This window comes from Sus scrofa, chromosome 6, assembly GCF_000003025.6.
Source record: "Sus scrofa isolate TJ Tabasco breed Duroc chromosome 6, Sscrofa11.1, whole genome shotgun sequence".
Classification (NCBI taxonomy): domain Eukaryota; kingdom Metazoa; phylum Chordata; class Mammalia; order Artiodactyla; family Suidae; genus Sus; species Sus scrofa.
Genome location: NC_010448.4, coordinates 39,664,530 through 39,735,091, shown reverse-complemented (window position 1 = coordinate 39,735,091; position 70,562 = coordinate 39,664,530). Strand labels below are relative to the sequence as shown.

General features: G+C 50.7%; 2 protein-coding genes across 3 annotated transcripts in view; both read right to left on the bottom strand.

Annotated features, from left to right (window-relative positions):
* POP4 (POP4 homolog, ribonuclease P/MRP subunit) overlaps positions 1 to 569 on the bottom strand; it is an 11,450-nt gene extending 10,881 nt beyond the window's left edge. Inside the window, exon 1 of the mRNA XM_003127004.4 lies at positions 322 to 569. Coding sequence (XP_003127052.1) covers positions 322 to 328 — 7 coding nt within the window. The 5' untranslated portion in view covers positions 329 to 569. The remainder of the gene's footprint in view (positions 1 to 321) is intronic.
* VSTM2B (V-set and transmembrane domain containing 2B) lies at positions 34,619 to 65,023 on the bottom strand. 2 transcript variants are annotated; one of them, XM_003355830.3, is made up of 6 exons: positions 64,841 to 65,008; positions 63,793 to 64,412; positions 63,035 to 63,219; positions 62,059 to 62,088; positions 60,212 to 60,692; positions 34,619 to 35,320 (listed from the first exon to the last, which is right to left on the bottom strand). In XM_003355830.3, the coding sequence occupies exons 2-6, from the start codon at positions 63,872 to 63,874 to the stop codon at positions 35,232 to 35,234; spliced, it is 867 nt and encodes a 288-aa protein (XP_003355878.1). In that variant the 5' UTR covers positions 63,875 to 64,412; positions 64,841 to 65,008; the 3' UTR covers positions 34,619 to 35,231. The 2 variants fall into 2 exon arrangements, with proteins under 2 accessions (XP_003355878.1, XP_005664522.1); XM_005664465.3 differs by lacking the exon at positions 62,059 to 62,088 and having other exon boundaries at positions 64,841 to 65,023.

The following is a 70,562-nucleotide window of genomic DNA, read 5'->3' as shown; positions in this document are numbered from 1 at the left end:
AGGTAAACAGGGTTGCAGAGAGGAGCAGGGCCTTGACCAGGCCACCCAGGGAGGTACTGGCCAAGTTCGGCCAGGGCCTTGGGCCCTCCTCTAGCACCACACACGACTGGCAGCGCCCCCGAGATTAACCTGCTTCCAGCTCTGCCATCAATCCCTAGCTCAGAGACTGAGCCAGGCACACTGGGACTCCCGTGCCTTAGTTTTATTTATGTTAAGGAGGGATAATTCCCACAACAGTTCCACCAGCACCCACATCTAGTCTCCGACTCTTTACACCTCACTCCACCCCTCTCCAAAGTCGTGGCCCTCAACCTGGCTTACTCTTCATTCTCGGACCGCTTCCGGTGCGCTTTTCTGACGTCTCCTTCAGCGTCGCTCCCTCTTTACCTCCCTCTACTTTCTTCAGCAGCCTCGACTACCAAGCCTCTCGCCAAAGTTTGTGGCGGAGAGGTTTCCTGTGTCTGAAGTCGCGCGGTATGCTACATTGATACCAACACGCTCCTACTTTTAGCTGGAGTCGCTGCCCCAAACTCGAGGTTGGCGCCCCTGTGACGTCACCGACGCGCGCCGACCTAGGTTGGCGCATGCGCCTTGGGGCGGACTCCGCCGCACAAAGCGCCGTGGGGCTCTTTTCAGTTCGTGTGTTTTCTAGGCGAGGGAAGGCCAGAGGCAGTAGGGTTGGAGTTGGGGTGTGACATGCTTATGAAAGCCTGGAGTAGAGAGAGGCGGGTCGACTTGGAGAGGACTCGAGGGAGGTTGGGCCCCCGGGGTGGGTGGAAACGGGTTGGGGCGGGGCGGGGGGTGGTGATGGAGGAAATGAGTCTCTGCGGTCCCTGGTGAGTGCTCTCTACAGACCATCTGAGGCACTGAAGGATAGAAGGCTTAGGTTCTTATTCTGTCTGCTGTTAGCTAGGTGTGCAACCTCGCTTAAGGCACTTCCCATCTCTGGGCCTCACTTTTCCCCGTTCTGCTTAGTGGGGTTGGACTTGATGGTCTCAGAGTTTTCTAGAGGCTCGGCATATTAGTTTCCGTCAATAAGATGAAAGGCAAGGAGGAGTTCCTGCCGTTGGACAATGGGTTAAGAATCCGACTAGAGTGACCAGCGGTTAGATTCCCCCGGGCACCCCGGGCAGTGGGTTAAAGGATCCTTTGTTGCTACGGCTACGGCTCAGGTCTGAGCGCCTGGGATTCAATCCTTGCCCTGGAACAACTTCCTTATGCCGCGGGTCCGGCCTTAGGTTGAACAAAAAAAGTTAGAAGGCAAGGAGTTGATTCCCATTGCCCCGGGGTTGGGTTCAAGAAGTGTGTCAAGAAGGCCTGGGTGGAGGCCTCTTAGAAGCTACCTTAAGTTTTGCTGAGAGCTGGGCCTGGGTAGGGCCCTGCTCTGGAGAGAAAAGCAATACAGAGAGGTTCTGTGGTGGCTCAGTGGGTTAAGGATTTGGCCACTGTCACTGCTGTGGCTCTGGATACTGCTGTGGCACTAGTTTGATCCCTGGCCCAGGAAATTCCACGCATTCCACTGGCATGGCCAAAAAGAAAAAAAATAATGAAAAATAAAAGCAATATGGTCCATGTATTCTAAGCCAGTGGTTCTCAACTTTCAGTACAGTATAAACTCCTTTTAAAGGAAAAAAAAAAAAATTTCCCAGGGAATCCTGGGAGTATGTCCACACACCTGAGTTTGAGAAATATTTAAGTTTCTTTGGGTGGTGACCTTGTGTCATTTTGATCTTAAACATAAGACTACAGGCCCTGGAACTGAGCATTTACCTTCTATGTATATTACTATCAAAATGGAAACAGAGCATTAAAACTAAAATATGTCATATTTTCAGATGTCTGAGAATACTTAGGAGCCCACGGGATTAAATTTGAGAAATTGCTCTTGGGGTTCCATACTATGTAAACTACCAAATGTATATTTTATTTTTTTAATTTATTTTTTATTCTTTTTGTTTTTTTAGAGACGCACCCGCAGCATATGGAGGTTCCGAGGCTAGGGGTCGAATCGGAGCTGTAGCCACTGGCCTACACCACAGCTACAGCAATGTCAGATCTGAACCGCATCTGTGACCTACACCACAGCTCACGGCAACACCGTATCCTTAACCCACTGAGCGAGGCCAGGGATTGAACCTGCATCTCATGGAGGTCAGATTTGTTTCCGCTGAGCCATGAAGGGAACTCCTGAATGGGTATTTTAAAATAGCAGCACAAGGAGTTCCCATTGTGGCGCAGTGGTTAACTAATCCGACTAGGAACCATGAGGTTGTGGGTTCGATCCCTGCCCTTGCTCAGCAGGTTAAGGATCCGGCATTGCCGTGAGCTGTGGTGTAGGTCGCAGACGTGGCTCGGATCTGGCGTTGCTATGGCTCTGGCGTAAGCTGGCAGCTACAGCTCCGATTCGACCCCTAGGAACCTCCATGTGCCGCCGGAGTGGCCCTAGAAAAGGCGAAAAGACAAAAAAAAAAAAAAAAAGAAAGAAAGAAAAAATATAGCAGCACAAGACAGCAAGAGCCAATTTCAGTGCTTACTCGAGGGAACCCTTTTGAACAGGACCTTTGTGATTATGGAGGTAAGGGAGAAGCCAGACCTCTTTGTCATCAAGAGCTTTTCTAGAGTTGTTAGGACTCTTAACTCCCAATTGACCTCTTCTGGAGTAGCCAAGACAGCCCTGGATGACTGCCAGTCTTCCTTAGAATTCCATGGTTGTGGGGTGAGCACTCCCAGAGCTGTAGTCACTCCATAGTTCCCTGATCGCTAAATCTTTTTAAAAAGCAAACTGCTTTATTGTCCTCAGGAAATAATTGTCCATGTTTGCAGAGAAATACTTGTCTCTACAGGTATTGGTATTGTGATTATTGTTTAGCAGAAATTCGACAACTACTTGATGTTTGAAGATGGTGGATTAAGCAAATGACATGTGCTAATTAATTAGATAGTTAATTAAGTGCATTGTAATCACAGGGTAAGCTTCAAAAAATTCATCTTCCATACCATCCTTGGAGATTCTCATTTAGTAGGTGGGTCCCAAGAATGTGTATTTTTACAACATGTTACCAGGTGTTTTGGAGTAATTAAATTTGGGAACTGCAGTATGGTACCTTTATATAACTTATACAATGGAATACCATGCAGCCAGTGAGCAAACTACATACATTTTTTAAAAGATTGCAAAATATTAATGTAGAAAACCAAATGGTATACACACAAAAAGGATTGGAAAGTATTATAATAATATACTGAAAGTTTTAGTAGCTATGTAAGTACACTTATAAGAAGTTCTTTTTTTGGGGGGGGGTCTGTTTTCTAAATAGTACTCTGAAAATAAGTCTTTCTTACATTTTTTTTCTTTTTCATAACTATCAATGGTAAACTTTCAAAAATGCATACACTCTAGTGACCTTCTGAAAGCTCCATGGGGAGTCAAGTTTTGGTAGCATCATTGCTGGTGGCTTCCCCTGCCTTTGAACAGCTTATTGTGAAAAACTTGAAGTACACAGAGAAATGGAAAGAATTCTATCGTGAACACCCATATGCTCTTCAATTATACAGTTAATATTTTGCGTTATTTGTGCGGGTTTCTTTTGACTGCTGCTTTAAGACATTCAGGATGCGAGGTTAAGTACTCCAGAAAATTTTCAGATGAAAAAGATTATGCCTCAACTAGTAAATAAGTACATATCTATGAAAGTTAGGACCTTCCTTATAAATAAACACAACTAAATCCACAGAAATCATTTATCTCTGACAGTACAGTGGAAAAATATTTTTTCTGTACTCCCTTCCACTTTTGGTTTAAAGGAAAACATTATTCCTAATAATCCTGAAGAAATATCAGCACACCTGACACTGGGACCTGGAAGTCTTTCTTTTTTTCTCTTTTTTTCTTTTTCTTTTGGCTGCACCTGGGGCATGTAGAAGTTCCTGCTGGAGCCGCAGTAGTGAAAATGCTGGATCCTTAACCTGCTGAGCCACCAGGGAACTCTGGAAGGCTTTGTTTTCAGTGAAATTTGTATTCCTCCAAGTTAAAAAAAAAAAGCCAGCATGTTATTTTATATATTGTATATATCTATACATATATTCATGTATAGTGTGTATATGTACATTTTTCTTTCTTCTATGTTTCTTTAAAATGACTTAAAAGAATATTCACGAGGGATAAGGCCTTGTCTGTGCAGCTTTCCTGCAGCAGGAAGGCCTGGTTTCTATCTAGAGGTTGACAGCCGTACCTGCTTCCTAGGGTGCCTTTAGGCACCCAGTGAGATGACACCCATGTTCCAACAGGGCCTGGTATAGACAGCACGGTTTGAGAGATGATAGCCATCATTATCTTCATCTTTCAAAGCTGACCAGTCCCTCAGGCTCAGGGTTATGAACGTCCCTGGCCCCGCTTTGCCTTTAGTTTGTGCACTGGTCCAGCTGTGCTGGATTGACAAAGGGAGCTGAGAGTGGCGGGGATGGGGGACCTGGACATGGTTCCACCAGCAATCACTCCTCAGGAATTAAGCCTGTGCCCCTGGAGACTGCCCACTTTTTTGGCCACACACACAGCATGTTGACATTCCTGGGCCAGGGATCGAACCCACGCCACAGCAGCGATCTGAGCCACTGCAGAGACAATGCTGGATCCTTAACCTGCTGCGCCACAAGAGAACTCTGAGATGGTCCACTCTGACATAGTGAAGAGGCGAGGCTGTGAGGTGCTAGTGCTCACTTTGGACATTTCTGCCTGGCAGACTCTCTCCTGCTGGAAAATTGGGTGCTCTGGCTACAGGAAGCAAAGGACTGATGCTTACAGGAGGATGCCACATCGGTGCCTTCTGGTCAAAGAGGCAGCACTGTGGTCTAAGTTAATTTAAGTCTGGCCATTTAGGATCCTGAATAGCACAGACTGGCGTACTTGGCATGTGTGGCCAAACGGCAGTGTCTGAAAGCCAGGTTTCTCGGTCAACATCCAGAAGCCACTCTCCAAGGCCGCCTTGATCCCAAAGATCTAAGATACAACTATAATAGCTTCTTCCAGTTTCCCAAAACAGTTTCACTCTGAGCTGACCCCACTGAGGAAAGCTTTGCATTGGTTTTCATGATGGCGTATCTGAAATACACAGAAGGTGCCCAAGAGATTTCCTTCACTGGATTTCTGGGGTGATTCTTGAGGCACTTGAAAAGTTTACAGGGAAATCCCTGTAGGCTTCATGGGGCGTGTATGTGTACATGCAGCTCCCACTTCTCCTTGTCTGTTCTGCCCTGTGCTCAACCTACATGTTTGGCCAAAGACCTACGTGGTTGCATGTGTTGAGTCCATTCTGGTCCAAAATGTGGGAAAGTGGGAGGAAGAAGGAGCTGATATAAAATCATCCCAAACTGGAATTGGCATGGGCTGGAAAGCAAAGAGACCTGGTTTTGTGGTGTTTGAGTCCCAAAGCCAGAGAGGACAGAGAGTCTTCTCCCATCTCCTTTGCTCTTTAATATCCATCCTACAGCTTAAGATGTAAAAACATAGTATACATGACGCACAAAGAAGCAGGACCAAGAGAAAGGAACAGAACCTTAGATGAGCCAGATGTTTGAACTGAAAGACAAGGCCTTTAAAACACTATTATAAATACATCAAATAACTTAGAGGCAAAGAGGGACAAAAATGGGTGAAAACTGGGAGTTCCTGTTGTGGCTCAGAGGTAATGAACCCAACCAGAATCCATGAGGAGGTGGTTTGACCCCTGTTCTCATTTAGTGGGTTAAGGATCCGGTGTTGCCATGAGCTGTGGTGTAGGTTGCAGACAAAGCTCGGATCCTGCATTGCTGTGGCTGTGGTATAGGCTGGCAGCTGCAGCTCTGATTTGACCCCTAGCCTAGGAACTTCCATATGTCGTGGGTGCGACCTTAAAAAACAAAAAAGGGGGGTGGGGGTAAAAAATGAGGAATTTGATCAGAGATGTGGAAATTCTGAGCTGAAAAAGACTCACTATTCCCGGTGATGGCAGTTGTGGTTGCCTGCTTAACCTTGTCATAACTACCAAGAATATGCTCCCAGACCACACACCCCTTCTTTTTAAATCATCTAATAAATATTTCTCTCCCATGAGCCCTGAGGCCTCTCTTGACCCTGTGCTTGCTTGTTAAATGGACAGAGCCCTGGAGACTCTTACTGGCCTCCCTACAGCCCTTGTATGACCCGGTGTGAGAGGGGCCAGGTCCTGGGAAGGGTTCTCCCTGTGCTCTAGGTCGTGGTACTGCTTTACTGGGCCAGGAACCTTCTGTGTGGCCTCAGACACCTGAAGAGTCAGCTGGGACGTGGAACATGCCAGTGGGAGAGTGGCTCTGAGTTCAGGCCAGACTCTGAACTGTTTTCCGTCTTCTCAGAACCCACATTCACGGGGCTCCATCCCTGCCTATCAGTGCAGTAACAGAGCATCAGGCCACACTTTATCCATAGCGCTGGTCTTCAGGGCAATCAGGGCTTGAGGCGGGGATGCTGTGGTCCTCTTTGTGAGCTGGGGGCAGCTCCTCTGTCTCAGATCTTTGGGCTCAGCAGGATCCACAGGAGCTAAATATATATGTAGCACCTGGAAGCCCATTGATCTTTGCTTTTGGAGCCCTGGCGGCCAAGAGGGAGGCACCCACACTTTGACCATAGAGCCAAAAGGAGGGCCTCAGTCCCTCTGACACAGGGTTGGGTGGTGGGAGAACCTGAGGGAGGGGAAGGCTGGAGGTGCCAATGACAGAGCATACGTCAGATTTTTGACAAAGGTTGAACCTGCTGTGACATCTATTTTCCTAGGTGATGTTTATTGATGCCTGAGGGAGAATGGCATAAATATTAATTTGGCCATGTGGACTCTAAGATGTTATATTGGCATTTATGATTTATAGGTTTACCCCACCTTAGGATGTTGGAGGTAAAAGCTGTGCACGGTCCACAGCAGATATCCTAATCTGTCACTAGATGGCAGTCTAACACAAGGATTGAATTGGTCCTTTGCCTTCCTCCCCCAGTCTTGGAGCAATTTGCCTCCAAGCCTATGGTAAAAATCCAGTTTACCAGGCACTTCAAAGAATCGTAACCCTTGGTAAAAGAAACCATTGACATCCAGGAGCTGGGATTACTTCTTACAGAATGATTTTGACGAACACCTTCCTTGCCAGTTCTGACAGTTACACAGTCAAGTGGTTTAAATATGATAGAGGTTAAGAGGAGAGAGAAGTTATGAGACCCTGTGAAAGTGGCATGATTGTCAATGGCATTCGGAAATTGATGGCACCATCAGTGAGGAGGCGAGGAGCCGTCCGTGAGCAGGATTTGCAGGTAGATCGTGGCCCTGTACAGACTGGGCTGCTGAGAGGAAGGTGAGGGATGATGAATTTCCACTCCTGTCCCTTTGTTTTTGGAGGTGCCCTTTCTTTTACTATGAAATGATTTTCTGTCCAATGACCTCGTCATTGCCATGGAGAGAGACCGTCATACCGTGAAGCAAATGATACGACATGAGGGAGTGATGTGTAGACTTGAGCGCATGCATTTCATGTGAAAAGTCTTCTTCTGTGTTTATAGAGGTAGAAACTGAGACAAAGGAAGATGAAGTTACTTAGCAAAATTGCTACCAATTAAGCTTTATTTATTTATTTTTACATTACAGACTATCTGTTGCCATTTATTTGTGACCTCTGGGTTAGGAACCACTAGAGGGCAGTTGTCTCTCCTCCTTATCAAGGGACAGCTAGTGCTTGTGGTCAGAGGCGGAGACACCAGTGGGACTGCGGGTCAGGATTTCATGCATCCACAGTGTTTGAATGCAGTGGAGGGCAGAGAGCATTTGTGAAAGGAAGCCCAACGGACTGAACAACAGACATCAACTGAAAGGCGCAGAGAAGGGCCATCTCAGGCTTGTGCAGAAGAGCTGGTTTCCTTCAGCAGTGTGATTCCAGGGGCACCAGAAAATGTCTGCAGCTCCACCCCCTCCACAGTCCAGTAACTGGCAAGCTCCTGCCCCCAGGCATCCAAGGTGCCCGAAATTTTGCCCCCAGGGTCCTTTTTCCAGTGGAGTGTGGCTTTCTCATGAGTTTTTTTTTGTTTTGTTTTGCTTGTCTTTTTGTCTTTTTGCTTTTTCTAGGGCCGCTCCCGCAGCATATGGAGGTTCCCAGGCTAGGGGTCGAATCGGAGCTGTAGCTGCCAGCCTACGCCAGAGCCACAGCAACGTGGGATCCGAGCCACATCTGCAACCTACACCACAGCTCACAGCAACGCCAGATCCTTCACCCACTGAGCAAGGCCAGGGATCAAACCCACAACCTCATGGTTCCTAGTTGGATTCCTTAACCACTGTGCCATGACAGGAACTCCAGGAGTTTTATTTTTGAAATGCAAATACCCCTATGGAGCTGACCCTGCCATGTGACAGGGCAAACATCTGGAGCCGAGTCTTAACTATGGAGTGGGGTGCGGTGGGGTGGGGGCAGGGAGGGCAAGGAGGGGAGATCAAAAGGAGGGAGACTGGACGCTCACTCGGTTGGTTTCCCATTTGTCTTCACAGTGAAAACCTGGACCTAGACTGTCGTCTGATGTGGTTGAGTCCTGACAGCATGACTTATCTCAATTGGATGTAACTGAGAAGTCAGTTGTTCAGTTGTTTTCCTTTTTCTTCTTTTTTTTTTTTTTTGCTTTTTGCTTTTTAGAGCCACAGGTGCAGCGTATGGAAGTTCCCAGGCCATGGGAGATACAGCTTCCAGCCTACACCACAGCCACAGCAACGTGGGATCCGAGCTGTGTCTGGGACCTACACCACAGCTCACGGCAACACTGGATCTTTAACCCACTGAGCAAGGCCAGGGATCAAACCCGCATCCTCATGGGTACTAGTCGGGTTCGTTACTGCTGAGCCATGAGGGTCTCCTTCAAGTGGTAGGCAAAGACTGCTCCCGGCCAGGTGTGGGGTGTGGCAGTGCCAGCCTGTCTGTCAAGTGGGCCGCTCTCCTTTACCCAGCGGGGGAGGGGAGTGGGGGGTGTGCGAAGTTCTGTTTGCCGTGTGGCTGGTTGTTTCAGGAGGTGCCAACTTCTTCTCTCTCCTGGAGACACACCTGCTCTCCCTGAAAGCACGGAGTACAAATTTCTCATTGGGCTGGAAAGGTCATCTGTTACTAAGGCAGAATCTGGAACAGAGAACCAGTCCTGAGGTATAGAAGTACTGCCTGGGAGGCACATAAATTCATTCTGATGCCAAGGAGGCCCTTCCTCTTTTCCCCTTTTTATTAGGTAATTGATCAGCAACATCGATCAGAAAAAAATTAGGCCTTGTTGGCCATATTCTTGGTTGAAGATCAATGATGTTAATTTTCAGGACATCAATACTCGAACCAGGCGCTAATTGGAAGGGATAAACCTGTTCAGTCTTGTCACTGGGTGGGACCCGGGACCACTGGGTCCTCAAAGGCCATCCAGGAGATTTGATTTATTATTTGATTCATCAGATAATAAAATGGTGAGTGGACAATGAAGACAGAGCTTGAAAAGCCCTTCTAATCCTTTAGTGCTGCGGGACCTTTGGCGGCAGGACTCACAGCCCCTCTGTTCCTTGTGAACCCCAGGAAAGACCTCCTCTTTCTTGCCCTCTGACACGCATTTGCTTTTCCAAGCCCATAGCTTGTCACCACTGGGAGAAAACTTTACTTTGAAAGATGACAACTGTGTCAAGGCTTCCAGGGTTTTGGTCTGAGGGTCGACGAGTTGCCTTTTTTTCCGTGTCTCTTTTGCTTTGTTTTGGTCTTGAAGGTGGATCTGAGTTATTTTCACCTTCGTGAGAGATGTTTGTTAGGTGTGCAGGAGGGCGTAGCTGGCCAGGAAGTGGATCTGGAGGCCTTGGCTCCCTAGGTCCTTGGAATCTCAAGTGTCAGAGCCCCTGCTGTGAAGGGACTCGCTGGCCTGTGACTGAGAGGCTCTGGGGTGCAGGAGGTGCTCCCATAGATGCTGGGCCCAGTTGACTCCAAGACTCTGCTCCAGCCTGTCCATTGCTCTGGTAGCCTTTCTAGGCCCCAGTTTTTGCTGGAGTTTGGATTCCCAGACTGGACAGATTCCTTTCCTGCGACATCTCACCCCTTTACTGCCTTTGCCTGATGCTGAATTAATTTCTTTCTTTCTTTTTTTTTTTTTTAGAGCCATACCCATGGTATATGGAAGTTCCATGGGGTCAAATCAGAGCTGCAGCTGCCGGCCTCCACTACAGCCACAGCAATGTAGGATCCAAGCTTCTGCTTTCAGCAACGCCAGATCCTCAACCCACTGAGCAGGGCCACGGATCAAACCTGTATCCTCATGGACACTAGTCAGTTTCTTAGCCTGCTGAGCCGCACTGGGAACCGTGAAGGTGAATTAGGATGACAGACTGTCTAATGACTCTTGGGCTTGGGGCACCTTACCATTTCTTTCTCCTGATAGCCTGTTTGACTAAAACAATTCAGGGGTTCCTATTGTGGCTGAGCGGGTTGAGAACCCAACATGTCAGTGAGGATGAGATTTCAATCCTTGGCTTTGCTCAGTGGGTTAAGGGTCCATGGCAATGAGCTGTGGTGTATGTTGCGGGTGTGGCTCGGGCCCCATTGTGCTGAGGCTGTGGTGTAGGTAAGCAGCTGCAGCTCTGATTCGACCCCTAGCCTGGAAACTTCCATATGCTGCAGGTATGGCCATAAAAAGAATTTTTTTTTTAAATTAAGGAGTTCTCATTGTGGCACAGCGGAAATGAATCTAAGAACCATGAGGTTTCGGGTTCGATCCCTGGCCTCTCTCAGTGGGTTAAGGATCCGACGTTGCCGTGAGTTGTGGTGTAGGTCACAGACATGGCTTGGATCTGGCGTTGCTGTGGCTGTGGCAAAGGTGGGCAGCAACAGCTCTGATTCGACCCCTAGCCTGGGAACTCCATATGCCTCAGGTGCAGCCCTGGAAAGACAAAAAAAAAAAAAAAAAATTAATTCAGAAGGGCTTTTAGCAGAAATTATTGTTAGAATAACCAAGTTTTATTTATTTTTTTAATGAGAACAAAAAGTCAAGAAATTGGCTGTAGAGGAACTCAAAAGGGACCGTCTTCAGCTGGTTTGACCAGTCTGCCCCTCAGGGTACACTGAGAGGTTGCGAGAAGGGCTGAGAAGGGTTCCTGCCTCCTTGAGATTTAAATATGGAATAACCAGTCACCTACCATAGATAATGTCACTATTCCCCACCCACTGATGGTCGGTGTTCAGGGTTCCCTGAGCGGGAGGGGTCTGTGAGTGCTCTAGGATAAATCAGTATTGTGAGTGTCCTGGGAGCCCTGGGCAGTCAGGACCTCAGGCTGCCTGCTATGGACTGATTCCCCCCCACCCCATTCATATGTCCAAGTCCTAATCCCCAGTGTGATGGTATGTGGAGATGGGGGCTTTGGTTAGATGTAGATGAGGCCACGAGGGCAGGGCACTCATGTCGGGGGTGTACCCTTATAAGCAGAGATGCCAGAGAGCATGCCCCCTCTCTTGCTACCGTGTGAGGACTCAGTTCAAAGGCTGTTATCTTCAAGCCAGGAAGAAGGTCCTCGCCAGAACCCAACCATGCTGGTACCTGGATCATGGACTTCCAGCCTCCAGAACTATGAGGCGATTTCTGTTGTCTGAGCCACCCAGTCTATGGTATCTTGTATGGCAGCCCAAGCAGATGATGATGCTGCCCAAGGAGGTTCAGGCTGGAACTGAGCAGAACACTGTGTCATTCCCTCTCTCCAAGTACAAAACTGTCTCTGTCCCCTGGGTCTTGTTTGTAGAAAAGCTGAAGTCTCCCAGGCCTCCCAGAGTCACAAAAGAGCAGATTTGAACAGTAAACGATTAGGACAATCATCGCAGACTCAGTGTCTGATGAAAGAATGGGATTAACGCCGTTCCTCATAATAATCTCTATCTTTGTGGACATTAGACTAATTGTAGGGAGTTCCCGTCATGGCGCAGGGGTTAACGAATCTGACTAGGAGCCACGAGGTTGCGGGTTCGATCCCTGGCCTTGTTCAATGGGTTAAGGATCCAGCGTTGCCATGAGCTGTGGTGTAGGTCACAGACGTGGCTCGGATCCCACATTGCTGTGGCTGTGGTGTAGGCTGGCAGCTACAGCTCCGATTCAACCCCTAGCCTGGGAACCTCCATATGCCAAGGGAGCAGCCCCAGAAAAGGCAAAAAGACAAAAAAAAAAAAAAAAAGAATGACTGTAGCTCACTCAGCCCATATATGTAATCAGGCAGCTAAAATTGTCAACAAAGAACTTCTACAGGCCCATGTAAGAATATGGTCAGCATGAAGAAGTTATGGAAGACAGACCCCAATCTCATAGAACTCGAGGGATGTCTGAACAAGTGTGGGTTCGTGAGCAGGACTTTTGCCCCTTTCCTGCTTGTCTGTTCTGTCTCCTTAAACCTTAATTGTGAAAATGAGATCACCAGGTAACATTTAATCTAACTCCTGACTTCTGTTTTACTGAATGTACACAGTGCCTTGCCTAACCTGTTGATTCCTTTTCTGTTTTAGAAGGAGTAAGAATGAAGAATTAAATAGTTAAAGAATGACTGATTCTCTGTCCATAGCTTCCCCTTGGCAAGTTTGCAGGTGGACCATGCAGGCAAGACAGTGTCCAGAGGGAAGTTAGGAGCAGTAAATCTGCACACAGTAGGAAAATAATGAAGAATCTGATCTCCAACCTTAATGCTTAACTGAGATTGTTTCCCCTTTTTTCCTTTTAAAAACTGTCATGGATGAGCAGAATCTTCAGAGTTGGTCTTGGGACGTGAGTCCATCTTCTCCCTAGATTGTTGGCTTTTCTGAATTAAGCACTTTTCCTTTCTACTGACATATGCCCATTGATTATTGGCTTTTGAGTGGCAAGCAACCCAACCTCAGTCTGGTAACAAGACTACCATGTTTGCAGGGGAATGAGGTGATCTGGGTCAACAGGGATCTTTGTTTTGGAGATTGGGTGAGACTGGTTAACCCCATAAGCAATTGTCCTAGAGACTTCAGTGGGCTCACCATCAAAGGCACTTTCCTCTAGTTCTGGCTGGGCACACCAGGTTTCCTACTCCCTCTGCCCTGTAGGTGTTTATGAAGAAAAAAAATCTGAGGAATTTAACTTTTTTCTTAGGAAATTTCTGTATATCCTGGAAAAAAACCCCGAAACCAACTAGATCAATGACCATTTATCAGGACACCTTCCTGTGGTCTCAGTGACAGTCTTCTGTGGCTGAAGACATATGTAATTTTCCTGCTCAAGAACCAGCAGGATGGGAGTTCCATCGTGGCTTAATGGTAACAAACCCAAGACTATGAGCCATGAGGATGTGGGTTCAGTCCCTGGCCTTGCTCAGTGGGTTAAGCACCCGGAGTTGCCATGAGTTGAGGTGTAGGTTGCAGACTTGGCTTAGATCTTGCGTTGCTGTGGCTGTGGTGTAGGCTGGCAGCTGTAGCTCCAGTTCAACCCCTAGCCTGGGAACTTCTGTATGCCATAGGCGCGGCCCTAAAAACATAAAAGAACCAGTAGGATCAAACCTGGAATTCAAGGATCTCCTGTCAGGAACTGTAATGGGTCTGCAGGTGTACCTTACTGGTGAGTTAACTAGGTAGCCTGTCACAGCCTTATGGACAATGGCAGGAGACCCAGGAGTCCTGGGTCAGTGGAAGAACTTGGTTCTCAGAGCACGAACGTAGCCAGAGAGTGAGAATTTTCTTGAAGAGTTTCAATGTACAGGGCCAGGGGACACCTGCTCTTGGAGCCAGTTGTGTTACAGAAGAGGAGCCATCAGGGTGCCTGAATTGTTATAGTGCAGTCAGCGTGCCTGCTCTTCGCTCCAGAGGGGGAGCAAATCTTTCTCTGTCTTCCAAGACTGCTCACTCTATAAACATCCTTGAAAACATAGTCCAGAACAAGGGCCGAGAGTGCCTCTGCTCCCCAGATGTGCAGAAATGTGAGCAGCCCAAGAGGAAATGTCTCCCAAGGTTTTCCCCAAGGGCTCCACATTGATGCCTCACAGAGTGGCAGGTGGTGGTGGGCACATGTTTAGTCCTTACTGATGAGCTGTGTTTTATTTGTTTGTTTTTTGGTTTTTAATGACTGCAACTGCAACATATGGAAATTCTCTGGCTACGGGTTGAATGAGAGCCACATGTGTGACTTATGCCAAAGGTTGGGGCAACACTGGACTTTTAACCCACTGAGCGAGGCCAGGGATCAAACCCCCATCTTCACAGAGACAACATGGGTCCTTAACCCACTGGGCCACAATAGGAACTCCAGATGAGCTGTTTGAAGCCTGTGACTTGGCAGGAACCGTTAATCAGACGGGGGCTGCCGATCTGTGCTGCAGTGAGGTCCTTCTTGGGGTACGGAGGTTGCCTGCTGCACACAATTTCCTGAACTTGATGTCAGTGACTTGTGGATTTTTTTTCCCAAGTAGCTATTGTCTCTGCAACTGTCTCTGCAAGATGCAGCCCCTGAATTATACCAAATTTGTCAAGATCTGATTTGTTGGGTTCAGTTGTTTTCTGTTAATTAAAAAGCTGCATTTCTCATTTTGAGTTATGGAAGGAGGTTGCTGGGAGAACCATTCTGTGCTTGAAAGTTTTCTCTCCTATAGAAAGACAGAAATTTAAGTTTGTCTAGTACATCTTTACTGAGCATTTATAGTATGCAGGGGAATTGGGAACATAGAGAAGCAGAGGGCATCAGTGACACCCTGGTCCCTGCCTTCTGGAAGCTTCCATCCAGCAGAGAGGGACTGCAACACTGAGGGAGAGCAAGTCCTGCAAATATAGACAGCAAGGCGACAAGACTTGTGTGCCTCCAACCGGAAGTGGAGTTATATTACTTAATGCCCCATAACAAATTACTCCGAAACTGAGTGGCTTAAAAGAGCATTTATTACCTCAGTTTTTGTGGGCCAGGGATTGGGGAGTGGCTTCGCTGAGGACTTCTAGCTCGGGATTTCTCATCCTGCAGCACAGGTGTCAGCCGGGGCTTCCATCATCGAAGTCTTGACTCGGGCTGGAGCATCTGCTCCCCGGAGGGCTCCCAGGGGTGTGGGTTTCCTGGTTCCTTGCAAGTGTGCCTTTCCACTCGCTCTTTGAGTCTCTCCAGAGTGAATGATCCAAGAGAGAGCTAGGCAGAGGCTGGAGCAACTTTTATAATCTACCCTCCAAAGACCTCATCATTTCTGCAATATTCTGATGGCCCAGGCCAGTCCTACTCCATGTGCGGGGAACCCTAATACCAGGAGACAGGGATCCCTGGGGACCGATTTTGGAGGCTGGACCCCAGGGCTGTCTCCTGCTAGCAGAGGGACTGGAGAACAGAGCCCTGCATTTCCCTGCCTATGTTTTTCCCTCTTATTTATTTATTTTTGTGGTAAAATATGCATAACATACAATTTACCATTTTAACCATTTTTAAACGCACGGTTCATCCATCCCTGTCTGTTCTTACTCTTGAAGAAGCTAACAGTCTCTGCAGGGGCTACTTCTGGAACCTCTGCCTCCCACTAGCGGGCAGAGCTCCGAGTCTTCCCTGTAGATGGCGCTGTTGCCTTCCTGGGAACTGCTGCTGCTGCTTCAGAGGGCTCTCCTGGCAGAGTTGGACTGAGGGGAGGAAGCAGCAGGGGGCGCACCCCCTGCCCGCGGAGCTTGTTCATTCCCTCCACCTCACATCCTGAATGTGGAAGCTTCCTGGGCCCTTCATCTAAGCTGAGGTTCACCTCTCTCAGAAAGAAGCTTTTGCATTGCTGACCTAGATTGGTCTCCGCAAAAGCAAGATGCATTTTCTCCTGGGGCCCATGGCAGTCAGCCCTCAAATGAAGTTTATTTAATAAAGAAATTAGTTCCAGTTGAATTCTCAAAATGGAATTATGAGTTCATCTGAAGCAAAATGAAAGGTCGAGGAGAAGCTAATCAACACTGTTTTCTAAGCATACATGGTGCGCAATCTGAAAAATGCAGTGTTTCCAGAAGGACATTGTCATTTTCCAAGCTTGTGGCTCCCTCTCTCTCTTTCTCACAAATGTCCTAGGAGGATCAGATCCCATCACAGATGCACATATTGGCTGTGGCTCCTTGTGTCTCTGTTTTCCATTCCTGGGGCAGTGCCCCCAGAGCTGATGCCTTAGAGTGGGCACCTTCAGATTTCTAGTCATAGGGGACACGAGCTACTTGTGCCTCCCAGCATGTGCTCCCTCCTAGGCATAACTTACCTGTCCTTTGCTCTTAACCCATGAGGATCCAGTGACAGTGAGTCCATTCTGAGCATATTTAGACACTCCAGCCCTAGCGATTGGTTCCAGGGAGCATAAGATCCAGGCCAGCCCAGTCCAAAGCAGGACTCAACTCTGGAACTTCCGTTGAACCAGTGGACCAGTTGCCATTGGAGCACCACTCTCTGTAGCCACTTATGCATGAGGCAGACCTGAGAGAAAGAAGAGGCCAGGCCTTGAAGCTTCTGGGCTCTGGACCCCACTGCAGCCAAATCCAGCCTTAAATATTGTTTTGTCTTGACCCGGTTTGGATTGCCACATTCTATCAATATGATACACATACTTCTTAGAAAGCAGGTGGGTCCACCTCTCCTACCTGGAACCTAACGCTTCAGGAACAGGTGCTGTGGAGAATGGATTTCTTTAGGGCCTTGTGTATGTCACACCATTTGAGTGACCTGAGGCAGTGCCAAACTGTGGTCTTGAGCACCATGCACAAATGCCCACTGCCTCCGTGCTTCTTTGGAACTTCCTGCCTGCAGCTGTGGGGGACCGGTCTCAGAATTACCAGATTGGGCTGGTAGAAGCAAATATGTGGTCAAAAGTGTGATCGGGCTGACGTAGTCTAGCATGTGATCTGTGTCTTGTCAACCTCTCTGGGTAAACAGGGAGAATGGTCCTTGGATTACAGTTTTGTTCTTTCTCTAAACTTGAACCTTCATTTCTTTGGTACCCATTTTTCCTTTATCCTTCCCATATTCTGGAATCTTGCTCCATCAATTATCCTTTCTCCCATCTCTCAGGATCTACCTGTTAATGTCTTTTCCTCCTATGCACAGATTGAAGACCTGGCTATTGAGCAGAAAGTGTCCTCCACTGGCCTTGGTCCTGCCTTCCTTAGCTACTAACCTCTTGCCTTTGTCAGCCAAACTTCTTCACAGTAAGGTACTGTACCACTTCCTCTCATCTCATTTACTCACCCCCTCCTCAGTCTTCTCTGGTAAATGGGACCAGTATGCCATATGGACAAAAATCAGGGGAACCAGCACGCAGAAAGCCGAAGCTCTGTATGCCATCCTGTGTGTGTGCTTGTGTATTGGTCTCTAGGGCATTGGACACTTGGAGCCTTTCAGTTACTTAACAATCCCCAAGCCCTAAGTTCCATGGCCTTGACACTCTCCAAGCCCTAAGTTACATGACTCCAGTCTCTGATGAGTTTCCATCTCCTTCCCTCTTTTTAAAATTTTTAATTTTATTTTCTCCTTCCCTCTTTTTTCCACTTCTCTACCTCATGGTTTTTTGGTGAAAACCCCATCTCTGTGGGTTTTGTCTTTAAGATACTGTCCTTCCTCCAGCATAGACTTCTCCACAGTTGCACTCATGGTTTCAGTTACTAGCTCTGTGCACTTGCTCCCTAATATTTATCTCAGGTCTCAACCTCTCCCATTACTTACAACTATTGGTCAGATATCTATAGTTGGATATTCTGCAGGAACCTTACTTTCAAACTGTCCAAAATGGACTTCTGCTTCTGGCCATGACAGGGCAAAAGGACTGGACTTAGCCTCCCATCACAAACAACCAAAAAAAAAAAAGTCAGACAAAATATATGTAATAACTTCTCTCAGACATCCAATGAAAGGCAGTAGAGGGCATGATGTCTGGCAGAAAGGAAACAATTAGATGAGGCTTGGATCACCTGAGCCTCCTGTCTGGAGGAAGTTTCCGGGGAGAAGGAGTCCACACAGAGCCCAGTGGCTTTCCTGAGTTGAAGGACTGAGTGGAGGATTCAGGGAGGCAAAGTAGCTACAATTTATGGACAGGATATCAGAGAAGGGATGGAGAGCATGAGCGAGGGCTCTGGATAACTGCAGATTCTACTCAAGTCTTGAGCTGAGTATTGATCACTGCATGCATGGGAGAAACGTACTTGAGGCATGAGTAGAACCACCAGGAAGAAGCAGGTGTACACTCTCTGGAACTCATACAGATTTCGGTCATGTTCCCAGGGGCCAGAGTGGAAAAATACTCAGTATCCCATGATATAGATAAGATTTCTTGAAAGACACAAATTACCAAAGCTTGCTCAAGGAAAATAAAAAGGTAGGTAACTCAAAGAGCCTTATAATGATTAAAGAAATTAAGTTTATACTTAAAAACCTCCCCACTTGGGAGTTCCTGTTGTGGCTCAGTGGAAATGAACCCTAGTATCCACGAGGATGTGGGTTCAATCCCTGGCCTTGCTCCGTGGGTTAAGGATCCGGCATTGTCGTGAGCCGTGGTGTAGATCACAGATGCGGCTCGGATCTGGCCTTGCTGTGGCTGTGGTGTAGGCCAGCAGCTACAGCTCTGATTCAACCCCAGGCCTATCTTCCATGTGCTGTAGGTATGGCCCTAAAAAGCCAAAAATAAAATAAAATAAAATAAAAATAAAAAAATAAAAACCTCCCCACAAAATGAACTTCAGGACCCAGTGGCTTTCGTGGAGAATTCTATCAATCACTTAAGGAAGAAATAATATAAATTCTATCCAAACTCTTCTAGAAAACTGAAGCTGAGGGACTACTTCCCAATTTATTCTAAGGTAAGTACAGCATTACCTTTAATTTCAAAACTAGAAAAGGGCAATACAAGAAGACTGCAAATTAAGATTTCTCATGAACATAGATACAAAAATTCTTAACAAAATTTTAGCAAATTGGATCCAACAAAATATAAAGAATATGTCACAACCAAGTGGTGCTTATCTGAGAAATGCAAAGTAGTTTAACATTTAAAAATAAATCAATGTAACTGACCTTTAGCAAACTTAAAAAGGATCATCTCAATAGATACAGAAAATAATTTGACAAAATCCAACATCCAAATATGATTTAAAAAGTCCTTTGTAAACTGAATAGAAGACATTCTCTTAACCTGATAATGGGTTTACATGAAGAGCCTTCTGCTAACATCATACTGAATGGTGAAAGACAAAGAACTTTCCCCATAAGATCAGTAACAAGATAGGCATGTCCATTCTTATCATTTCTATCCACTTATATTCATTTCTATTTACTTATAAGTACATTCTTTTTCTATATACTAGCAATAATCATAAATTTAAATTTTAAATAATACATTTACATTAGCATTAAATATTTGACATACCTAGAGATAAATTTGGAAAAAAATGTGCAAATCCTGTAAACTGAAACCTGCAAAACACTGCTGAGAGAAACTGAGACTACATAAATGGAGAGAGATATACCATGTTCATGGATCAAAAGACTCAGTATTGTTAAGATATTCATTCTCTCCAAATTGATCCTATAGATTCAACATGATAAAAAATTTAATAAAAATTCTAGAAGTTTTTTTTTTAAAGAAACTGACATGCTCACTTTGAAATTTGTATGGAAATTGCAAAGGTCCTAGGATAACTAACAAAGTTTGAAAAGCATCAACAAATTTGGAGGACATGCACAAAACAGAAAGGGAACAGATAAATGGCCAACTGTGCCTGGGGTTTTATGACCAGGCCAAATTTGGCAAATCTTCCATCTGCAGCTCATTGCCAGGGTGAAATCACTTCATGTTGCACTGGGTGTTGGCCCACCCTGATCCTCTTAGGTCACTTTCATCAACTCCATGTACCTATCCCCAAGCATCTGTCTGCTTTCTGTTTATGAATGCCACCTAAACCTTCTGTGGGCTGCTCTTGGGCACCAGAGTCTCCTCTCTTGTATATAGAGAATATTATGTGACATTACCAACTGCTATGGGAGAAGAAAAGCCCACTATCTTTGCCTTAAGGTAAGTCAGACTTCAAGGTATAATTTATGCTCCAGATCTCCCTACAGGTCAGGCTGAGTCTGGGACATAACCTGCGATCACATTCTTGTTTGCCTTCTCTCCTTCCTGGCTTATTCAGTAGCACATTTTCAACACATCAACTGCAAAAACTGGTGAGTGCCTACTCAGTCTCACAGCTCTTTATTTATCTAACTTTTTCTCTTGGAGATTCAGGTCTAGGCTTCCCTTTGCAAAGAAACCTCCTCAGTTTGTCTCCATCACTGAAGAGCCCAGTTGACATATCTGTTTTCCATCACTGGACTGGTTCGCCTACACACTCATCTGTACATCTCTGGTGCTCGCACAGCCTGGCCACAGGCATACAGTGGACACGCTGCTCCTGAACTTTGCATCCATTCATGAAGTTCTACTGCAAGGGTAGCATGAGCTATGATCCGAAGGATCTTCATTCTCTGCCACATCCCTGATGGGGAGAGAGCTGAGATGTCCAATGAGGTATCTAGCGAGGGATGCCAAACTTTTGCTGCTGTCCTTAGTCCAGTGTTCCCAACTCTGGGCTTTGCATGAACAGTTAAATCACCTCTGGCCCCCTAGGCATTACAGCTCCAAAATTACACACTCTATTGCTCTGCAATTAAGCAATAATGCAATTAGAACTAATGCAGCAGAGATGATAATCTGTGGGGCTCATTCATAAAAATGCTTCATTTAAATATTGAGCTCAGTGCTGAGAAAGAATAAACAGACATATTTCTTTTTTTCCTCCTCCTCCTCCTCCTCCTCCTTCTTCTTCTTCTTTTTTTTTTTTTCCTTAAAAAGGAACTTGTCTCAAAACACTTGCGGGTTTTATGAGTCATCGCTTCTGTTCAGTTGGCAGCTTTTTCCTGTGAGAGGCATCAGAGTCTCTCCCTTGTGGTATCCACTTTGCTTGTCTCTACCTTGCAGTGGGGGTGGTTCCACATGGAGAGCACATCTCTTGCCACTTGTGTGGCCCCTCCAATGCCTTGTCATGCAGTGCCCGGGGACCTGGTGACAGTTACCTCGTACTTTATACCCTCTTCTCTCTCCTGGGGCCAGTGTCAGCAAGATGGAGGAGGGGCCATCAAAGCAGAGCTTCATCCTGGGAGCACAGGGTGTCCATGGCAGTGGACCCAGGACGAACTTCCCTGGCATCTCTCTGTCCACATGGAGAAAGTAAGCTCTGGAGACTCCAGAGTGGTGTGGCCCCCTGGCCCCCAAAGCTGGTCCAATGAGAGCACAGGGCAGACAGCCCAGCAAGGGCTTTATAAAGCACCATGTCTGGCATAGTGAGACAGGATCTGTCCTACATTTTCAGTTAAAATGGTCTTTCCTATTTGAAAGGGAGTTTTTGCTCCCAATGTCCTTACTCACTAACATCAGTTTCCCAAATGGTTTTGTACTGGGTTGAATCATGTGAAATTGCTAATATTTGACTGTCTTGACCTATAAAAATGGCAAATTTGCTGTCATTTCATCATTTGACCAATAAGAATGGCAATTTTGGATGATTCAATCTAATAATTTTACCAGTCCTTGGGACCCTAATATCTGGGACTCCACGATGTAGTGGAAAGACTTTTTTTTTTTTTTTGCCTTTTTTAGGGCCAGTGCAGCCTACACCACAGCCACAGCAATGTGGGATCCAAGCCACATGCGACCTACACCACAGCTCACAGCAACACCAGATCCCCAACCCACTGATCGAGGCCAGGATCGAACTTGCATCCTCATGGATACCAGTCAGGTTCGTCACCACTTAGCCATGACAGGACATCCTGGAAAGACCTTTATGTGAGGATTGGGTGGGCTTATAGTCGAGTTTGGTTTCTACCTCTTGCACCGACCCTGGTGACTCCCTTGCCTGGTAACTTTGTGGAGTGGAATGCTCCCCATTTCACAGGTCAAGTGCTTTTTAACTGGTCAAGTGCCCTGTGTCAGTGGGTTAATGGCCTGCAGCTGGGAAGATTATTATGGGTCAGGGTCAAACCCTCAGCCTGGACTTTCTGGGAGTAAAATGTTCCTTCTTTAAACTCTGGGTTTATCTCTGTGGGTTGAAGATACTTGGGGCCCGGCTCTGGGGCCTGGCCAGAGTCGTCTTCAAGAGGATAAATCTTATATCTGCTATGGTGGCATCTCATCAAAAGTCAGAACAATTGGGTTAAAAGTGCAAAAATGATTCTGTCAGTTAGGTTGTTTCCAGAAGGTTATGCAACCAGTTTGGATCTTTTTTAAAAAGGAAATTGACTTAAAAATAAAACCTTGAAATTCAGTTTTCCCTTCTCAGGGTGGCTTAGAGACCATGATATTTATAAAATGTTTTGAAATTCTTAGTGAGAATAATATCAAAGAGGAAAAAAAGTAACATTCTTCAAGAAGATACTTCTTTTAAACCTCATGCAGGGACTTTACTCAATGTTCTACCTATGAAAAATCTCTACTATGTTTTTTAAAAGGCCTGATACAGTGGAAAATGGTATTCCTCTTATAGGCCAGGAGGAATTGAAACATCCTCCAGTGACTTTAGGATTCCAAGACAGTATGGTTCAGTCTAGTTGGTCTTTGGCAATTGCAGAAATTATTGGTTCCCTGCCCATATCCTTCCACTTAAGCGCTGTGAGCTCTGCTTCCAATAGCCAGCACTCGCAGCCCGTTGCCTGAGGGCACCTTTGTCAGTGGGCACAGTGAGCCAGAGAGCCAGGGAATCGGCAGCTCCAGGAGCAGTTTCTCAACCACAGGGAGCTCTCTGGTGGTGCAGCGGGGTAAGGATCGGGCATGGTCACTGCAGTGGCTGCCTGGAAGCTTCACATGTCGTGGATGTGGCCAGCACTGCCCCCCTCCCTGACCCCAAGCAAACAATAAAACCATGACAGACAGGAGTTAGTGTCTAAAAACCCAAGCTCCGGAGTTCCCTTCATGGCACACCAGAAACAAATACAATTAGTATCCATGAGGACGCAGGTTTGATCCCTGGCCTTGCTCTGTGGGTCTGAGATCCGGTGTTGCCACAAGCTGTGGTGTAGGTCACCGAGGCAGCTCGGATTCTGCCTTGCTGTGGCTGTGGTGTAGGCCGGCAGCCGTAGCTCTGATTCAACCCCTAGCCTGGGAACTTCCATGTACCATGGGTGTGGCCCTAAAAAGCAAAAAAAAAAAAAAAAAAAAAATATATATATATATATATATATATATATATACACATACACACACACACACACACACATATATATATATATGTGTATATATATATATATATATATATGAATAAATAAAAACCCCAGCTCCCTTTCCTTGGGTGGGATGACTCTCAGGTGTGACTTGCTGTCTCCCAGGGATCCGGGGGGATTAGTTTCAATCTCCCATGATGGTGACTAGCCTGATAACATACCCTTAACTGGCTGCCTTCCCCACCTCCCTTTCCCTCTCCCCGACAGATATGTCATGGTCTCCCAGACAAACTACTTTTTCTCACATCTTCATCTCAGTAGCTGCATCTGGGGCAACTCAAACAAAGCCAGGCAGTAATCAGGGATTGGTGTGTGTGGCCCCATCATATGAACGGAAATATAGGATTATCCAGGACACAGTATTCTTTGGACATGTTGGATAATGGCCTATGGAATATTATGTCTAATAACTATAGTTATAAGAATGTATGCCTTGTCCCCAGAGGTCTAGTTGCTCTAGCCAAATTGTCATGTGCTGGCCTTGTTCTATAGCCATCCATCAATTTCCCCTTTGGGAGCGCTCTTCTCCCATCCTCGGTCCTCAGCTCCAGTGAGAGGCTTAGGACACATGAGATTGTCACATCTTTTTGGCTCCTGTAGTTAGCTCAAGGTTTGCCACATACCCCAGGCTGGACCAATGAGAGGTGACCCCAGGACTTTTGCTGGAGTTTTAGGGAGAGGTGGGGTCTTTCCACCGGTTGCTAAACTAATGGGATGTAGGCTGGGAGCCATGGGAGTCACCAGACTGAGAGGAGACTGCCCAGGGCCCTTGTCAAGCCCAAGGAAAAGAAAGCTGGGAGGTGGAGGGAGAGTCGGGCCTGGTGATGGTGTGTCACCCTAGGCCATGGCTGCATTCGTCATCACATGAGTTGTTTTGCCATTGAACCAGTCTTGACCAAGCTGCAGAACTGGGATGAGGGTTCTTCTGGAGGAGTACGAGGTTCCCTTCTCAGAAATTGCTTTCTTTCTTTCTTTTTTTTTTTTTTTTCTTTTTTCCTTTTCTAGGGCCACTCCCATGGTATATGGAGGTTCCCAGGCTAGGGGTTGAATCAGACCTGTAGCCACTGGCCTACGCCAGAGCCACTGCAACTCGGGAGCCGAGCTGAGTCTACAGCCTACACCACAGCTCACGGCAACGCCAGATCCTTCACCCACTGAGCGAGGCCAGGGATCAAACCTCATGGTTCCTAGTTGGATTCATTAACCACTCCACCACAACGGGAACTCCCAGAAATTGCTTTCTTAATGGAGGTGTGGTTCCTGAGAACAAAATAGGCTCTGATGCCAGGCTTACAAAAGATTAAACTCTATGAGGACTGCAGGCTCATGCTGGGTCCTAGTTCTGGATGGTTTGGATGTATTGGGAATCTTGCCTTTGATGCCTTTTCCAGAAGAGAGGTAACAGGGTAGGATGCCATGGCGATGTGAAATGCTGAGTGGTAGGTGTCAAGGCTGTGCTGCCTCTGCAGGCCTGGTCCAGGAGCACAGTGCCAGGTGGCCTTCCCGGGCCCCTAGGAGCCTCACAGAAATGTTCTACAGCACTTGGGTGGTAGAGTCTCCACCAAGATTGGGTTTCTACCCCAAATGGGAACACCCCATCTCCCATGGTGGTTTGGCCAGAGATCTTGGCCATCTCCCAGCTGGCTAGTAAGAAGGGCTGAGCTGTGCAGGGCACATGGCCGCAGCCATGAGGAGCAATTGAAATAGGAGTGCCTGGTACCGGTTGTCACTGAGGCCACAGACAAGGCAGGATAGGACAGATGCAGATGGAGCAGGGGCTGGAGGGATCTCTGTGGGCCATAATCCACCACAGATGAGGGTAGGAGACCTCAGATGACAAGGGGGCTGCAGGGGGAGGAGATTGCAGGAGGCCGGGGCCCAGGGTGCACAGCTGGGGACACTAGAGGGGCTGGGTGAAGGGGAACAGATGAAGCAGACCACTCTGACTTGGCCAGGTTTTTGTGTGTGTTTGTTTTTGTCTTTTAGGGCTGCTTCTGTGGCATATGGAGGTTCCCAGGCTAGGGGTTGAATCGGAGCTGCAGCTGCTGGCCTACGCAGATCCGCGTCACGTCTGCGACCTACACCACAGCTCATGGCAACACGGGATCCTTAACCCACTGAGTGAGGCCAGGGATCAAACCCATGTCCTCATGGAAGCTAGTTGGGTTCGCTAACCACCGAGCCACAACGGGAACTCCCCAACTTGGCCAGTTTTATGTGACTGCGACAAAAACGCTGTGTTGAAATGTAAAAACTGCTGTTTTAACTTAATCAGAGATGCTCCCATCATGATCCCTGGCAGATAATGGGGTGAGGCTCAGAGTTGAGCTCTGATTTGATCTGATTTGATCATGAGTTGGCAAAACTAATTACTCGGCTGTATGTTTAATGGTTTGGTTTGTAGGCTGAGTTAAATGTCCTTGTATAAAAAAATACTCCATCGAAATGTCACTGACAACTCACTCCTTGTCATATCTCAAGCAGCAAGAAATCTTTCTTTCAGTCTTTGCTGTTTAGCCAGGGTTTCTCTTGTTGGGTGTGGGGAGGGTAGGTTCTTACATAATGAGACTGCAGAGGGATGAGTATGTCCTCCTTGGCTACTCGAAGTGTGGACAGTATATACACATCAGCACCACTTGAGGGCTTGTTAAGAATGCAGCTATCAAGCCTCACCCAAGCCTGCATTTTAACAAGATTCTCCAGTGGCCGTGGCACAGAGACATCTTCCTGGATCCCAGTGGCACCCTGTTCCCTCACCAGCAGAATGGGGTAGGGCTGGCAGTCATATTGGCTACTATGACCACAGCTCCTTGTCACATTTGATTGGATTAAGACGGATCATGTGACCTAAGGTTGGCCAATCAGAGCCCTTCTCTGGGAATTTGGAATAAGACTTTTTCTTGGTGTGTGTGTGTGTGTGTGTGTGTGTGTGTGTGTGTGTGTGTGTGTGTGAGGGAGAGAGAGAAAGAGAGAGAGAGGGAGAGGGAGGAAGAGAGAGAGAAATCTACCTTCTTCTTGGGCAACAGGTATACTTGGGAGTGAGTCATCTTTCACTGGCTGCAGGGCCCTGAGCACAGAGAGCCAGCTGGTAGAGAGAGAAGACAAAAGCAGATGTGTGTGACAATGTATAGCTCGGCTGTGCCCTGAGGAGCAGGCAGAATGCCTTCCAGAATGATCTGCCTGCAGGCTGGGAGGCAGGGGCATTCACGCACGGGATCCTCCAGGCTACTGCCCACCCCCAGGGGCTTTCTCTGCATCTGTTCTTGACCAAACAGACTCTGCAGCTTAGAGGAAGCCCTTGGTGGAAGAGCAGAGAGTCCAGGCTTTCCCTTGAGGTGGAGCCTCGGTCAGCGTCTAGAAGCATCTACCACAGCTGCATGAAGTCAGGGAGGGCTGAGGGGACATCCTGCAAGACCCAGAAGGTGTCCACCAGAGTCAGGACACAAGACTGACGATCGTGTCTCCGTCCCCTCCATGCCTAAGCATTCCAGATGTGTGAACATAGTAGATGCTCCCAAACTGGAGGTCTGGAATGACCACTTCAAGGGGCATCTGACCTTACAGTGAAAATTCCCTTTTAATCTCTACTGCATATATTGGGAGATCAAGAGTTTATTTATAATAACAAGCCAGGACAAAAATCTCTGAATTTTCTCCCTGGTTTCATGGACTTCTTTCTATAATTCCTATTTTGTAGAAAATGTGCACAGTGCCCTGCTGAACATCGTGCATCTCTTTAATAAATAAAAACCAATTGCTGAAATATTTCCTGCCTGATAGATCATTTTATTCGTCTCTATCTTGTAAAATTTAGGAGGGAAACAGCAAATTTCTCATTTATTTGACCGATTTTAGTTTTCTACACAGTCAACAAATGCATCCTTTGGACCTGGATCTGTCTATTCATTTGCAAAATCTCCATGCAGCTCATGTTTCTGTGGTCCCAGGGTGAGTCTCTGTGCACAGAAGGGCCAGCTCCGGCAAAGCTAGGAGCAGAGAGCTGACATTTCTTCAGTCTTATTTGACCAGAGTTTTCCTTGTTATTTTTGATTTGTGGTGTGCCTGGCTTCCCCCACATCTGTCTCCATCATGACAGGTGCCCTCTGATTCATGCGGTGCAGCACCCGTCTCTCCCAGGCACAGCCTGCTTGGAATGGCTCAGAACGGGCCCCACCCCCTGTGGCTGACTCACCCCTGCATATGTGCCTGTCACAGCCCCGTCCAGAGATCTATCCATGTTCACGAGTGGGCTCCGAGACTCCCACCTGACTGTCTTTTGCTCAGACACCCTCAGACTTGCTGATCCTTGTCTCCATATCTCAGCACGTCTTGGAAAGAGATGTGATAAGGCCTCCACTTGGGGTGACAGCCATTCGTGGAAAAGCACAGAGTTTAGCCCAAATGACAGCAGCTTCGGTGGTAGGGGAAATCCAGAAATCCAGCTGTGTCTTGTTGGACAGGACCCTCCAAGTGTCAGGGAGGGGAAGGGAGGCCTCTTGAGTCCCAGCTCAATTCAATTCCATGAATGTTTGATGATGCCTTCCCCACACCTCCTCGCAATTAATTATTCCTCCCTCTGGGTCCCTTTCTACCCCATCTCTGAGCTTATCATGGTCCAACTTAAATTCCAGATGTGTTAACTGCAGAGGTGTTACACCTTCTGCTGGACCATCAGCTCTTCTATGCGTTGGAAGTAAATCCTCCCACAGTCCTCTCCTCTCCTATGTGGGTGGGACAGATTACAGAAGAATCATCAACTCGGGTTTGTTGAATGAGTACAAGTAGCTAATGTCTAGGCCCTGCAGACTTTGTGGAACCCCGGTCTTGGAACCCCAAGACACCCCATCTCCTTAGCCTCCCCTCCCTCCGAGTCCTGGTTGTCATCTCTCCCAAGCTTGGACCAAACAGATCCATTTGGGGGGGTGGCAGGGGTGGTTGATCACCCACCGTAGGTGTGCTGCAAGCTCTCTGCCTAAGAGGTCTGCTCCACACTCAGCCACCAAGGAGCCAGGTCTGAGAAGCCGCCCATCCTGGAGAGCCGCTCCATAGGGCAAATATTATTCTGAAAACCACTGGGAAGTTACACGTTTATACATTGAATCTCTGTCTCTGTCTCTGCCTCTGTCTCTGTCTCTCTCTCTCTCTCTGTGTGTGTGTGTGTGTTTGTGTGAAATTATCTTTTCTTTTCTTTGGCTGAGCCTGGGTCATGTGGAAGTTCCCAGGCCAGGTATCAAATCCGTGTCACAGCAGCAACCGAAGCTGCTGCAGTGACAAGGCTGATCCTTAACCTGCTGCACCACAAAGAGAGCTCCAAAATGGTCTTGTCTTTACTGCGTTTATCTTATTACAGAAGTAATAAATGTTCATCACAGAAAAGCTGAACCTCTCAGTTAGGCATTAAAGTACACACAATCCCACCCAACTCGGAGACGTAAGCTTTTAACACCCTGATGTATATACTCTTCCAAACTTTGTGTATGCGCTTCACTTTCTCTGTGTAATAAAAGTGGGATTCGAGTCCTGGTTTCAACGTGGTACAGGAGCTTGCTGCTTAAAGGGATTCTAAGGTGACTCTTTTGGGGATGGGAATAATTCCTCTGGGACTTATTTGTGCTGCCAGACTAGGTGACATCTGGAAGTCATAAACTATTTATGGTTGGGGGTGTGTATGTCTGACAACTTTTGAAAATTTCTATCGCTCTCTCTGCTTCCATATCCATCCATCCATCCATCCATCCATCCATCCATCCATCCATCCATCCATCCAATTTATCCACCGTCTATTAGCTTATCACATGGTTCCTAATCAAGTGTTGAGAGATTGACATTAAGAGACAGGCAGCGAGGCCAGGACGGGCTTGATGGAGTGCCCTCCTCGGGGAGCCCCACGCACTCAGTGCCACATATTTATGGCGTGCCCCAGGGACTGGATTACAAGGCAAAAGATTAACATCCCTGCTGCACAAATTAAAAATGTTCCATTATTTGCAGCATGGAGCGGACGAGCCGAAGATGAGCATCTTCTCTTTGAACAATTTAATTGAATGTCTCTCAGCCTGAACCCCTGGCTGTATTGATTTGAATTAATTATTCGTGCATTTGTAATCTCCTGGCTTCCCCAGCCCAGGAGTGCCCCACATCACAGGGCTGCATGGCCACCTCCTCCCCGGCCCGTCACCTTTAGTCTGGAAGCCTTGACAGTTCTAAGGACAATTAATCAGTCAAATGGAATCAGTTTTCACTGATAAGGAGAGCCTTCTGTGTAAAAACTGACATTCCATTTTATGAGAATTAACATTCTGAAAAAGGACTCTGGTCTGCCTTCGTTAGAAGCACCGATCCATTAGCACCCAGTTTGGAGAAGCTGTGGGAGGTGATTTTCACCCTGGAAGAGCTTAGAGCTGGGTCAGTGGAGGAAGCTTGAATAACAACACGAAGCCTTTTGGTATTTAAGGAGCAGGGATGTGTTCAGCTGCAAACTGAATTAGTCAGTTATATAGATACAGTGTGTTGGTAAGATTATGTTGTAGGCACGTTGCAGACTCTCCGAAGCAAAATGGAAAATTTTGTATACTGTAATTTACTTTAAAAAAAAGGCACAGAAAAATTAGCATTTGCAAGGAAAAGAAAACTCAGGTTATCTGCAATCCAATTTAACTTCGTTGCTGTGTGCTTAAATCAAAAACTGGATATAGGTTATTCGAAAACATCAATTACCTGCTTCAGGAATGGGATTCTGGTGAACCCTGAACCTTCTCTTACTGCAGCCTCTTTGAGGAGCCTTCTGAAGGGTTGCCTTCCAGTCCTGCAAGGCCAGTGGAGTGACCACAGACGCCAGAGGCTGCTGAGGGGTGGGGCGGGATGGAGAGAAACAAAGGACCTCCTGGGAGCGCACAGCTCATAGACTGTGGACCAGCATGAAGCAGGCTGGGTGGGGCCAGAGGGAGTGGTAGCATTTGGAGCGAAGTGGGAAGACTGTTCTTTCCTAGGGGACAGGCACCGCTTGGCACCCACCAATTGTCACCACATGGGAATGCGGACACCAGGTGGCCACGTAGTATGATTTTTTTTTTAAAGAGATGCCAGAAATTTGATTATTACATGAGAGTTCCTAATATTCTAAAGTAATAGCAAAAACCTTTGTGTGAACCAGATGTGGCCTGTGAAATGGGAGGGAGATCCGTTAGATGTGAACTTGTCCTGGGGGCTGTGGAAAGGGAAAGTTGTTATTTTGTGTTCATATAAATCCCCCATAGGCCGTTTTGGGTTTTTTTTTTATTCCATCTGCACAGAATTGATTAATCACTATCCTTCTTTATGATGGGCTCTCATCATTGATTCAGGTTGGGCATCGTTCATTCATTCATTAAAAAGAATGCAGTACAGAGTTGCTGTTGTGACTCGGGGTAATGAACGCAACAAGTATCCATGAGGACTCGGGTTCGATCCCTGGCCTTGCTCAGTGGGTTAAGGATCTGGTGTTGCCATGAGCTGTGGTGTAGATCGCAGATGTGCTTGGATCCTGCCTTGCTGTGGCTGGGATCTAGGCCAGCAGCTGCAGCCTGGAAACTTCCATATGCAGAGAACAAATCTGATTTTTGTTGGGTTTTGGCTAGTTGCTGGCAGATTAAATTTGGTGTGAAGCCATGTTTTCTGACTTGAAATGTATTTTTAGTGCTCCCTGGATTTTTGTCATTTAAAAGGGGTCACTGCCAGTGTTGTTTCTAGACTTTACCTCATGTGGTGTCTGCAGCCACAAAATAGCACGGGTCCCTCCTAAAGGACATGGGTTTTCCACGCATTCTAGGGCCCCTGAACTCACTCCAGCTGCCACATCCTCCCCTGGAAGGAAAGCGTTTAGAGCAGCCGACCTCTAAGCAGACAGGTGCATGTGCACAGAGGGCAAATGCACTGAGCCTTGTGCTGCTCATTATCCTGGAAAGAAGGGGTTGCACCATCTGAACCCTGGAAAAGTGGATGCCTAAAGTTACCTGATGTGGGGATGGGCCTGTATGGGGAAGCGATGCAAAAATAAGCAAGCACGGTAGCCCTGCCTGGCTGTGTTAAGAGCGCCTTAGCCCCAAGCTCAGCTCACAAATGGCTCCGTTTGTTGTAGTCCAACCAAGGCCAGCACTGAATCAGTGTCAGAGCTGTAACTAAGATTGCGGGGTGGAGACAGAATCAGAACTCAGATGAGTTCCTGTTGTGGCTCAATGGTAATGAACTAGCATCCAGGAGGATGTGGGTTCGATCCCTGGCCTTGCTCAGTGGGTTAAGCATCTGGCATTGCCGAGAGCTGTGGTGTAGGTTGCAGACGCGGCTCGGATCCCGTGTTGCTGTGGCTCTGGTGTAGGCCGGCAGCTGCAGCTCTGACTCGATGCCGCAGCTCTGACTCGACGCCAGCCTGGGAACGTCTACCTGCCATAGGTTCGGCCCTTGAAAGCAAAAAAGAAAAGGAAAAAAGAATCCACACTCAGAATGTCACTGCCTCGGGTCACATCACCTCCTGTGGGACTCTGAGAATTCCTGTCCTTCCTCCAAGACGAGGCCCTGAAATGCCACTGCCTGGGGGCCCATGTGGTCAGCAACATGAGGTGCTGTCACCCTGGGGCAGCCCCTTACCACCCACACCTGTAGATACAGGGGTTTGCTCCCGAACATGACTGGCTCCCCCTTACCTCCCCTGCTGTTCTCCTCCTCCACCCTCTCACTGGGGTGGAGTTTGCCCTGCCATCACCTCCCTCCTCTCCCCTCCTGCCTCCTCGCCCACTCTCATTTTGACGTTGGTTGCAATGCCGACCGCCCCTTGCACAGTCCCTGCAAGCAGAGCAGCTAGTCTCCAGGCTGAGGCTGGAGCTCCTGAATCACCCACAGTGTGCTCTTCTCAAATTGCAATAAATTGTCTTGTCCTTGGACCCCTATCTGCCCTGGGCTGGAACCAAAATCCAAAGAAAAAGATGGTTTGGCTGCTGAGTCCAATCCCACATTTTCCCCTTCTGGTGGGTGCTTGGCCCTCCTGGTTTTTATGCATCCAAGACAGCTCAGTGCAGTCTACCCACTTTTGGAGGGCTGCGTAAGGGACCCCAGAGAGTGTACGCCCAGATCGCCACCAAGCTGCTCTGTAGATCTGCAGGGGCACCCTTCACCGCTCCCTCCGTTGAGTCCAGGGTACTGAACCAACACAGATGCTGGTCCATGGAGGTCCCAGGTTCAGAGGGATTTGCTTTTGCCTCCTATGGACCCTAAGTCCTCCTTAATCTGACGTCCATCTGTGTCTGGTGGTGGTGGCAGTGAAGCTCCCATTTTAGGGAACTTGCCTGATGTCATCCACACCTTCTTTCTCAGAAGCTGTTGATCCCAAGGAAGAGATCTCACAGCTTATTCCTCTGGGCGAGAGGTGCTGCCTCTCTGTGCTGAAAAAGGGGCAGCCCGTGGGAGCCATTCTCCAAAGCATACCTGCCTCCTCTTCCCCACACACATCACTCCAGGGGCGGTTGCTTCCAGGCAGGAACCTGGCTGATCGCACACAGGCAGAGGGATCTGGTTTTGGTGATGGGAAGTGGCTCCCCGGCTCCTGGTTCCTGGAGTGATCAGGCACAACAGCAGCCCATCACTGACACATTGTTTCCATTCAACCGGCTCTGGGAGAAGTGTCTTTTTCTTTTCAAGCCCAGAGAGCCCGCATTTAAAGTGACAGCCAGCTGCAGTATTGAGTTACCTATAAAAACAGATGATCCTTCTGGACAGGATCACTATCCATCAGACAAAATGATTAAATTTACAACTTGATTGGTGCCATTCAATAAATGAAATGTGAAACAACTTAATGCAGCCACTAGAAACAGCTGGCCCAAGGACATCTTCTCACAGGTATCCCAGTATGTCAGCTCCACACTAGAGCTCTCTGAACAAGTAGGATTGTCCAAAGGCATTTTTATTTTCTCTTTCCTCTCAAATAAGTATGGCAGTACCTTGCCAAATAAGTAAGGGTGAGTGGATTCTGCTGCAATAATATGCAATCCCAAAGCTCTGTGGCTTGAACAGCAAAGGTTGATTCCCCTTTGTGCTGCATTTTCAGTACTGGCCAGCAGAGGAGGCTCTGCCCATCCTAGAAACTTGAGACTTAGGCTAGCAGAGTATTTGCTGTCTTGAAAGTTAACAGACTTGTGGTTGCCAAGGGGGAGGGGCAGGGAGTGGGATGGACTGGGAGTCTGGGGTTCACAGATGCAAACTCTTGCCTTTGGAATGGATAAGCAATGAGATCTTGCTGTGTAGCACAGGGAACTATATCTAGTCCCTGGTGATGGAACATGATGGAGGATCATGTGAGAAAAAGAATATACATACGTGTATGACTGGGTCACTTTGCTATACAGTAGAAATTGACAGAACACTGTAAACCAACTATAATGGAAAAAATAAAGATCATTAAAAAAAAGGAACTTGGCAAAAAATTGCCAGTTGCCCTACTTGGGAAAAAGAATGCTTAAGAGGGTCTCACACTAGCAATCCAATGTCTGGGACTGGAAGCCATGCATGGCCCTTCCGTTCTCAACTCATTGGCCAGAGTTGGTGACAAAGCCCCACCTGCTGCAGGATGCCCGGAAGCACAGTCTTAACCACGTGCCAGCCAGGGGAGAGATGGAAATGTTTGGTGAGCCAACATCATCAGTGACAAACACATTTGTTTAAAACCTGGCTAGATTTTAAATGAATCTGGCTATTTCATGTGATTCTGTTCTGGCATGAAGAATAACAGCCTTCAGGGCTTGCCTGTTGCTTTAAGACCTGTGTAACCTACTCCAGACACACACACACACATCTCAGAGGCTCAAAGCAACATCCATATGCATGCAGAGTGGAGAATGCCCCACCCTCTCTCTAAAGTCTCTCCTCAAGCTAGCAGTGAATCCAACAACAGGAAACACACCTGGACGCATCCTCTCCAAGCAGACAAGGGCACTGCACAAGTATTTAAAAGCAAAAGGGGAAAGAAGCGTTCTTGATTTATATCAGCCCTCTTCCCAGCAACTCCCTTCTTCAGGACCCAGGCTGGGGGTGTCTTGATTTATATCAGCCCTCTTCCCAGCAGCTCCCTTCTTCAGGACCCAGGCTGGGGGTGTCTTTCACTCCTGGCTCCATGAAGTCCCCTGTCCCTAGTGGAGGCTGGGCAAGTGCTCTGTCTACTCAGTGTGGCCTTGGCCAGGTGCCCTGGGCTGTCTTCCAGGCTGGGCTGCAGCCAGCTGGGGGTGCAGCTGGCATCAAAGACCACGAGGTCATGGCATTCAGCATTCAGGCTGCTCTGGGCACCAAGGCTTAACATTCATACATGTCTGTAGAAAGGTTATTTCAAAGTGGTTTTTTATTCAACTGTTATTCAGCAATATACAATACAGTTTATAAACAAGTGTCTGACCTTGTTTCCAATCTTTATTTAAAAATAAATATTATTGACAGTGAATTTTACTTATGATAAGATGTATCTTTTTTAATCAAAATGTCTCAAAAGAAATAATTTACTTTAATAAAAAAAGAAAAGCCCCCAAAGGAAAAAGTAAATTAAAAAATTTCCTAAACGCAATCATCTACTAAAAATATTTTGCTTTGTCAGAAAGGCTTTGACCCAACATTTTTACAGGGTATCCTAAAGATAACTGCTCAACAGTTCGTGCAAAATGAAGACCTGGAGAAAAAGTTTAGAAAAGAAAAATACATTAAAATAGAGAAATCATTGAGCCCATGCATACTGCATGGTCCAAACTCCATCTTATTTGGAAACTAGATGCATTATTTTAGGTGTTCTACATTTCTGTAACTTCCCCAAAAATATGATTTATTTTCCACGTGGACTTGGTCATGCTTCTCTGAGTCTGTCTGTGTCTGTCTGGCGACGCGGTCCTCAGCCAGGGGCTGGGCAGCCGTGTGGGGCGCTCAGGAGCACAGGACGGTGAGTCTGTCAGGGCCCCACCAGCAGGCGGAGGAACTTATGCAGAGCTAACAGGAGCAGGGACAGGAGCGGGTCTGTGGCGAAGTTAGGACCGGTGCCTGCAGGGGGATGAGAGGATGGGCGGAATTAATGTCTGAGTCACCAGAACCCAGCAGCCACCAAGCAGATCTGGGAGGATGAGTCTTCCGGAGGCCAGGCCTCTTGACTTCAGTGCCTGGCTGTTACTCAGCGGGGGCTTGGCTGCTCTGTGGTTGCTCCCTATTTATGACTGTACATTTTAGCAGCCCGCAGTGGTCAGACACGGGTGCCCCTGCCTGAAGGGTGTGGGCTGGAGAGGAAATCCAAAGTCCAAGTTATTATTTTAGTTAAATAAAAAGGTGATGTGCTCAGAGTTCCCTGGTGGCCCAGTGGCTTAAGGATCTGGTTTTGTCACTGCTGTGGCATGGGTTCCATCCCTGGCCAGGGAACTTCCACATGCCACAGGCATAGCCAAAAAAAAAAAAAAAAAAAAAAAAAAAAAAAAAAAAACTACACCCCCAACACTATGCTGCAAAGTGCCCTTGGTGGTTTTTGTTTTTTGGGTTCTTTTTGCTGTTTTAGGGCTGCACCTGTGGCATATGGAAGTTCCCAGGCTAGGGCTGAATCGGATCTGTAGCCTACACCACAGCCACAGCAACATGGGATCTGAGCCGCGTCTGTGACCTACACCACAGCTCATGGCAACGCCGGATCCCCAACCCACTGAGCGAGGCCAGGGATCGAACCTGCAACCTAATAGACACTAGTTGGATTCACTTCTGCTGCACCACAATGGGAACTCCTGCCCTCAGTGTTTAAGGCCCAGCTTCCCCACGAGTGTGCACGACGTCACCCTTCCATCTCTCACCTGAGCTGCACAGTTCTGCATTCACGAACAGCTGACCTGAGGCACCCTGATGGGTTAGGGTTAGGACTAGGGTCTTCTTTCCACGAACTACCAGTCCAGTCTTTTGGATCAAAGTAGGGTGCTCTGCAGTCACTGGCAGGTGAAGGTAAGTGGGCTAGGGAACCTCATACTATTCCGGTGGGAGGTCACTTCCAGCTGCTTCTTCAATGCGGCCACTAACTCGAGCCCCTGGCCCGCTAGAAGGATGGGAATACTCATGCCTTCTTCCTCCTCAGCTGGGCTGCCTGCCCGGCTCCCCATCTGCCATCAGGTCTTCATCTGCTTGGAAGGCCTTCTGTGCGACTGGGCAAAAGCCCACCCACGAGGAGTTTCCGTTGTGGCGCAGTGGTTAACGAATCTGACTAGGAACCATGAGGTTGCGATCCCTGGCCTTGCTCAGTGGGTTAATGATCCGGCGTTGCCATGAGCTGGGGTGTAGGTTGCAGACACGGCTCAGATCCAGCATTGCTGTGGCTGTGGCGTAGGCCGGTGGCTCCGATTTGACCCCTAGCCTGGGAACCTCCATATGCCGCAGGAGCAGCCCTAGAAAAGTCGAAACAAACAAATAAATAATAATAAGCCCACCCATGAGTCCCAGGCTTCTCACCTGGGGGTGGGATGCTCCCTCCAGGGTTACTGAGAGGAGCCAGTGTAGAAACACCATGCACACCCCAGGTGCCGCCCAAATCTCGAAGACATCACTATTAGCCTGCATAGAATTAAGCTGCATCCACAGAAGCAGTTTCCAGCCCCACCTTGCTCACTGGCACCATATGGAGGCCTCTCCTTTCTTCACACCACCCCCCCATCCCACCAGTGAGCCAGGCTGGAGCTCTACCTGGGAGGAGAGATGCAGCAGGCTCTTTCCCTAGCCAAGCAGATGGTACAGAGGCTGTGGCCACCTCCACTTAGCTGCCTGCTGCCAGACTGGCCAGATTTGTGGCTTCCCTGGCAAGGCTGGGCCTGAACCCACGACTTCCTCCTCTTTTCAGGTATAAGAGCCATTTGTTTTTTTCTATCCAAGGTGCTTCCCTCAATCTTGAATCATTCTTGTTCTGAAAATAACTGTGGCCTGGACTCCAGTCTCCCCTCTGTACAAAGAGGAGGCTGGACAAACAAGCCAGGACCATTCTGGCTTGAGATGCTAGCCATCCATCAGTGGGTTGGTTTGTTTGTTTTTGCTTTTTAGGGCCGCACCTCTGGCTTATGGAGGTTCCCAGGATAGGTGTCAAACGGGAGCTACAGCTACCTGCCTACATCACAGCCACAGCAACACGAGATCTGAGCAAGGGCAGGGATCAAACCCGAATCTTCATGGATGTTAGTTGGATTCGTTTCCACTGCCCCACAACGGGAACTCCTACCTGTTCTTTTTTGGAAATGAGGGCTGTGTTTGAAGAGAAAGAGGGGCAGAAGCCATCTGCAGTGCATGTCTTTTTTTTTTTTTCTTTTTTCTTTTTTGTCTGTCTGCCTTTTCTAGGGCAGCTTCCCTCGGCATATGGAGGATCCCAGGCTCGGGGTTGAATCTGAGCTGTAGCCACCAGCCTACGCCAGAGCCACAGCAACGAGGGATCTCAGCCATGCCTGCAACCTACACCACAGCTCACGGCAACACCGGATCCTTAACCCACTAAGTGAGGCCAGGGATCGAACCCACAATCTCATGGTTCCTAGTTGGATTCATTAACCACTGAGCCACGACAGGAACTCCTGTGCATATCTTATCCATGGTCAATCGCTTCTGAAAACGATTAGAAGCACAAGATCAGGACCACCCAAATGTGCTAAGCTTCCCCCTGGGGTATTAATTTTTCACACTGTTGTCACTCCTGGCCCTCCCTGCAGCTTGGCCCAAGTTGACATCCTGACTCTTGCCATCCATCATCAGGAAAGACTATGGCAGAGTCACTTCAAAGACCTGGGTCTTCTTTTGCTGCTTCTCAATGTCTCGCGTCTCTGGCTCGGGCGAGGTGATGGACTGCCAGCTGCCTGGGTGGAATTCAATGAGGCCCAGATGCAGGGAAACAGGGAGGCGGCCAGCAGGGTGCTGCCTCCTGAGCATGCGGGCCTCAAGTGGCCAGGCCAAGTCTCCTGGTGAAGATCTTTCTGCTCCAGCAAACCCTGACACTCAGGCCCATATAGGCAAGACAGAAACTAGTGTGTGTGATGCGTTTAAAAAGTAGATCTAAAAAAAAAAAAAAAAAAAAAAAAAAAAAAAAAAAAAAAGAGGGGTTCCCGTCATGGTGCAGCAGAAACGAATCCAACTAGGAACCATGAGGTTGTGGGTTTGATCTCTGGCCTCGCTCAGTGGGTTAAGGATCTGGCGTTGCTGTGGCTGTGGTGTAGGCCAGCAGCTGTAGTTCCAATTCAACCCCTAGCCTGGGAACCTCCGTATGCCACAGGTGGGGCCCTCAAAAGCAAAAAAATAAAATAAAAAATAAAAAAATAAATAAAAGTGGATCTACTTGTGCAAAGAACTCCAGCTCCTCAAGGCACTCAGGGGCAGGGGGTATGGCAACTGGGCAGTGAGCCAGGCAAGGTGGACACTGCAGAACCGTGGGCACAGGAGATGCGACGAGAAATTTTAACATGCCTCCAAATAGTATCGACTTGTCTTTTCCACTATTAAAGTCTCAACTCCTCACGTTTAAAAGTTTTTAGGAGTTCCCATCATGGCTCAGCAATAACGAACCCAATTAGCATCCATGAGGACATGGGTTCGATCCCTGGCCTCGCTCAGTGGGTTAAGGATCTGGCGTTGCCGTGATCTGGGCTATAATTCGCAGATGGCTTGGATCCTATGTTGCACGGCTGTGGTGTAGACCGTCAGCTGCAGCTCCAATGTGACCCCTAGCCTGGGAACTTCCATATGCTGCGGGTGCGGCCCTAAAAAGACCAAAAGAAAAAAAAAATTCAGGCCTCTTTAATTTTTAATTTTTTTTTATTTTTGTCTTTTTGCCTTTTCTAGGGCCGCACCCGCAGCATATGGAGGTTCCCAGGCTAGGGGTTCAATCAGAGCCTTAGCCTCCAGCCTACACCAGAGCCACAGCATTGACAGATCTGAGCCGCATCTGCGACCTACACTACAGCTCACGGCAACACCAGATCCTTAACCCACTGAGCAAGGCCAGGGATCGAACCTGCAACCTCATGGTTCCTAGTTGGATTTGTTAACCACTGAGCCACGACAGGAACTCCCCAAGGCCTGTTTAATTACGAGGCATGGAGAGGTCACTGATCCTGAGGAGGTGAGGCTGCTGTGATGACTATTTTCTCCTTTCCTAAGGGAGGACCAGGAGGAGCTCAAGAACCAGCAGATGTTTATTATTCCAGGGTAAGCTGGAGAATCGGGCTGCTGGAGAGGTGATGGCATAATGGTTGATTCACTCCTTTTTTTTTTTTTTTTTTTTTTTTTTTGGCTTTTTAGGGCCACATCTATGGCCTATGGAGGTTCCCAGGCTACTAGGGGATGAATCGGACCTACAGCTGCCGGCCTGCACCACAGCCACAGCGATGTGGGATCCAAGTTGCGTCTGCAACCTACATCACAGCTCATGGCAATGCCAGATCCTTCACCCAGAGTCACTGATTGTATTGAACAAATATCCCCATTTGGTTAATCATTCGTAAAGAAACCAAAGCTGCTTGGGCTCCGTGAAAGTGACTATTAACATTTATCGGTTGGATGGGGTGCAGGATAAGACCCTCACAGGAGCCACTCGCAAGGGGCTCCCAAAGACCACTGTGGGTGTGCCCAGCCCCACAGGGCACAGAAAAGGTGCCAGTCCCGGCAGCTTCTGCCTGGGAAATCCTGCTTCTCTATTTACCCAGCAGTGGCAGAAGGCCAAGAGCCATGTCAGAAAATAACAGGGGTTCTCTGGGGCCATTCATGGGCTCGTGATGAAAATGAAGGCAGCTTGGCTCAGGCCACCCCCTGGGACCCTTGCTCTGCCCACCCTGTCTGGAGGCCAAGCCTGTGAGTTGGTTATGGGGGGATCCAGAGGTAATAAACTGGTCAGCCCCACCCTGGCCTGTACTCCCACAGGTCCCAGAGTGGACTACCCCCGCTCTGCAGGCCTCAGGAGCATGGGTGGGCTGCTCCCCAGCTGACCAGTGACAGCTACCGCCTCCCTCCACCTGCCGTGCCCATGCTTCCAGGAGCATGGATGGTTGTCTTGGCCCCAAGGGTAACTTCCATCCCTGCAGCACCTGTCACACGGGCTGTGGACAGCAGGGAGCTGCAGCCCCTTCCCCTGGGGGTTGAGGGGCCCCAGACCCTCTCCATCCCCACTGCAGGCCCACTCTTAGCCTGGGAGCCGATTTGGGTGAGGAGTTTGCAAAATAGTTCCCCTCAGAGGTTGGCGTGGCTCAGAGGCTGTTAGTTTTTGTTCTGTTTGCTTTGACGATAGCTTAAAAACAAAGAAATGTATTTCAGGTTAAAGAAGAGTAAGTAGGAGTTCCCGTCGTGGCGCAGTGGTTAACGAATCCAACTAGGAACCATGAGGTTGTGGGTTTGATCCCTGGCCTTGCTCAGTGGGTTAAGGATCCGGCGTTGCCGTGAGCTGTGGTGCAGGTTGCAGACACGGCTCAGATCCCACATTGCTGTGGCTGTGGTGTAGGCTGGTGGCTACAGCTCCGATTGGACCCCTAGCCTGGGAACCTCCATACGCTGCAGGTACGGCCCTAGAAAAGGCAGAAAGACCAAAAAAAAAAAAAAAAAAAAAAAAAAAAGAAGAGTAAGTAAAATTCAGATACATTTGAGGTCTGAGGTTCTACCCCCAAAATAGGTTACAGGCTGGTTCTGGCTCTGGTGACCTGTGCTAAGTTGGAGTTTCACTCAATACGCTGACACCATACTGCTTGGCCTTGTCCCCTCCAGCGCTGCACCAGAACATTCCCACAGTGAGGACAGGGAGCCAGAGAAGAACAAGTCCAGCCTCAGTGGACAGAGCCACTCCATTGATAAGCACAGATCTCCTAACCTAAGGACCATGACGAGAGTCTGAGGACAGGTCACTCGGCTGTGTTAAGCAGAGCAAGGCCACTTCCATCTATTCAGCCTTTTGGGTTGTCCTAACAGGTCTTCTGGGGGAGTTCTCATGGTGGCTCAGCAGAAACGAATCTGATTAGCATCCATGAGGGCCCAGGTTCGATCCCTATCCTGGCTCAGGGGGTTGGGGATCTGGCATGTGGTATAGGTCGCAGGGGGGGCTTGGATCCTGCGTTGCTGTGTCTGTGTCTCGTAGGCTGGCAGCTATAGCTCTGATTAGACCCCTAGCCTGGGAACCTCCATGTGCCGTGGGTATGGCCCTAAAAAAGACAAAAGACAAAAACAAAAAAACAAAAAACCAAAAGACCAAAAACCAGGTCTCTTAAATAAGGGTTTCTTGGCTAAAAAAGTTAGAAAACCAAGGGGAGACCCCTGGACACAGTTCTTTCATCACGGATGATCAGTTCTATTCCTTTTCCCTTTTGCTGCCGTCTGAGAATGAGACAAGAGGGCCAGCCCCCAAGGGGCAACAGTCTGAGCCTGGCTGGCCTTTATGGGCTGGACGTGGACACCCACTTAGCTTGGAGACCGAGGCCCGTTTGCCTGGGGCAGCTGGGAAACGATCAGCTCTTTTTTTTTTTTTTTTAAGACTGTATTTATTTATTTATTTATTTATTTTTGAAGCTTATCTTTTTTTTTTTTTTTTTTTTTTTTTTTTGCCTTTTTTTGCCATTTCTTGGGCCGCTCCCACAGCATATGGAGTTTCCCAGGCTAGGGGTCGAATCGGAGCTGTAGCTGCCAGCCTACACCAGAGCCACAGCAACGCGGGATCCGAGCCGCGTCTGCGGCCTACACCACAGCTCACGGCAATGCTGGATCGTTAACCCACTGAGCAAAGCCAGGGATCGAACCCGCAACCTCATGGTTCCCAGTCGGATTCGTTAACCACTGCGCCACAACGGGAACTCCCGATCAGTTCTTACCCCTTGTTCTCGTCACTGGCCCTGAGCCCCCGGCCCTGACCCAGCTCCATCCTGGACCCATTGCCAGTGAGTGTGGTGATGGCCAAGCCCAGCCAAGGAAGCCTCCCTCTTGGGGCCTCCTAGGGCCAGGGTACAGGGACTCTGTCTGTGGGTTTGCAGGGCCTTGTGGAGCAAAGCAGGGAGGCACTTAGGAGTCCTTTTGGCCTTGATCTAGCACCATGCCTAGAAGCTGCGGGTCCTGCAGTTTGGTAGAGAAGCAGGCCCAGGGTTGCTGGGTCTTGGAACTTTCCATATCTGTGGGGGAGATGCAGAGGGTCCAAAGCACGGGGCCAGTGCCCAGAGCAGTGTCAGGACTGGAGGCTCTGGAGCTGGCCCCTCACTCTTCTTCACCGTGTCCCTACTTCTCTATCTTCTCCTTGCTGGTTGCAAAAACAACTCCCACGGAGCCCAGGGACAACGGAAAGGCACCAAGTCACCACTTGAGGACTCAGTCTGGACTGCAGAGGCGTCTGGCTTGGTGCGTGTGGAGTTCTAAAAATTGTAAATTATAATTGAACATGGAAAACGTGGGAGACTTTTACATAACAGCACAGATTCATATGTCTACTGGAAAAGCCCACGGCCCAGCAACCCTGGGCCTGCCCTTCCACCAAACAACAGGACCAGCAGCTTCTAGGCAGAAATCTCCTTCTCACTGCTCCCTTCTGACCCCCCGTGCAGCCCTTTGCCCACCTGCCTCACTCAGCTCCATCGCCCACACTTGGCCCTGGGTGGCTGGCTGAGCCAGCTCTGGTGTGGGATCCAGGGGGGGCCTTGCTCTCACCCTGCCTTCAGCCCTGTGTGACGATGGGGTGAGCCCTCCTTGCCCTGACATTCCTGGCTTCCTGATGGCCACCTGTACCTGCCCTGCCCTGGCTCTCTGTCTCCTGGACACTATGCTGGCTGGGTCCAGCTGCCCAGCCACAGCAGAGCTGGAAGGTGCCACCTTGCAAGGAGGCTGCTGCTCCGTTGTTGACGTTTTAATTAAAGCCTCTTCATGGGTGTTTATTCAAAGGGAGTCAGCAAGGAATAATCGAGCACTAATGGAAGTGGATAGAATTAATTTCTGCCATAAAATTAATGTGCGCTGGTAACTAGGGCAAAAACTAGGAGCAACCGATGCTGATGGGTTTCAAAGGAAACTCGAAGCGTGGGATGCAGAGGTGCAAGAGGACGTACAAGAGAGGGGTAGCCTGGTCCTGTGTGGACCCTGCCCTGCTGGCCTGTCCTATCCTAGCCTCCGGCAGCTGGCTCCTGGGTTGCAGGACGAGCTGATCCTTTTGGTGGATGACAGCATGTCCATTGAGGGTGATGCCCACAGGACAGCCTTGGTGTCTGGGCAGTGGGAGGAGCCTGAGCAATCTGGGGGCAGCGACCCGTGTTGTTGCCCATTTTAACCAAGCCTCACCATGCCTCCTAAAGCACTTTCCTGCTTCCGTTGCCATCCGGTGCCCATCCGCCTCCTTCCGAGGCACCTTAGAGACCTCTCCCTAAGGCACGCAACTTGGATGGGTCCCCTCTTCCCACAGGCGAAAGTCACTGTCTCACACCACATGGGGGCTGCTCCGTAATCCTCCTGGACAGCCTCACCCCCCACCGCTCCGCCGCCACCAGCCCTGCCCTCCAGTCCACAGTTCCCTGGCAGCTCACCCTGCAGACCCACTCCCTCCTCCTTTCCCTTTGTCTAGGTCTGAGCCCTACCTCACCAAGTGCCACATCCTCCAGGAAGCCCTCTCTGAGCAGCCAGGCCCAGGGGGCTTGGCATAAATGAATGCCTGCTGTTCATGTGGCCCTTGCCCATGTCCCCTTCTCCTCCAGCCCCACAAATGGCTCCCTCACGACACGTCCTGCCTCTCTAGTTGGTGGAAGCCCAGGTGCCCAAAGGCTCCCTTTGCCCCTCCGTCCTTCTCTCCTCTGCCCCCAGCTAGCAGCCCCACCCACATCCAGGGATGGAGACCTGATGCTGGAGCTGAGGACCAGCAATGGGGAGGGGATGGAGAGCCACGTATGGCAAGGAGAGCCAAGTACAGGCAGGCTAATAAAAGCAAACCCAGGAGCTCCCGTCGTGGCGCAGTGGTTGACGAATCTGACTAGGAACCACGGGGTTGCGGGTTCGACCCCTGGCCTTGCTCAGTGGGTTGGCGATCCGGTGTTGCCATGAGCTGGGGTGTGGGTCACAGATGCGGCTTGGATCTGGTGTTGCTGTGGCTCTGGCGCAGGCCACTGGCTACGGCTCCAATTGGACCCTTGGCCTGGGAACCTCCATATGCCGTGAGAGTGGCCCAAGAAAATGGCAAAAAGACAAAAAAAAAAAAAAAAAAAAGAAAAGCAAACCCAGCCAGCTCCCGCTGGGGCCAGGCTCTGCAGCAAGCCTGTTACGTGAACTCCCAGCCTCGGCACTGCAGGAGTTACTATTTTATCCCCATTTTACAGATGGGGAAACTGAGATTCAGAGAGATGAAGGGACTTGCCCAAGGCCTCGGTTTGCCAAAAAACATACAGAGTGCCCAATTAAATTTGAATTTCAGACAGACAAGAGAGAATTTTAAGTTTATGTTAATCCCACATATTGCCTGGGACCAACTGACACTAAAATGCTATTGATTATTCATCTGAAATTCAAATTTAACCAAGTGTCCTATATTTTTATTTGCGAGATCTGGCAACCCTCCCAAGGCCACACTAAGATAAACAGCAGATCTGGGACATGAACCCAGATGAGGTGGCTTCTGTCTGTGAAGCACCACATATACCAGCTCAGGGCCGGAGAGCGGGAACTCTCCTTCTTCCAGTGCTTCTGCTTTACCCCAGCCCCAGGCTTCCAAGGAAGAGAGCCTGGGTGATGAGGTGGGTTTGGGTTTTTTTTCTGTTTTTTTGTTTTTTGTTTTTTGGTTTTTTTTTTGTATTTTAACATTTGTTTTTAAGGTTTTTTTTTTTGGGGGGGGTGCTCTTGCAGCATATGGAAGTTTCCAGGCTAGGGGTCAAATCAGAGCTGCAGCTGTTGGCCTACACCACAGTGACAGCAACGCGGGATCTGAGCCTACACCATAGCTCATGGCAACGTCGGAGCCTCAACCCACTGAGCGAGGCCAGGGATCAAACCCACGCCCTCATGGATACTAGTGGGGTTTGTTACTGCTGAGCCACAATGGGAACTGCCAATATTTTAACATTTGTAATGGCTTTTTAATGTGGCTAACTTTGTTGGTAGCTCCTTTCTAGCTTCTTAATTTTCTTAAAATGAAATCTTGCCCCAAATGATCCTTTAATGTTGCCACTTAGTGAAAACAGTTAACACGCCTTTCCTTATGGCCAGGTGGCTGGTGTCTTGCAGGGCCAGGAGCAGCCCTGTCCACAGCGAGTATCAGGATGCTTCCTAGGCAGGGATGGTGGTGGGGGCTCCCTCAGTGCTGGGCCCAGTCCTCAGGGGAGCAGCCCCCACCGCCCATTCAGCTTCTTTAAATTTTGAAGATGTGGGATGCTAATAAGCCTGTGGGTCTTGGTTCTTGGTGCCAAGAGAATTTTTTCCTTCAATCCCTCAGGCGCTCTGGGAGGTAGGAACCACTGTGCTTGTCAACAGGTAAAGCACAGAGAGGTTAACTGACTTGCCTATGGTTGCACAGCTGGTAGGCAGAAAGAGGAGCTATCTCCAGTGACACCCAGGAACTTGCAAATCAAATCCAGACTCCTTTGCCTGGAGGAAGCTCTTTCTGAGCCTACCCTGCGGGAAAGTTCTGCCTTACCTACCTCCATACTGCCTCAGGTGCCCCAGGTTCCAGGCAGACTGGGCTGCCCTACTCCCGTTTCCTGCCCCCAGGCCTTGGCTCATGCTGGTAGACAGTCTTTCCTGTTCTCTCCTGCCCAGGGACACACACAGGGTGCCCTCCAGGACAGCTCTTAATCTGTCTGCTTCTCACCCCCAAACCCCCATGGCCCCAGCCTCACCCCTGTGCTGGCCCTTTAACTGCCCCCCCCCACGATGTCAGCAGTTCGCTGTTCCTGATTGGCTTCTCCACATCCACTGACCCCAACTAGTCGGGCAACTGCCTAGCCAGAGGCCAGAGTGCCCTTTCCAAAGGCAAAGTACACGTGATACCCCCCAACCCCGAGAGGCTTCATCTAGACTGAAGACCTAATCCCTCGCTGGGCCCCTCCTCACCCGCCCCCACCCTCACATCTCCCTTGCGGCTCCATCATCCATCCACATGGCTCATCTCATGGCCTCCCATTCACTAGCTGCCCCCTCGCCCCCACAGGGCTCCCTCAGACACTGCATCTCCGTGGCCCCATCAGAGGCTCCCTTTGTCCCATGAGTCACATTTCTTCGGGGCTGTGTTTGGGCGGCCACGGCCGTTTACGTTTCCACCACTGTCTTCTCTGCACCAAGCACCTCTCTTTACACCCAAACCCATCACCTAGCACCCTGCCCACACCCTGCAGTGCGCTCAAAGCATTTGTTGAATGACTGCAGTCTTTCTTAGATGCCCCCAGCGGGCCTGAGCAGGCATGATGCAGCAGGCACTGGCCAGAGGCTTCACGTTTGTCATCTCAAACACAAGCTGTATCTTCAAACACAAGCGGGGGCTGGAGGCCCATCATGGGCACAGTGACCTGACCTTTTAATGGCCCAAGATCATGTGCACACATCTCTCTCTTTTTTGTGTGTGTGTGTCTTTTTTTGCCATTTCTAGGGCTGCTCTCACGGCATATGGAGGTTCCCAGGTTAGGGGTCTAATCAGAGCTGTAGCCACCGGCCCACGCCAGAGCCACAGCAACTCAGGATCTGAGCTGCATCTGCAACCTACACCCCAGCTCACGGCAATGCCAGATCCTCCAACCCACTGAGCAAGGCCAGGGATGGAACCCACAACCTCATGGTTCCTAGTCGGATTTGTTAATCACTGAGCCACGATGGGAACTCCTGCACACATCTCTTGGTCAAAATTTTCTCAAGGTAGTTTCACCATTTTACCTTCATTTTCCCTTTATTCCAATTTCTTCATCAAATAATTGTTGTTCCACTGTGATGCCACGTGCAGCTTTGTAAACCGCTTCAGATTTTTCCCTTGGGAAAAAATAATATGCGCGTGTGTGCGTGTGTATACACATACACACATACATATAATGTGTATAATGCATATGATAAAAATATATTTGTATAACTCATATATTTCGTATAATTTATATATTTATATATTTTTGTCTGTATATACATATAGTATATATACACATATATAGATATAGATACAAATATTTGGACTAAATCAGTTGTATTTAAATCTTTTAAAACAGTAAAACTCCTTTTTCAAGCTGATGATGTTACCGCATTATTTAATATCAATAAGATTGCTTAATATGTAAAACCATTAGAGGCAGAACTGCTCTGATTGAAGCTGGAGATAGGGCTGGGGGCCCAGGGTTCCAAGGAACCAAGTTTGGGAACCATTCATTAGCTAGAGGCTCTCGAGGGGTCCTTTCCGGATCTAAAAGTCATGGACTTAAGGGTGTCGTATGCCCATTTTACAGATGAGGAAAAGGAGAACTGCCAGGACTTCAAATGAGTGGTCCCTGGCCCTCCTCAAGGCACTGAAGCTCCAGTTAAATCTCACTTGTTCCCTCCATCACTTTTGTGTCCCTTGAGGCCACCCAGATTCCCCAGGTCAGGACAACAGTGGGCACTCAATTAATGCCTGTTCAACGAAGGCCGCTCAGTGTGTGGGTCCAGGCCTCAGCCTCCTTGTCCTGCTCAGGAGAGCTGGGTTTGGCCAAGAAAAAGCAGGAATGACAGACCAGAGGCCCAAGGCCAGGAGAGAAGGGCTGCAGGTCCCCGAGGCCAGGCAGCCAGGACACAGCGGCAATTCCTTCCTCTAGATTCCACCTCGCTGACACCAGGGTATTTCTTTCTGTTTCACACTGAGGATCTTTCCTCAGCAGCACAATTTAACCAAAAAGGTTAACACATTTTAATTGCCCAGGGATAGTGCTCTGAAAATTCTATAACATGTGCTCATTAAACAAAATTAGCACAGAGGAGCTGCCCAGGATATGTCACGCATTAAAATATGACTCTGTAGAATAGAATGCATTATGAATTATTGCCCTGTGTATTTTTTGTTACATGAGTCTTTAACATGAATATGGTTATTCATCTCTCCACCCAGAGATCTGATTTTTTAAACGCTTGAAAAAATGTATCTACATTAATTTTTACAGGGACGATAATCATGAAGCCTTGGCCAGGCTGCATCCACTAGAATGCCTGGTGTCCAGCAGATGGAAGGGTCCCCTGCTTCCACCCCTCCCCAGAGAGTGATGGAGGTACCACCTGAAGGATGAGGGGTTCAGGGAGCTGGGAGCTGGGGCTGTGACCACTTACTCTACCCACTTCTTCTGTGGCCCAGATATGGAGCACAGAAGCATGAGCCGGCATGAAATTCTGGAACTAGCCGCTGTGCCATGCCACCACCTGGATCTTTCTCTCTGTGGCCTCTTTCCTGGAAGATGTGGATGGAGGGTGCAGAGTTCAGGTATGAGGGATGCCGACCCTGGACACGTGTGTAGCCCCAGCCCCTCTCCTTCTGGAAGGCCCATTTTGCATCTCACATGCACTCATCTTCCCATCTGTGTTTCATCCACATATCCACACATCCTTCTTTTGATCCCCTATTCATCCATCCTTCCACTCAATCACACCTTTCCTTTGACCATCCACTTGTTTTGCCACCCACCCATCCACCCACCCATCCATCCAACCATCCATCCATCCATCCATCCATCTATCCATGACCCATCCATCCAAACTTTTAGTTCAATCCCCTTTATCTCTTGGCTGGATCACTGGCTCTAGAGTGGTCCCCCCACATCCACTCTGCTCCCACCTCTCCATTCTCCACAAGAGCAGCCAGGGTGTCATTTCAAAAAGCACCCTGCCCTGCCAGCCACTTGCTCCCCATCCATGCCCTTAGGACAAAGGCAAAGCTCCTACCCCATGGTGTTTGAACCCTGAACTCCTTCTGACTTAATTAACCCCTTTGCAACTTCCTGCTTTCTCTGCTGCAGCCATACTAACACTTTGTCAGGCCTTTGTACTCCCCTGCTCCCTCTTGCACAGGATCTTTGCACATGCTGTCCCCTCTTCCTGGAAGGCCTTTCTCTCTCTCTTTATCAGGCCAATTCTTAATCATCTCCCAGACTCCAGCTTGAATGCCATCTCCTCCAGGACCCTTCTCTGACTGGGTCAGGTCCCCCCATTCTAAGTTCCACAGCCCATGGGCCCCTCCTTTAGAATGCCAGCAATGGCTGCAAATTTCTATTTGCCATGTGACTATTTGGTCAATGTCTGTCCCTTCCTCTTCAGGCTCTCAGGACCTTGTTGGTCTTATTCACATTGTATCCTCAGTGCTCAGCCCAGTTCCTGCATATAAAGAGGCTCAATGGGCATTTTCTGGATGAATGAGGAAATGATTGATGGAACAAACTAGTGCCAGGCCCAATGCCCATGAATGTGGGGTGCCAGGGATAGATGGTGAGAAAGAATTGGGCCTGCCTTCCCAGAGCATCAGTCTGAGTGGGGTGCTCTGTCGGGCACTGACTCCAGTGCCAGAGGGATGGTAAATGCCTGGGCGCTTCAGTGCTCAGGATGGAGGCAACCCTTAGGCTGCAAGGTCAGGGAAACCTACCCCTTCTGTGAAGTGACCCCTACCACCAGCCCACCCTGGCTCCACCTCTTCTGAGCCCCTCTTGCGTCTCAGCTGAAACCCAAGGGCATTCTCAGGGTACCTCCTGCTCAGTGTGGCCATCACAGCTGGGTGGTGAGCTCCACCCTGAAGCAGGGGCTGGGTCCACCTGATGCTCTGGGCAGCCCCCTGCCCCTTGCCCCGGCCAGACCAGAGAGTTAGCCCAGGGCCCCACCCTGGCTCAGAATGAGCCCTGACACCATGTCAGCTCCCTCTCCTCCAGGGTTTATTAGAAACCTTGCTATGGGCTAAGCGGCATTTGTGTGAGAGTCCATTATAATAAGAGTCACTGTGGAGTTCCCACTGCAATGCAGCAGAAATGAATCTGATTAGGAACCATGAGGTTGCGGGTTCGATCCCTGGCCTCGCTCAGTGGGTTAAGGATCTGACTTTGCCATAAGCTGTGGTGTAGGTCGCAGGCACGACTCAGATCTGGTATTGCTGTGGCTGTGGCGTAGGTCGGCAGCAACAGCTCCGATTGGACTCCTAGCCTGGGACTCTCCATATGCCATGGGTGTGGCCCTAAACAGACAAAAAGACAAAAAAAAAAAAAAAAGAGTCACTGTAGGGGGACTGACATTGTAGCTGGGCTTTCCTGGCTTAAAGAAAACTGAGACTTCCCCGAGGAGAGCGGATGGGGAGGATGGGAGGATGAAGAGTGGGCTGCATGCAGGGGCCAGGGGGCAGCAGAGGGAGGCACTCTCTCTCTTTGGCAACATCCGTCTTTTATTTATCTTTTTTTTTTTTGTCTTTTTGCCATTTCTTGGGCCGCTCCCACAGCATATGGAGCTTCCCAGGCTAGGGGTCGAATCAGAGCTGTAGCTGCCAGCCTACGCCAGAGCCACAGCAACGCGGGATCCGAGCCGCATCTGCGGCCTACACCACAGCTCATGGCAACGCCGGATCGTTAACCCACTGAGCAAGGGCAGGGACCGAACCTGCAACCTCATGGTTCCTAGTCGGATTCGTTAACCACTGCGCCACGACGGGAACTCCAACATCTGTCTTTTAAAGGTGGGAGGGCCTTCTCAGCGAGCCTGCAGTGGGCTCTTCGTGCTAGGTGGGGGCAGGAGGGAGGCTCATGTGGGACCTGGAGGGTCCTGGCCCCCTGGACCTTCATGCAGCCCGCTCTTTATCCTCCCTCTGCCCGCTGGTCCCTGGGGGCCAAGCAGCACCTTTATTGTCAGTCATCAGGCTAAGAGAGCCACAGTGACAACATCTGGGCGGGTGTGAATACGAAAGGCAAGATGCTGGAGCCCATGGAAGACAGTGCAGGCCCGATCCTGTAACAGTGGCCTGGCCTCATCCCCTGCCATGCCAACCCAGCTTCCCACACATGTGGCTCCATCCTTTCCAATCCAGGCCACCCTGGAGGCTCTTTGGCTGCTTGACTGTCACTAGGGGGCCTTGGTCCTTCTGCTCCCTTGTCCTGTGCTGTACACAAGAGCCTCTCCTCAGAATGTGACTTCCTTGTCAGCCCACTTCCTCCCCTCACAGTGGCCTCCCTGCGGAGGGCAGCCTGTACAACAGCGAAGCAAGACCAGGCACTACCCGGGCGCAGAGCCGGGCCCACGTGTGCAGGTGCAGGTGTACACCGTGGTGGTGCGAGGTGCGGTGGGAACCGCAGTGAACCTTGCTCACCCAGGAGCTCCTGACGCATGGACCACAGCTGCGACCAGACAAGGAGAAGGACATGGCACCACCCCCATGTCCTGTCCTCCCCCCTCCACATGGCACCGAGAGAGAAAGGATAAAAATAGCACCTCCCAGAGCCATTTGCAATCTGAGGGCGCTTGCTGCTCTACATCGCCATCCGCTCCTTCCCTCACCTTTAGCCCCATCAGGCTCACAGCCCGACGGAGACAAGTCTCAGAGCAAAGTCTTAGACAGCAGCACCCGGTCCAGCCCCCAGACCTCAGGAAATGACCCTGGGCAGTCAGTGCCATTCCCACAAATGGGGCTTTTTTTTTTTTTTTTTTTTTGGTCTTTTTGCCTTTTCTAGGGCTGCACCTGCGGCACATGCAGGTTCCCAGGCTAGGGGTCTCATTGGCACTGTAGCCACCGGCCTACATACACTACAGCCACAGCAACGCCAGATCTGAGCCGCATCTGCAACCCACACCACAGCTCACAGCAACGCCGGATCCTTAACCTACTGAGCGAGGCCAGGGATGGAACCCCCAGCCTCATGGTTCCTAGTCAGATTCGTTAACCACTGCGCCACGACGGGAACTCCAAGTGGTGCCATCTTTTAGGTGTCGGGCCTTGTGTGAAACTCTACTCTTTCTGTGGATTTTCTCCTCCGATCCCATCCCTCACTCTCTGGCCTGGGCACTGGTGCATCCAGATGATAAGAGTCGTGGGAACCTGCACGAGGTGGCAGCAGGAAGCAACCGGTCAGGATTCAAATGGGAGAGGAACATGAGAAGCAGAGTACTTAGGAAGGGTGAGAAAATGAAGCCCAGACGCCGACTGCTGGGTGGTGGGCGCTCCATCAGGCCCAGCAATGGGGAGATTTGCTGGCATTCAAACGCTGGCTTGCCTACTAGCTGGCGAGAGCTGAATGATAAGAAACATCTGAAATGTCAGGAGGGAGAATAAAATGGTTGGAAAAGGGGCGAGTAAAACGTCCTCCCGAACTGGGATCAGCCCTTTCTCGAGTTTGTTTTGTCTCCTCCACCAGCTCCTTTAAGAGAGGACTGGTCTTGCCTCGGCCCTGGCTGACCACAGCAAGACTGCCTATGGCCTTGACCCTTCACAGGTGCTGGGTGTTCAGCTGGGTGCACTCAGGACAGCTGGCCTTTGCGGATATGAGTGGTCTGTCCCCCCACGGCAGGGTGGTCACTTCTGAGCCGGATGCATCTGGCCTTTATGGATATGAGTGGTCTGTCCCCCTTCCAGCAGGGTGGTCACTTCTGAGCTGGATGGAGCAGGGCCCATGGGTGTGTGGGTGAGCAGGTGAATGGTGGCCCTCCCAAAAAAAAACCACTCTCCTTGAACCATAAAAACAGTAGCCAGTCCAAAGTAGCTTTGATATTTCAGCCTGGAGAGCAGTAATCATGGAGCGGAACAACCAATACTTTCCAGAAATAGCCTCACCCAGGACTGCTGACGCAGGGACAAGGCTTCACAGCCTTGCCTTGGCAGCGCTGTCTCATGGAGGGTGTGGTGGGATAGGGGGCCCGAGCATGGTACAGGCCTCAGACCCTTGCCGCTTGCTCTGCAGCCCCCCTCCATGCTCTCTGCTCAATGGTAGCTAAAGGCAGCTGAACCCCAATGCACAGGAGGCCGAACAGGGTAATGCATCTTGTATTTATAGCACACCTGCCCTGAGAACACCAAAGCCACCGACCAGCAGGCTGTTTTCACCAGAAGACACACGCCAGAGAAGAAGGTTTGTCACCCTTCTTAGGGAAAAGGCAGGACTCAGCAGCTGAGGGTCTGGGTCTGTTTGCCTATCATCTTAAACTTTCTTGCAGCCCTTACGTAAGACAAGGTGAAGCTTCTCAACAGCTTTGGATATGAGTTTCCAAGAGATGCACGCTAACAGTCAGCAAAGCATGGGGGAGTAGGAAGGATGATACTTTCTGCCCCCTGTGCTGCAAAGGTATCTTAAAGCCAAGCCAGCATCTCCCGTACAGCTTAAGGGGTTTAGCCCACAGTCGAGCCCTTGTCTCTGTCCACATGGGGCAGAAGTAATCAATATCGTATTACAAAAGCACTTGACCTCATTTATTCCCATGGATGCTTGGGGAATCCTTAATATGCAGAGCTTGAAAAATGTGCGCCTGGCGTATTTAATGAGACGCTCCTTGGTGGGTTCAGCTGCTGGTGACATTTAGAAAGCCTGGCTCTCTGCTCCTCCTGTGGGGCTGCCACCCCAGCTGGGAAAGGGTCTGGGCTCCAGGGAGGGGCCTGTTTGAGGACGTGGGGCAGGCGGCGTCGCAGGGAACTGCAGAAAGGAAGGACACCAGTGAGGGGCACGCGTGGCATACACCAGGTGCTCCGTGGAAGGCACGGGTGATTCTTTCTCATTATCACAATCCCTAATGCAGCTGTTTCATCCTTCATTTGGGGTATCCCTGATGCTGAGAGAAAGGGTGCATGGTGAGCTGACTCACTGCTCGGTGGTGGACAAAGGCCCTTCTGTTTGGTGGGACTTTCTCAATCCATGGGGCACAGGGGTGGGCAGGAAAGGCGAGGCCTCCAGAAACTTCCCCGGAACTCACCTAAGCAGGAGGACAAAGCCCCAGGCGCCTCTTTCAAGCCTAAAGCCCCACACTGCCTACAGGAGACCTCCTCTGCCTCGGTGGGGTTGGGGGCTTTCTCCCTTGGGACTCCTGCTGACAGCGACCTTTGCGCTGGAGCCCCCCGGGTGCACTTGATGGCCCGAGCCACGTCTGTGGTGCCATCACTGGTTGCTGCTCATGGCTACCATGCGACTGACTGATGAGGATGCGGATGCCATGCAGTCGATAATCACACACATCTGCCACCAATGCGGGTGTCTGCTGCCAGCTGTGAGGCTCAGCCTTGTCCTTTATGAAACCCTTTGATCTTTCTCTTTCACGATGCGCAGAGAGCCTCACCCTCCCGTCTCTGGTCTGGGACATCTCTGACTAGATGTACTTCCTCTTTAATTATGATCCTCGTGTCACACCAGCAATTGAGGAAAGAGGGTGTTGTTTGTTTAAGGGGATGGCTTTCGGGTCCCTGCGGGTCTAGGGAGAGGAAAGACCAGGTGACTGCCGCCTGGCTCTGCCAGTCTGGTTGGAGACTCTGCCCACTGCATGGAGATTCTCCCTGGGCTCACGGGCACCATTTCCACCTGATTTGTCATCCCCCAGGGGCATGGGTGGAAAGTGAGTGCCTTCACCTTGTCCATAGCCCCCTTTGGTCATGGTTTACGGTTGCCATGGCAACACCCAAGGATGCTCCCCTTGATGGCTCCCAGTAATAACAGTTTCTCTAAAGCCGTCACACCTATGGCCTTGGCTGTCTTTCTCTCATTATTAATTGAAATATTGAGAGCCAGTTTTCTGTGCGGGCACCAGGCAGCAGTTTGCCACGACCAGCCGGCTCTCCGTAGGGGCCAGGGCAGCTTTTCTTGGAGCCAGAGCCCCGAGGCTAATTAGAGGTTCACATGCCACAGATCTGATCCCCAGGTCTCTGCAGAGGGGAACCTCTTGCCAACATACAAGCCATTCAGTTGCAAACTGTATTCTATTGAGGCCACACTTGTCTTCACCATGGCACCTTTCCAGTTAGAAGGGTTGGTCTGGAAGACACTTCGTTTTGTTTTTTCTCTTTCTTGCTTGCTCTCTCTCTCTCTCTCTCTCTCTCTCTCTTTTTTTTTTTTTTTTTTTTTCTGGAAATGGCAACCAGCAACAAAGTGTTCATGAAAAATAGGTCAGTGTTCAGATTAATTAGGAGCCAGATTTATGAACATGGCTAAGAAAAAGCCTGGTCTCCTGTGCAGTTCTGCTGTGCTAATCTAGCCTGTGTTATTTTTAAGCACAAATATCAAAATGTCTCTTGACAAATGAGACGTGAAATGAATGAGTTTTTGCACATCAACTTTTAGTGCAAATATGTATTTGGCTACATTGGGCACACACAGGGCACAGGAAGGCCTTTCTGGCTGGGCTCTGTAGGAGTTAAAGGATGAAGTTTTGAGTAAGTCCCCTCACTCCTTTCCTGGCATTACCAAAACAGCTCACTGAAAACACAGAGCAGTGTTTGTCGGGGACTTCTGATTTCTCCCAGGAGCGATCACTTGATGCGTGACTGTCTGAGGAGGTGAGCTGGGACCATCTCTGAGGCTGCTGATCCAAAACAGCCAGTGCTAAGCCACTGGGGCCTTAGAGGGCCTCTTCCATCAGAAGCTCAGCTCTGGGTTTGTCTTGCAGTTGGAGCAGGGTAGAATTCATCTCCCTCCCTTGAGAGCTGGGTTATTCCCTTTATCCCCCCAGATCCACCCTCCCCCTCTCTCCACTCTGCTCTGAGTCCCTGGAGGCTGGCTGGTGTAGGCTGCATCACCCAGGCACCCAGCTCCATCAGCTCCCAGGAGGGTTTGGCCCATGGGAGGCCCTGGCGAGGGCTAGAGGGCAGGAGGAGATCAAAGCCCTTGCTGGGCCACTATGGGTCCAATGTGCTCCTTTCCCAAGGCCTCAGCTCTTTGCAGTGAGACCTCTGCCCAGTTAGCCTCTTTCCAGGTTCAAGTTCGGGTTCTGCTAATTGCTCCCTCGCTTGCCTCTTCAGGCCAAAGGTGCTAATGGCTCCCACTAGCCCTGGGGGCTGGTTCTCATCATTGGCTGCCCTATCTGTTGCACACTTTAAAAAATACTCTCATCGGAGTTCCCATCGTGGTGCAGCAGAAACAAATCCGACTAAGAACCATGAGGTTGTGGGTTCGATCCCTGGCCTTGTGGGTTCGATCCCTGGCCTTGTGGGTTCGATCCCTGGCCTTGCTCAGTGGGTTAAGGATCCTGCGTTGCCGTGAGCTGCGGTGGAGGTCACAGACTGGCTCGGATCTGCTGTTTCTGTGGCTGTGGTGTAGGCCAGCAGCTACAGCTCTGATTAGACCCCTAGCCTGGGAACCTCCATGTGCCGTGAGGGCGGCCCTAAAAAGACAAAAAAAAAAAAAAAAAAAAAAAAAAAAAAAAAAAAAATTCTCATCGCCTCTCCTCCATGACCCTGTTTGAATGTGCCATCTGCTTCCCCAGCACCCTCACTGCTACACTCTGCAAACATCCATGCCTGGTAACCTAGTGGCAACAGTCCTTCCTCATCCCCTTCTCTCTAAGCTGCAGAGATCTGTGGGGCAGGGGTGGGTGTGGGGTTGGGCAAGCCTGAGGTTATCATCTGGCGCTCCTTCTCTGACTTGTGCTGCTAGTAGCTCTGAGTGACAGCTGGCCTGCTGCAGTCCAGTGAGGCTCCGCAGGACCAAGCCCTGCTCAATGACACGACCCTACAGAACAGTTCCTAATGTCTATGACTCAACACTCAGTCTGCAGTCTTCATTCAACCAATAGCTCACAGCCTCAGTGGGGTGGCCTTGGCGGGGGGCGGGGGGGGCATGGGCCACTTAATTAAGATGGCATAGGAGTTCCCATTGTGGCTCAGCAGGAATGAACCCGACTAGTATCCATGAGGATGCAGGTTCGATCCCTGGCCTTGCTTAGTGGGTTAAGGATCCGACGTTGCCGTGAGCTGGGGTGTAGGTCGCAGACATGGCTTGGATCCCGCATTGGCTGTGGCTATGGTGTAGGCCAGCAGCTGTAGCTCCGATTTGACCCCTAGCTTGGAAACTTCCATATGATGCAGGTTTGGCCCTAAAAAGCAAAAAGCAGACATGGATCTCTCCTTGGGATCAAGCCACTCGGGTATGTTTGTGGGTCCTCTAACCCACTTCTCCATGCCCAGGGTAGGACACAGAGGGGCCCATAGCACAGTGATTCTCCCAAGAGCTTCACCCAGAGAGTGGAGGACCCAAGCCTTCTGAGACGACCTCCCAGCTGAAGCCCCACCTTCCTGGCTCTCCAAACGGGAGGCGGAGAGAAATTCGGGGCTCCTTCTGAGATGTATCTGAATGGTTCAGGAGCTAGCAAGGGTTTTGGGGTGAGAGACCTTAGGGGCCACCATACCCCATCTTAGTTGCACTGCCCTGTCAGCTGGTTGTGTTTTCTGGAGGGAAATGAATGCTATTTCCCACTGCAAGGAGGGCAGAGGAATCCCCCGCCTGGGCTGCTGCCCTGCCTATTATGTGGGCATTAATAGGCTGCCCTGTAGTTGGCAGGTGCCCAAGGCCCCACCTGCTGGGAGGCCCTGGCACTGTGCCAACAGAACTGAGCTGACCTGAGGCCCTCCAGATCTTCTAGAAAGAAGGGCACTGTCCATGCTACCTTCCATGGAGCCTCCTTGTGGTCAAACCAAGAGATTGGCCATCTGACCTACCATGCCAGGCATAGTCAGGTCAGCCTCAGTCTGGCTCTGGCCGGGGGGAGAGGGAGAAGCAAGCAGGAGAGAGCGCGTGACCTTGGCTTCATTACCATTTTTGTGAGCACTATCAAGTTCATTCTCAAAGCTCTCTTTTCACATAGTGCTCCCTGACCAAAGACTTCATTTTTTTATTATTTTATTTTATTTTTTTGTCTTTTTGCTATTTCTTTGGGCCGCTCCCGCGGCATATGGAGGTTCCCAGGCTAGGGGTCAAATCGGAGCTGTAGCCAATGGCCTACGCCAGAACCACAGCAATGCGGGATCCGAGCCGAGTCTGCAACCTACACCACAGCTCACGGCAATGCTGGATCCTCAACCCCCTGAGCAAGGCCAGGGACCGAACCCGCAACCTCATGGTTCCTAGTCAGATTCGTTAACCACTGCGCCATGACGGGAACTCCCAGCAACTTCCATTCTAAGTTCTCACTGAGGTCAGGGATTACTGAAATAGTTCTGAAAAAAATACATCCAGAGATGTTAAATTTACCACTTCTAGGCCTAGCCTTTAAAAACTCCCCTCGCCATTCTCCATATCAGCGTTTCTCTATTAAGCCCTACCAAAATGATCTGACTATTTTCTCAATCGTCCAAGTCCCATTCTAAATGCATCAGAAAGGAGTCAATTCATCACATGTCACGTGTGCCTCAGAGCCATAGCGCTTGGTTTACTCGGGGAACAGGGTTGAGAAGGGCTGCTTTCATTCTCTCTTCTCTTGTCTATGGGCTCTATGTTGATGCCTAGAGTGATCTTAGAAGCCACTTCTTGAAGATGGTAGAGTTTCTGTCATCCTGAGTCCCTGAATGACTGCACGGAACAGAGCCCCCCGCCCGTGCATGATATAAAATCAGAAACAATACTTTGCATTGTGTTAATACGCCTCTGGCATTTAGGAGTTTTTCACAGCAACTGGTATTATCTTAATCTAACATGGGGAAAGTTCCAAATCAGATGGGAGGTTTGGGGCGGGGCCCTCCCCAGGGTCTCAGCGGACTGACCTTCCCCCACAGCCTGGGGGAGCCTAAGAGGAATGAGGCCTCCAGATCCAGCCAGGGGCCTGAGCTACATGGAGAAGCTCCCGCAGGGAGTATAACTGCGTAAGAAACAAGTGAACTGACATGAAAGACAAACTGGCAGGGTCTCAACTGTTTGAAGGCTTTAGAATCAGCCAGGGAGGGAGGCTAGGATGCCTGTCTCCTTGGATTCAGCAGGAGAGTCCTGCATCCTTAGCATGCTCTGATGCTGATGGCAGGTGGTCTGTGCTCTGAGAACCATGAGAGTAGGGGATGACAGTGTGCTCCACGCTGCCCCCGTTCCCCAAAGGTTTATATACAATGGTCCCAGAGCCCAGGCTCCAGGTGCTGCAAGGCCCATAGGGATGCTCTCTATGCATCAAATAAGACTGAGACGGAGTGACGTGCCTCAAATCAGATACAGAGAATGAGCACCGGAGCTGAGCTCACCTCCGAGGCCTATCTTTGAGTGGCTGTTGGGGATGAAGGATGGTTTGGAAGGAGGGACACCTTGGGCAGTGGGCCCTTCCACCCTCCATAAACGCCCACCATTGCTAAGCAGCCCCTCCTGCTCCAGAGTTGCCCGCCCTGCCCTGCAGTCCATCCATTGTCCTGATCTTCTGTTCTCTGGCCCCTTTCTGCCTTCTCCTCCTCCCCCACCCGCAGCCCTCTCAGCTCCCTAGGAAAGCAGGCCAGAACTTTTGGGTGCCCTCCTCACCACCGCAGGGCTCCATCCTCACCCCCTTTCCTCTCCACGAGGATCCAGAGGAGACTGGAGTGGTGATTTACAGCAGAACCTGTGCCTGGTACTGGCACGGACATAGCCAAGGAGAGCAGACACTGCACAGCCAGGCCCACCCCTGCAGGCTTGGACAGAGACTCGCTATTCGGTTCAGTCAAGCAGCATCCAGACATCGAGGCGTGAGTTATAACCACCTCTTCTCATTCTAGATTCCTGCCCACTCTTTAGGGCTTAAGGGCTCCAGGAGAAAAGCAGGCCCCCCAGGGTTGAAGTGCAGCCCCCAGGGTTCAATTCTCCAAACTTAAAGGATGGGTCCCCTCACTCCAGCCCTGTCAACTGCAAGTCGCCAGCTAGGCAGCCCCCAGTCATAAATACAAGTCGTGAATGCTTCAAGCCACCAACAACAAAGACAGGAGAACAGCAGGGAGGGAGCAGAAGTGAGGCTGCGGAAAACGCGCCCTGAGCGCACCCCGATTAACCACCACCGACTCTGCATCCGCAAACAACCCAAGTGGGGCCGCCCCTCTGGCCAGAGCCACCCCCACGTGAGCCACCCCCTTACCTGAGCCGTGCCTCTGGCGCAGAAGGACCGCCTCGCGGGGTGGCGGCGACGCTGAAGAAGCAGCAGCTGCGGCCGCGACGGTGGTGGTGGCTGCGTGGGCCGCGGAGGCGGCGGCGGCGGCGGCGGCCTCGGGGATTCCGGGGCCTGGGGCCACCGGAGGGCTCCCGGGAGGTGGGCTCTTGTCGCCGCGGTCGGGCTCGGAGGTGGCTCGGCCCACGGCGCCGACGTTGGTGGCGCTGGCGGCGCTGGCGGGGCCGTGGCGACGTGGGCCGCTGCTCTGGATGTGGGATACGGCCTCCGCGGCCTGCATGTTGGGCGGCGCGAAGCGCGAGAGCACGCGCAGCAGCGCTTGGGCCTTGTGTTCCTGCGTGTCGTCGTCGCTGTAGTCCGACACGCGGCACTCGTACACGCCCTCGTCCTGCCGCCGCACGGCCGACAGTCGCAGCCGGTGCGAGATGTCATTGCCCTGGACGCGCACGGTCTGCAAGAGAGAAGGCGCTGGGGTCAGAGACCGAGATGGGCAGGCCCGCCACCGGCGCTCCCGGACCGCGAGGTGCAGCCTCGCCCAGCCCGGCGCCCCGCCCAGCCACCCCCCGCCCCAAGGCCACAGCACCCCAACACTTTTCAGACCCAGCTTTGCCCAGCATCAGGATTCAGTTTTCCTTACTGCCCTGTCTCAGCAGTGGCATGGGGGCTCCCAACTCCCTGAGGGGGCCCTGTCCATTGCATCCTGTCTCCAGCTCCCCTGCATCTTAACTAACTGCCCCAGGTTGCACCCCGTGCTCTCATAAACCCACCTTCCAGTCTTCCATAGCTTTCCCGTCTGAGCCACAGAACCCACCCCTCCTTCCTCCCTTCGGCGCTCTGGAGAAACCTCAGGCTCCGCCTCTAAACGCTAACCATCCATGTTTTCCCCCAGGAACCAGCTCCATCTGGCGCATCCGCTCTGAGGCTTGGCCTTCAGGCCGGGCCTCCACGTCTTTTCGCCCTATTATGTTCCCTTATTCTAGAATGAGGAGGGCTGGGGAGCGTCCGAAGGAAAGCCGCCCTGCCCTCCGAGGGCACATATATACCTGTCCCCAGCTCCAGCCCTTCGCAGCTAACCCTCCGTCCGTCCAAGGAGGCAGGCCACGCAGGGGGCTGCTGCCCGACCCCTTGGGTCCCTGCCACTTAGGACCCTGCCTCCCCCCCTCCCCGCAGCCTGAAGCTCCGGACAAAGCCCACCTCCTTGCCGCCTGGTGGAGATGATGGGGAGCAACCGTTCTGCGGTCCTCCCCAAACTCCCAGGGAACCCTCATTTCTGAACTGAGCATAAGAGGAGGTCCTGATCGGTTCTGGTTATTTCACGCTCGGAAAGCTTGGGTGCATCTCCTCCTTAACCCTGGCCAGACTGCCGCCGCCCCCACCCCCACCCCCCCCCCACCTCCCAGACAGCTCACAAAACCTAGCACCGCGACCTGCAACCCAGGCCGAGGAGAGGGCTGCGGTGGAAGGCGCCGCCTGGGCGCGGGGGTGTGTGCGGGGCGGGGGTGGAAACTCGATCCGGAGCATCCGTCGCGGCTAAGGCAACGAGCCTGAACGCGCCGTACGGACGTTGGAGAGTTTTACAGGTGAGCGTACAGCGGAGGAAAGAGATTCAGGCCTAGGACCCTTGATTTACACAAAAGAGAACCTGATCCGCTATCGGCGACAGATGGCGCCCCGACACGCCAAGCAGCCCACAATGCCAGGCTGCGAGCTGGGCCCTAAACCGCACGGCCGCTGAGCCTTTCTAAAAGGGAGGAAGCTGCGGGGCGCAAAGCGGCCAGAAGGGGTCTCCCGCGGCCCGCGCTGGGCTCCACACTTACGCTGATTTTAGTTGCATCCTTATTTGTTACCTAAAATGCAAAGAGGGAGAGAGAGACATTAGGCTGTCGGCCTTCAGGCTCAGGGAAGTCAGATGCGCCTCCCGCAAGAAGACCCTCCGCAGGCGGGCTGAGTCTCGAAACCGCTCCTGATGTGGCCATGGCTGAGGGCAAGAAGGACATCGGGATTTTCAGGAGTTTTACACAGAAGGAAGCAGGGCTTGGAGCTAGCATGGCGACCGGCCAAGGAGGGGCTACCCTAGCACACCTGCCAGCTAAAGAGGGGAGGCTGGATTGCCACTGGGGTGGGAAGAAAGGCCCATTTCCCTCCCGCCGGCAAATCCTCACTCCCTACGGTATTTCTTTAAATCCCTTGAAAAACTGGCTGGAGGGGCCGGTGTATCCGGACAGGACCCTGTGGGACACGTGAGCAGCAACTCAGGGTGGGACTCTGGGTAGAGGGTGGGTAGGCTGTGGTGGTGGTGGTGGTGGTGGTGTGTGTAGTAAGCCTGAGCTAGAGACTGGTTTAAGAGGCAGATGGGCACTGGAGGAAGTCCCTTTGATCCTGTGGGTTTGGAGGTAACCTGTACATCGTGCTCTGCGGGTGTCTGGAACCCAGCCCAGAGAAGCTTAACTCCTTGGACCTGTGCCCTGGGGGCCTCAGAATAGCAGAGGGCAGGGAAAGCCCGGCCCCAGCAAGCCGTCTTCTTTCAACACCCAGCACCCCTCAACCTCTGGTCCGCAGCCACCAAGAGCAGGCGGACTGGATAAGGCGGTGGAGTTCCGGAGGTTTCCGGGAAAGGGCATGAATGAACAGGATCTTGGGGGTAACCAGTGCTGTTGTTGAAAGTGCTGTGGGGATGGAGAAGGTAGGAAATGGGTGGCACCGCAGGGCGGCGCCCTGCCTTCCTCGCCAGAGTTACCCCTGCCGCCCCGGGTTGAGCCCAGCGAGCTCGGCGTCGCGTGGGCGGCCGGTTACCTTGCTACGGGCGCCGGGCACGCTGAGCGCCAGCTCGTGCAGCAGCTCCCGGGGCGGCTCCTTGAGGTACCACCACTGAATCTCCAGCGAATACGAGGTGGCTCCACTAGCCCGGAACGCGCAGGGCATTTCGATATCGTCTCCCTCCCGTACTGTCACATCTTTGGGGACTTCGGTAAATGTAGCTGGGGGCGGGGGAAGAGAGAGGCGTGACCAGCTGTAGGGCGGGGGGCTGGGGCAACCCGAGGCGAGATGTTGAGTCCTCGGCTCGCTGGCCTTGTCCCCCACCCCCCTCCCCCCCACCGCCCCCGCCCCAAGCTACTCGAAGGGCCCAGGCGCTGGCAAAGTTCGGTCGAGCAGCTGCCCGGCCGCAGCAGAGACCCGCTACCGCTGCAGGCTGCTTCCCTCTGGATCGGGCGGGGCAGCAGGGGCGGCTTACGCTTCTCCCTCGCGCCTGGCCGCTACCAGAGCCAGGCTGGGGCGCGCCAACTCCCGTGCCCCGCAGGCCGCCGGTCCGCAGTCAGAGCCCCGGTCTGGCTCCGAATGATTCGGCCGCTGGAGCCACGGATGCGGCGACCCTTCGCCGCTCTCCACCCCCTACCCCTCAGGGCCAGGGCTGCAAATCGGGATTGCTGGAGACCCGAAGCCTTCTGTTTCTTTTTCTCCTCCTCCTCCGCGGCGACCGGGGTAAGCTGGCTCTGGCGGCCCCGGCAAGGACCTCCCCGAGCCCCCCGCGGCAGAAAAGTTCCCGCGCTCACCGTCGGCCACGAAGAGCAGCAGGGCGTGCAACAACAACGGCGGCAGGTATCCGAGGGCGCCGAGCCGGTTCCTCTGTTCCATCTCCCGCAGGGGGCGCGGCGGCGGCGGTGGCCCGGGCGCGGAGAGGCGGCTGTGGCTGCAGCGCGGGCTCGGATCCGGCTCGGGCTCGGGCTAGGACGCCTCGGAGCCTGCCATGGCCCCGCGCGGCGCCCCCTCCCCCGGCCGCCGGCGGCCGCCAATCAGCCCAGCTCCCTAGCCGGCTTGCCCGGCGCGGCTCCGGCGGGGGGCGCTGCGCGGGGGGCGCGGAACCCTAGGTCCCGCCGGGAGGCTACTGGCGATCGGTCCTTGCCGTCCTCTGTCCGGTCGTCCACTGGACGATGGGGACCTGCAGTTCAGTCTCTGCCCGGCGGGCCGGTCAGGGGCTGGGCCGTGCCGGGACCCATCCCTGGCCAAAAGAGTGCGCGCCTCAGGGCCGTGAGCTTCTGCCTCCCGGTCTCCTGGTTCGGCTTCCGACTGCCACCTACTCCGCCTGCCTCCCAGCTCTCCCGCCGCCGCCTCCGCGGGTTTCTCCGCGGCTCTTTCCGCAAGGCGAGTGGGCGCTTAGCTGCGGCGCGCAGACCTGGAGTCCGACCCAGCGCAGCGCGGGGAGAGCGGGTCCGGCGTGGCGGACCCACAGCCGGAGAGAGGCGGGAGAGGGGGAGGGGAAGGGAAGAGGGAGGGGGCGGTCAGTGGCTGGGCACTGTGCCGCCTCCGCCGCTGCATCACCCCCGCCCTCCTTCCTCTCCCTTCCCCTCCCGTCTTCTTGCACAGCCGGCACCGCCCCCGCCCCGGAGCGCCCCCCACCTCCCCCCCCACCCCCGTAGCTTGGAGGGACTACAGTCTCTCTGGTTGGCGTGCAGCCCCGCCCGCACCCGCTGTGGCTGGGGGTCCTCCCACCCAAACTCTCCCTGGCTTCTTCCCACTCTCCATCGCCCGAGACGGCCGCTGGTCCCTGCGCCCCGCATGTCCCGAGGCTCTCTCCGCAGACCCCCGCCCTCAACTTCTTACCCCAGTTTGGGCAAAAGGCTGCACCGCTCTTTGTCCCAGGCCCAAGCCATGGTGGGTGGGTGGGCCCGGTGGGCCGGGGAGAAGGGCGGAGCGCTGTGCTGGGCCGGGGACGAGGCTGGGTGACGGCGGCAACGCCGGGAGTCTGCAGTGTGCGGGAGAGAAGTGAGCGCAGAGCGCCCGGCGAGCAGGTGCCTGTGGCGCGGAGAGCGCAAGAGCGAGCCAGCGAGCAGCAGCCGTGAGTGACGGCAGAGGCGGCGGGGGTGGGGTGGGGTGGGGTGGGGTAGGGAGCGCCCGGCACGACTCAAGGCCCTTGAGGTTTCCGGGCGGGGCTGGGGTTCCTGCACCTTGATCTCTGGCCCTTGAGTCCCCACTTGCTCTTCGCGGGTCGCCGCCCTCGCTTTACTCGGTGCAAGAGGGGAATCCCGAAGAGGCGGGAGGCAGAGGTCGGGTCCACAGCCGTGTTCCAGAGCCCATCCCCCGGCTCCGCATCCTCCGCATCCCAGTACCTCCCACAGCCCTTACCCGGAGCCTTCTCCCGTCACAGCCCTTTGGGGGAGTGCAGTCTGGTCCCCAGAGGGAAATGAGGGGCGCGCAGTTGTAGTACGTTTGGGCAAGTCTCACACCTCGGCTTGGCTCTCTTTTGCTTCCCTTCTCAGTGGGAGACCCCAGTCAATGGATTTCAGTATCTCTGTCCCCATCTCCCGGTCCTAATCTCTTAACTTGGGGTTGGGGTGAGAGGATCCCTTCGGATTCCCTGGCTGCTATCCTTGCTCACTAGCCTCCCCGGAGGCTCCACCAGAGGGTTCCCCAAGAGCTAGAGAGCAGGAAAACAAACAACAGGGCAGATACTTCTCAGCAGCTGACCTGGTCCAGTATGCCCAGGACAGAAGAGGTCTCAGGCCCTTTCTAAGCAATGGCCTTATCAGTAGGGTGCCCTGGGCAGGGCCAGGTACCCCTCCTGGGCCTGAGTTGCAGCATCCTCATCTGTGGCCAGGGTGTCATTCCTACTCCCTCAGGCCACACCATTGCTGTCTACTGAGCCCATGTTTGCCAAGGTCTCTGGCCAGGAGAAGAGGACCTTCAGGGGCCTTCCTCTTCTTCCTATAGTTTCTCTCCAGGTGCCCCAAAGAGGCAGTTGACAGCTGCCCTCCTCTTTTCATTGCCCTCCCTGCACCCGCCCCCAGCATTCCATTAATAATCCCACCTTCCTTTATCTCTGAATGGAAAACCCTGCAGGGCCCCACTGCTGTCCTCAGCTTCCGAAGGGAGGGGGCAGACTTGCGCTGCGCTTTGCAGACTCAGAACCCCCATGGGATTCGAGGAAGGCAGATTCATTTGGGGGCTGATTCCAAGCAGGGTTATGATGGCAGGAGCTAGCCTACCGGAGAGGCAGTGATCTCCTGTCCTGATACCAGATCCAAGCGGAGAAAGGATGGCCGGTGATCAAGGACGCACATGGGGAGAATTCCTGCAGCTAGAGGGAGTTATACCTCGCTTACCTTTAAGGTCTGTGAATTTTTTAAACCCGTACCACTTTGTGGGGTAAGGTGTTTCTTGCCCACTGCATGCATTGTGTAATAATAAGAATGATACTTTTTCACTTGCTTTTCATGTACCAGACACTTTCCATGTATTAGTTGTCAACGTGATGAGCGATCCTTCTCAAACAGAAATCGAATCACTCTCGCTCTGCTCAAGACCCTGCAGTGGCTCCCGTTTCATTCAGGGCAAACTACAGTGACCTTGCTATGGTCGACAGGGTTAAGCCATCTGTCTTCCCCCTCCACTTCCATTGTCCTCATCTTGTGTTTGGTCTTTTCCTATATCACATTCTCCTAGCCACACTGGCCTCGTTTCTGCAATACCACACACAAGGTGTGCTCCCACCCCAGGGCCTTTGCACCAGCTGTATCATCTGCTGGATGCTCCTTCCCCAGATATCTGGTTCACTAACTCTGTAGTGGTCTTCTCATTTTTGTGACGTCGCCTCTGGATGAGGCCCTCTGGGACCATCACTTTAATATCACCATCTACACTCCACCCCACCCCGCCAGGGCTCCCAACCCCTCAGTCTGCTCTTCTTTTTCTTCTTTCCTTAGCACTCACTAATCTCCTTCCAACCTATGGTCCAGGATCCTTCTTTGTAGTGTTTCTTCTTTGTGGTCTGTAGCCTCTACTCAGATGGGGCTCTTTGACTGCTTTGTTCACTGATGTATCTCCAGCACCTCGAACAGGATCTGGCACAGATTAGGTGCTCAATAAGTATTTGTGGGTAAAGGGATAAGCTCATTTAACCCCTATAACGGTGACCAGTAGACACTGTGAATTCACCCCATCTTAGAGATGCGATGGCTGGATCTCAGAGAGCTTAAGATACTAGTCCAAGGTCACACAGCCAAGTAAAGCTTCAACTCAGGTCTGTCTTACCCTGGTTCCCTAGTTCTCTCTCTCTTTTTTGAAGTATAGTTGTGTTAATTTCTGGTGATTCAGCTACACACACATTCATTTGCATTTTCTTTTGCATTAGAGGTTATTACAAGATATTGAACATAGCTCCCCGTAGGACCTTTTAAAAAGATCCTGTAAAAAAATCTGTTTTATATGTAGTTGTTTCTATCTGCTCATCCCCAACTCCTAATTTATTCCTCTTCCCCTTTTCCCCTTTGGTAACCATGAGTTTGCTTTCTGGGTCTGTGAATCTGTTTCTGTTTTGTAAATAAGTTAATTTATATTAACTTGTTTTATGTATGCATTATACATGTATAATATATAAACTAAATATATATATATATTTATATGTATTTTATATGTATTTTCTTTTTGGCCATGCTAAGGCATATGGAAGGTCCCAGGGATTGAACCTGCCCCACAGCAATGACCCAAGCCACAGCAGTGACAATGCTGGATACTTAAACTGCTGGGTCACCATGGAACTCCTCTATTGTGTTTGGATTCCACCTATGTTACATTATATAATATTTGTCTTTCTCTGACTTATTTCACTTAGTGGGATAACCTCTAGTTCTGTCTGTGTTGCTACAAATAGCATTGTTTCATTCTTTTTTATGGCTGGGTAGTTTTCCATTAAATATCATGTACATTACATCTTCATTAATCATTCGTCTGTGGATGGACATGCAGTTGCTTCCAGGTCTTGGCTGTTGTAACATGTGCTGTTCTCAATGTTGGGGTGCGTGTCTCTTTTTGAATGAGAGGTTTCTCGGGATATATGCCCAGGAGTGGGATTGCTGGGTCATATTGTAAGTCTGTTTTTAGTTTTCAAGGTACTTCCATACTGCTCTCCACAGTGGCTGCACCAATTTACATTCCCACCAACAGTGTAGGAGGGTTCCTTTTTCTCCACACCCTCTCCAGCATTTGTTATTTGTTGACTTTTTAATGAGGATCATTCTGACTGGTGTGTGGTGGTACCTCATTGTAGTTTTGATTTGCACTTCTCTGATGTTTATTGAACATCTTTTCATGAGCCTGTTGGCCATCTGTCTGTCTTCTTTGGGGAAAGGTCCATGAGGTCTTCTGCCCATTTTTTTGATTGGGTTGTTTGTTTTGTTATTGAGTTGCATGAGCTGTTTGTATATTTTGGAAATTAAGCGGGGTCCTCATTCTTAATGCAGTCACCTCAATTTTCTCTACTCTGGGTGAGATTGGGGTCCCTGTACCTGCAGTTGGAATGGGAAGTAAGCCCTTTGTCTTTGACTGATGGCAGCCTGGTGCAGCCTGAGCTAGTTGAGAAGCTTCTTCCCTGCTTTTCAGTGGTGCACAGCAGCTCTGGATCGAAAAGGGTCTGTTTGCTCTTTCATCCCTTCTCATAGACTGTGAGGCCAAAGCTGCATCTTTCTTCTCTGTGTCTTTAACTCCCAGCTGGGGCTGACTCATGCCTGGGGCTTGAATGTGGGAACTGGGAATGCTGTTAGCAGTGCTGGGAAGGAAAGCTTTACTGCTCGTTTCCTGGCGCTTTCCTGGTGGGGAGGGCAGGGACTTTGGCCTCTCTGACCTTGCCTTTTGGGCACCTGGAAGATCAGTGAGCTGAAACCAGGCAGCAGCCCCCAGTGGTCCCTGCCAATGCCTGACTGGCCTTGCTCCTGCAGGGCAGCCAGTTCCTTCTCACCGCGTTATGGTGGGATGGGGTCTTAGCTGGAAGCTCTAAAGAAGGCATCTGTGTCTAAGCACGTGTGTTGCTTCCCCAAAGGAAAGCTGCTCTCTGGGGACACAGCTCCTCAGCCCTACCAACTGCCAGTGTCCCTTTGGACCTCCACAGAGATGCCCTGTTTAGAGGGAATGTTGGCCATGTGAAATGAAGCATGTTTTCCCCTCTGATGGACTTGTGAGAACATTCCAGAACTGTTCCAGAACATTCCAGAACATTCCAGAAATGAAGCATGTTTTCCCCTCTGATGGAATTGTGAGAACATTCCAGAACTTTTGCATCTCCAGTCCTAAGTGCTCATCAGTGGGTGAGGACAGCCACGCTTTGGCCATCAAGGTTTTCCCCTCCCTCTCTCCATCCACAGGCTCTAAAATGCCTACCAGATATGTATGGGGACCTGGGGGTGACCCTCCTGTAATGCGACCAGTAGGCACTCCACCCACCTGACCACCTATGCCCACCCTCTGTCACTCTGTCACTCAGGCCTGCTGTCACCACATACTTTTTTTTTTTTCTTTGGCTGCGCCCACAGCATGTGAATGTTCCCGGGCCGGGGATCAAACCCACACCACAGCTGTAACCAGAGCCACAGTGGCGACAATGCCTGATCCTTAACCTGCTGAGCCACGAGGGAACTCCATCACTTGCCGTTCTGATTGGGCGGTGAGGTGGCATAGGCAGTGCTTGTCAGTACCATTTTGTGGATGAATTCACCGGATGCTCAAAGATGCTTCAAAAATGCTATTTAGAAAGGCTGCCCAGCCTCTCATGAAAGCACCCTTAAATTACAGCCCTAAGTAAATGTTTTTCCTGGAACTCACTTTCAAAATTTATTTTAACGTTCAGGTCCTCTTGGAGTTTTGATTTCGATATTCCTGTCTCGGCTGACCTTTCCTGTCTTTCCCATCCCACGTACAGCGACATTGATTTGGGGTAATGTATTTTGATTTTAAGATGCAGCCCATCCATAAACTTCTCTATCAATAATCCTGGCCACACTCTGTGTACCCTACAGCTTAAAGGAAAAGATCAGATTTATGGGGACTTTTATTTTTGGCCCGTTTAGTCATTCCCTTGCCCTGGGTGTCAGGGGATAAAGGCCTGCCGTCCAGTCCCATGACATGCCCTTCCAAGGGCACATCTGGGGGTGGCTGCTTCAGATTGAGGGGGTGGCGGAGGTGTGGCCCTCTCTGTCCTGGATGGTGGGAGGGAACTGTGTGCCCCTAAGATGTGGGGGGAGGGATGTGCTCTCCTCTGCCCTGCTTTCCAGGAAAGGGCAGTGGGGCTCCAGCCCCCGGATGGCACAGACGCAAGAGAGGGCCTTCTGCTCTCACAGGCAGCCTGGCCCTGCCTCTGTGCCCTCCACGAAGTGGGCCTGGTTTGCCATCCCCCTGTGCGGGTCAACAGCAGTTGGGGACCCATAGCTGTCAAGACCCAGGGTCTGGCCCATCATGGCTGGGTCCGTGTTGCCCCGCTGGGTCCCCTAAGCCTGGGGCTATTTGTTTGCTTGTCAGAGACAGGATTGATTGGGCTTGGGGATTGGCTGGAGCGATG

Bases quoted from the DNA above. Each gene is read 5' to 3' on its own strand.
- VSTM2B (XM_003355830.3), bottom strand. From the start codon at position 63,874: ATGGAACAGAGGAACCGGCTCGGCGCCCTCGGATACCTGCCGCCGTTG. The intron at 60,693-62,058 runs GTAAGTGTGGAG...TCTCTCTTGCAG, and splicing joins AGGATGCAACTAAAATCAGC to ACCGTGCGCGTCCAGGGCAA. The intron at 35,321-60,211 runs GTAAGGGGGTGG...ATCCCCCTGCAG, and splicing joins GCGCCAGAGGCACGGCTCAG to GCACCGGTCCTAACTTCGCC.